This window comes from Paramisgurnus dabryanus, chromosome 7 (assembly GCF_030506205.2).
Source record: "Paramisgurnus dabryanus chromosome 7, PD_genome_1.1, whole genome shotgun sequence".
Taxonomy (NCBI): Eukaryota; Metazoa; Chordata; class Actinopteri; order Cypriniformes; family Cobitidae; genus Paramisgurnus; species Paramisgurnus dabryanus.
In genome coordinates, this window is record NC_133343.1 from 46,748,182 (window position 1) to 46,820,270 (window position 72,089).

General features: G+C 40.3%; 1 long non-coding RNA gene across 1 annotated transcript; it reads right to left on the reverse strand.

The window, feature by feature from the left end:
* Nucleotides 1-22,000: 22,000 nt before the first annotated feature.
* LOC135748444 (uncharacterized) lies at nucleotides 22,001-22,813 on the reverse strand. Its single transcript, XR_012337080.1, has 3 exons — nucleotides 22,772-22,813; nucleotides 22,541-22,672; nucleotides 22,001-22,457 (listed from the first exon to the last, which is right to left on the reverse strand). It is a non-coding gene; the product is annotated as an uncharacterized lncRNA (long non-coding RNA).
* Between the last annotated feature and the right edge of the window lie 49,276 nt (nucleotides 22,814-72,089).

Genomic DNA, 72,089 nt, shown 5'->3' on the forward strand with positions numbered 1-72,089 from the left:
GTCCAACCCCCATGTCTCTACGATGTTCTGATGTGGAGATATAAGGCATTGTTTATTCGGTTGCTAGGGTACTGTATTTGGTTGCTAGGGAGAAAATTGGCATCCACTAGTCATTACACTCTGAGTCACAAGTAAAACGGTCCAACCCCCATGTCTCTACGATGTTCTGATGCGGAGATATAACTCTTTGTTTATTCCGTTGCTAGGGTACTGTATTTGTTTGCTAGGGAAAAAAATCATCCACTAGTGATTACACCCCTAGGCCATAATCTCCGGGGCCGTCAATACTACTTTCTTTAGACTAAAGGATATTTATTTTAACCTAAATAAAAGTTTAATCGCTTCACGAACTCCGTGAATCTGTTCATGCATCGCAATCTATTGTTCACATGCATTAAAGATCGATCACAGGCGGTGACAGAGCACGAACCGGGTGCGTGTTCTGTTGGACTTCTAAGGCGTCCAAAGCATGTTCATAATTTGAGAAAGACACAAATATCTAAATTGAATATTTATTGATCAGAAATGAAAAAGTTTACAGCATGCTGGGTCGTCTCAAGTCCTACAGCAGGCCATGACGAACAGCCAGCTCAAGAAATAACATGAGTATATATCGTCGTTCTCTCTTCAGATTCCTCCTCCCCCTGAACAGGCTGGCCTCCTTGACTCCGTCACCACATACCTCTGTAGCCTGTGGGGGTTGTATACCACACACACACAGACAGAGAGACATACACAGACCATTCTATTCCCTAAGGCATTATGTCCTTATTTGGACATCTTTGTAACTTTAACACTTTTGGCAATCATCATGAAATGTAGGCAGTAAATATGTAAAACATAATTATTCAACAACACAACAATACTCCATTGTTCATAAATTGGTTAAATGCATTCATTAGTTAAACATACTAATTTTCACTTTCTCTAAATGTAACATAGTTATAAAGCAAGCAACTTGTTTATTGAAACCATCTGTTCTGTCATCTGCAAGTTTTCTACCCCCGACTGAAACAGCCTCTCAGCTTTTACACACACATCAGCTACTCCCTCTTTAGTAACTTTCCACTCACACAGACAGTTTCTCACATATCTCAGCACAGAATGCATAATGGCACATATGAATTATAACATGACATACTGATTAATAAAACAACATAAAAATCCCACAATTCCCTCTCTTGACCTCTGAAAGAGGTCAAACATCTTCTTCTTCTTCATCATTTAGGTTCTGTAGGCCTAATAGAGGCATACTATATGGAGGCAGACTGTTTTCTTTCTTCTCTATGGCAGACACTATGAGTCTATTACACAAAGATCTTAGGCAGGGAATTTGGTGTTTGGTGTAATCTATTTCTATGATTTCTGACTTTTTCCTCATGGGTAATACCTCAACTATATCATTATTAGTTCCCTTCTGGGTTGTTGGTTCTATCAGATTTATTTTTATCAACCCCATTGGGTCCTTTCCTGTCACATCTACCCCCACCCCGAGGTAGACTGTCTCATTTTGCAGGCCTCGTTTAATCTTTCCCCAATCGATCGATAATGTTAGGGGGTTTTCGGATAGGTGAAAATCTCGCTGAAATCCTATGCCCTTCCAGAAATTACTGTTTTGCCGAACCCCTCTACGTTAGGCTTCCAATTTCCTGTATACTTTCCCACATACGCCCACGACGGACACATATCACGGTCCATTACATATCCATTACTGAACATAAATCGAAGATATATGCCGTAGTCGAATTTCTCATGTAGTTTAGTTCAATTCCCCCATAAGTCTTCAGACACCAATCCTGTTTTGTTTTAGACCTTCTGGTTGTTTTTAAGTTATTTTCATTGGTTAGGTTGAATATTATTATGATTACGATCGCTGTCATGAACCCTAGGGCCCACAGAACCTTCCAATTCCCACACAGCTTCATCTCTGTGGAAAAATACACTTATGCCTATTGGCTAAATTCAAAAAACACTCTTAAATTGAAACTTAATGACAGGTAAGAGTATAGCAAAAGAAGTAAAATGATGGAAAAACATACACTTATATGACGTTTACAATCACTTCTGTCAGGATCTCCACCACCTTATGGAAATCCAATTTATCTAACCCACACCCCAGTCGGGGCGTAGATACACTTGTTATTCCTTTTTTTTTTTTACACCAATCTCTCATGCATCTGAGGCTGTTGGTAAAATTCTCATATGTTGGTAAATCAGTGCAGTTTTGTTTTGTTATTAAATGAAAAATCAGTCTGTCGTCGTCCTCATGAGTAACTGCACATTCACCTGTGTGTTTGTTTTGACTTACAACCTTTTGTATTCCGTACCTTGCCTTAAATTGTACGGCTATACCTGCTTCGTAGGCACAGTCTGCACTAACACAGTGTGCTAAAGGTTCTGTTGCTGGACTGGAATAAAGGTCACCTGTTTTGTACAAAATTTTACAAACTGTTTGTTGGCTTTGTTGTTGATGTTGTGTTGGTGTTACCAATGTTGTTGGTTCAGTTTCTCTCTACTCTCTCTGTTCTGTAGCACTTGTAGCACTTTTACCTTCAACACTCTCCTTCTCTTGGACCTGAGTCCTCAGGTCCACCCCTGTATCTGTCAGAGACCTAGAAGGAGAATCACATGGAACACAAGAAGAGAGATGGAACCAGGTTTCGCCTGTAGCTGGACACAATGTGACGTCCTTGCTGTCACTCTCAATGGTCTGGACCATCTGGGTTCATTCCATCTCCGTCTGAACACATTCACTCTCACCCAATCAGCATGGGTAGGGGCTGGGTCGTTGTCCCAGTCCCGTTATTTGGTAGCCTGGCAGGAAAAATGTTTGATCAAAGCAGTTAGTTTGTCAAAATAAGCAGCATCAGTTAATGGCAGGATTGGGTCCGGGACCAAGCCATTCCTTGGGCCTGGAAACTGGCGACCTGTAAGCAATTCAAAGGGTGTGAAACCAGAAATCCTGTTAACAGAATAACGGATAGACATTAATGCAATTTGTAATGATTATTTTTATCTGTGCCCGTCTTGGGATCATCAGAGCCTGTAACAGGTCTCTGACCTCGCTAGCATTTGTTATAGGCCGGCCTGTCGTTGTTACAAATCCCTATCTCTGTCATACTGGCAGTTCCACATGTGCTACTCCTATCACCTATGCAGAGTCATTATAAATAGTGACCCTCTCTTCAACAGCATAGTGCAAGGTGTTGATTACAGCTATCATTTCAGCTCTCTGTGCTGACTGCTTACCCTCCAATTTACCACTCACTCTAGTCACAAAATCACCCTCAACCTGTTCAACCACAGCAAACCCTGCCTTTAGCGTACCATCTGATGCTCTAAAACAACAGCCATCCGTAAATGGCGTAATGGCTGGTGGGGGAGTTGGCAGCGGTGTTGCAAACAAATTATCTCTGATTTTGTTGGCTTTTTCTGCTAACGGAATACAATCATGTGGCATCCCCTCAGTGATCAGGTCAGCCATGTTCACACCCTCATGAACATAAGTGATGTTTGTGCTAGCCAGGATTTTGGCCAACTTTCTCTGCCTCAGTGGTGAGAACGTGAAAGCAGTTGAATTTACAAATGACATCACAGAATGAGTGGTGAAAATGGTCAACGGGTGACCCATTACAATATGAGATGTTTTTGTTATCAATTTAGCTAACCCTGCTGCGTAACGAGCGCATGCTTGCTTTCAGTTCCGCCCACTATATGTCAACAAGCCCTTTGTATTTTCCCCCCACTAACATCCACTGATTTCCTACCTCTGTAGAGTGTAATGAGCAGTTTATACTTTTTCCATTCGGAAATACAACTATGACACCATCCTGTGAACATCTTGCACCCAATTTAATTAGTAGAGCCCTACCAAGTAAAGAAATTGGTGCGTTGGAGGAATACAGAAATGTGTGCGAAATAGATTGGTTTGCAACCTTAGTTGGTAAATGTTTGGTTAATGGCCACTTTTCAATTTCACCAGAGAAACCCATCACACCCACCGTTTTATTACTCAGATCTTTGTGCTGTATAGTGCCTTTAGTTACGGTGGAATATGTAGCTCCAATGTCCACTAGAGCTTTTAGTGGTGTGTCATTAACCACTATTTCCATGAGAGGCTCAGCCATTCCTCTTATGGTGGTTTCCTGTGTGCCTCGTCATTCCTCCGCACCACCCCCTTGGCCCCATGTTGGGTGCATAGGCGCCATTAAATTTGGTTGTGGTAGGTTGTGCTGTATCGGTGACCCCCTGCCATAGCCACCGGCTCCACGCCCGGCCCCACCTCCTCGGGGACCCCATCCCCCCGCAGGTGGTCCATTAAGTGGTCTAGCACCAGAATTTTGGGGCTGTGACCAAGTGTTAGGACAATTTCGTCCCCAGTGTCCTTCCTGTCCACACACATAACATGTATTCCTACCAAAAGCACCATAACCACCCCTATTGGGTCCACCCCTTCTAGGCCATCCCCTTCTCTGTTGGTTGTATCCCTCCAATGGGTTCCCTCTATAGGTTGGGCCTGTGTATGGATCTATGGGATGATTGGGGTATTGGGCGTTATCCGGGACATTAGTTGTCATAGGTATTGGTGTTGGTTGGGCCTGCTGGGGCAATTGTTTCTTTTTTTTTTTTTTTTTGCTGGCCTGTTTGGGCTGTTCTAGCTGTGGTTTCAAAAAATCATTCTTAATCTTATCTACCTCTGCAAGTTCTTTGTTTAATTTGTCCATTTTTCTTTTTAGGGCCTTTATTTCATCAAATTCAACATCTAGTTCACCGCTGTGTACTGTTAACACCGGCTGTTGCTTTGAGATCAAGACAAACTTTTCCTCATAAGGAGGAGGTGTGTGCCGTGAGGGGTATAGTGACTTCACTTGAGGAGGAGCCATGGGTGGGGCTGAGGGTAATGGCTCAGTGCTTCCTTGTTCTACTTCCTTTTGCTTGCTCACAGCACAACTGTCAACTTCCCCTTTTTCTTTCTCTAATTGTCTCCACTGTGGCTGCAACCAACGCAATTCTCATCCACATTCCCAACTCCTTTTCTAACTCTTTTACACTTGGTCCCTCTCCAAACCACTTTGTACCTTCCTCCTTAACCGTCTTGATTTTGTGCACAATTCTGTGTTCCATAGCAAAAACAATCGGCGCTAAAGGAACCCTTTTCTTTTCTTCTGGTTCCCAACAATTCTCATCTCTCAATATTTTTCAGCCCAATTCAACCTCTTTTTGTCTTTTCTTTACATCTTTTGGGTCTATCTGAGCCATCATTAGTTTAATTAACTTCTGCCATTGCACATATACTGGTGGACAACCATATTCATCACATTCTTTCTGAAATTCAGCCATTTTAACACTAGAACTACCATGGCAGTCATTTTGACCGTTTTAAAGATTTGCAATGTAATAACTTTGTTGAAATAAAACCCATGTAACTACAGTTCCATGACTTTTCTTAAATTAATGTAAATTTTATTTTAACATTGTTATTTTATTAAAATTACAAAACACAAACGAGTTCTGAGTATTTCTACCTCTAATGGCCATAGCGGTCAATTTGACCGCACATATTACAGGTGTTTTATCTCCTCAGCGCTCTTTCCCGCCGTTAAAGATGTGCGTAGCTGTTGCCTAGCAACCTTTCTCTGGCAGTTTTGTATGCTTTTGCTAAGCTAAAACTAAGCTTTACCGTCAAAATGGCAACAAGAAAGAAAATGACTGTCACTGAGGTTTTATCCTTGCTTGAGAACATTGATGATGCAGAGTCTGATGGAGGAGCAGAGAGCGATGTCTCTTGACAGTTCGGTCAAAATGTTTATTATCTGTCCTAATATAACAGAACTATTTATTCATTCTAGATTTCATTAGAGGCTGCATAAAATTGTTTCCGATTCGTGTGTCAATTATTTCCGATAATGCTAAAGCATTGTAAACTCCAAAAGTCAAAATATATTGAATAAAGACAGATGTAATCATTTCCAAAATTCACAATATGTTTTTATCTAACGAAATATTCTGCTTTATTTTATATTTGTTGACATTTAGACTTTCAAAAACAACATTTTAACTGCGGTGAAAAACTTTGATCTCCAGCTTGCCGGATGCAAATTGCGGAAAGCAAATTGCGGCATGCACTTTTGTGGGAGGTCTAGTCGCTCTTACACAATAATATCACGAATATATTATATTATGTATGCTTAAATTACCCCACATTTTTCATAAAAGATGACCATAGAAGCTTTGAAGTAAATATAACATGACAAAAATGACATGCACTGCTGTCTGGTATGAACAGTCAAAATGACCGCTATTGGCAGTTCTAGTAGTTATAGAATTCCGGTAGTGCTAGTGTTAATTTTTACACACTGTATATAACACCAAATTTACAGCAATACAACACAACACAGGAGAATTCCCAATACAATATTTCACAGAACCTCAAATCAGTAAGGTAAAGAAATTATTCAACAAAACACAGGCTTATTCACAGAAATTCAAACCAGTAAAGAAATATTAAAATCAGAATTTACGGAACTTTCATCCGAGGGACTTTAACCCAAAATAATAAATTTACGGGACTCTAACCCGAGGGACTTTAACCCAAAAATAAATTTACGGGACTCTAATCCGAGGGACTTTAACCCAAAAATAATAAATTTACGGGACTCTAACCCGAGGGCCTCTAACCCAAACTTATATCTCTTATTCTTTTAAGTTTTTCAATCTGATCTTTTTCATTCAATTATTAAACTTCAGTTTGGATCTCCCCATCAACACAATTAATTTGGTATTTCCAATAGCAGAATTTGATAAAACAGGTTTCTGCTTACCTTATTTAGATGAGCGCGCTCGTGTTGAAAGGAGTCCTCCCTTACTCGATCTTTAATAATTCAGAACTGTCTTAACCGTCTTTCCCTCCAAAAACGTCGTGGTCACCAATTGTTGGACTTCTAAGGCGTCCAAAGCATGTTCATAATTTGAGAAAGACACAAATATCTAAATTGAATATTTATTGATCAGAAATGAAAAAGTTTACAGCATGCTGGGTCGTCTCAAGTCCTACAGCAGGCCATGACGAACAGCCAGCTCAAGAAATAACATGAGTATATATCGTCGTTCTCTCTTCAGATTCCTCCTCCCCCTGAACAGGCTGGCCTCCTTATCTTGACGCCATCACCACATACCTCTGTAGCCTGTGGGGGTTGTATACCACACACACACAGACAGAGAGACATACACAGACCATTCTATTCCCTAAGGCATTATGTCCTTATTTGGACATCTTTGTAACTTTAACACTTTTGGCAATCATCATGAAATGTAGGCAGTAAATATGTAAAACATAATTATTCAACAACACAACAATACTCCATTGTTCATAAATTGGTTAAATGCATTCATTAGTTAAACATACTAATTTTCACTTTCTCTAAATGTAACATAGTTATAAAGCAAGCAACTTGTTTATTGAAACCATCTGTTCTGTCATCTGCAAGTTTTCTACCCCCGACTGAAACAGCCTCTCAGCTTTTACACACACATCAGCTACTCCCTCTTTAGTAACTTTCCACTCACACAGACAGTTTCTCACATATCTCAGCACAGAATGCATAATGGCACATATGAATTATAACATGACATACTGATTAATAAAACAACATAAAAATCCCACAGTTCACAGATGCCGTTTTAAAATAATCTTAATAAATGTAATTCTGTCCGCTCTGGCAAAATAAAGTTTATTTTAGATTTAGGTAAGTCTTTAACCAAGTCTCTGATTAAAACACGTTATTGCTTAGTGCAATAAGCACATGCACACACATATCTGTGGTTTTAAAAATAAACTTTTTAAAGTTTTTACCCCCATTTTCTGGTTTGTATTCATTGTGGCTCCTAACCTCCAAATGTGTATTATACAACAAATGTAATTCTGTCCGCAGTTTAGATTTAGAACGCTTCTGATTTAAACATGACATGTTTTTAAGATGAAGCGCCCATGTGTGATTTATGACAAATAGTATTCGATCTAAACTTTTGTTTTTAACATCAAAAGCTTCTTATAAACAATCAAGAATTAAACATTTAGACGTGTATGAGTAAACTTATATCTGATAGCGCATGAACCGCTCCGTATTCCGACTGACGGATCTAAACTCTTGCTTTGTAACATCAAAAGGTTCTTTATAGACAATCCAGAATCAAACATTTTAGATGTGTCTGAGTAAACTTATAGCTAATGTCATATGAACCGTACCGTGTTTTGTTTGTGTCTGTGTGTTCGTGTCTGTTTATGTATGTGTGTGTTTATGCGCTCGTGGCTTTGTGTGTGAGAGGCTGTGAGTGTGTGTGCGTTCGTGTGTGTGTGTGGCTGTGTGTGTGTGTGTGTGTGTGTGTGTGTGCGTGCGTGTGCGTGCGTGTGTGTATGGTTATCACGTGGTAGGGTATGGAGCGAATTTTGTGCAAAATTTTACAAACAAATCCAGCATTTTGGAAACAAACTCAATCTGCTTTACAAAGGGAAAACTTGACTCGCAAACAAACAGAAAACGCTTTGCAAATAATAAAGGCAATTTGAGAGAAAATGCAGAGGTGTTACAAATATGTACTGTGTTTTGTAAATGTGACCATGATTTTTTCACAAATGTGACCATGATTTTCTCACAAATGGGACCATGATTTGCTCACAAATGTGACCATGATTTTCTCACAAATGTGACCATGCAATCCAAAACAGCAGATGGCGCTGTTTCAACTTTTTTCAGGCATTTTCAACTAGTCTCCCTGAAAAGCCATGAATTTCAACTTACATATCACCCCTGACAGTGCCAGCAACTGAATGAAGACAAAATTAATTTTTCGGGGTTCATGTTGTTAATCTCTGGATTTATTGAAAGTGTTGATAATAATAAATGTCTGTTAAAGGGCGTTTTGCAGGTAAAATTTTTCCACGAATTTGGGCAATTTGCTTGTTGATAATAAACATTTTAATTGTTATCCATTGTATTTTATGTTGTTGGTTATCACAAAACGGAATACAAAACGAAATAGTACAGCGGTTTGCAAGGATTCTCCTTTCCCCCTCAACGCACTGCATGACGTCACGTTGGGGAGAGAATTTGCCTTAAGAGCATGGAGAGTGACTAGAGAGGATGAGTAAAGTACAATATTCAGATTATATCAATGCAAATTATAGATAAATACATAGATATAGATAGACTAGATAGATAGACTAGATAGACAGAACGACAGATAGATAGATAGATAGACAGACAGATAGATAGATAGATGGGCTAGTATAGAGAGATAGATAGATAGATGGGCTAGTATAGAGAGATAGGCAGAAAGCCAGATAGCGTTAGCATAACTTCTTGTAGAAAGTAAACAAACAATTAACATACTCGTGCGTGCTGGTTTGAGGGGGACCATAATCCTGCTGAAATGGTTGTATGCGATCTTCAGCACAAACGAATTCAGGCAGCATGACTCAAATCCTGGAAGCTGAGTGAGGCATCACGTCGTCACATCTGGTCGCGGGGTAAGAGCCTTGAACACCGATCAAAACGCACACATTTCCCTACAGGCAGTAGCGGAGTGTCAGTCGGGAGAGTCGGAACTTTCCCGGTTGGCCGGTCTGATAATAGTTATACATTGGGAGTTTTATTAGAAACACCGTCTGTCGGTCTGATGTGCGGCCGGTTCCCGCAGCCCGCTGGTCAAACTGTGCAGCCTCTCTGCTCAACAAATATAAAAGTGCTCAACCCGTTCAGCCGGTCCAATCATGTCCAGGATTTATAAAAATACGGGGATCAGTGATTGGTTTCTAGCCTGTCATCCTTTGATGTTAAAAGCCGCCGAACGCCTGTTTATTCCAGTATGCGGTCGGATTCAAGCCCGCTGCAGCTGCTGACCGAAATAAAACTTCCTTTTATTTCACATAAAAATATATTTAAGATATTATATGATAGACTAGTAAGTGTGGATTAAGGAGGTTTAAAACTCTCTAGCCTGGTGGTCAGGACATGAATGGATTGAATCAACAGATTTGCTAAGTTTTATTTATCTCCACATATATCATAAATAATAATTTGCAGGGTAACTTTGCAGTATACCACATTATATATTTCCTATTATGTATATATGATTTCCATATTATAAACATAAGTATTATTAAAACGGCAATAAATGTCTCATCTATCTCTATGGCTCTCGCTGAGGCTTTCATCTACTTCTACCCAACGTGACGTCATCGCCGAATTACTTTAAAAAAAAAACGTTAATACCAAAAACATTAAAAAAAGGGGTCTTTAAGACCTTTTTTGAGACATTTTAAAAATGATATACATATCTTGAGTGATTTATGTACCCATTAATCAACAGTGGTGGTTAACCTGCAACACGGCCTTTAATAGTAAACACATTCTGGGTGTAAAGACATTGAATTCCATCTGAATTCTATACATTTGCAATTGTCAATCCCTATACCCGTCTGATTCTCTAAATTCTCTGTCTCTGAAATTCTCTTCTTTTGGTGATAGGAACTCACCATCACTGGACTGTTTTAAGTGATCCTTAAAGACTTATCCTTTTAAAATAGCTTACTATTGCTAAATGATTATTACTAACTTGTTTACTGTTGTATGTGTTTGTTCCTGAGAATCTCTTATATTATGGTGCTTTGAGTTCTAAAAAGTGCATTATAAATAAAATGTATTATATTCCCTGCAGAAAAATAACAGTTAATACCAGCATATGCTGGTTGACTGGTTCAAGATGGTGTTCCAACCTGGTTTTAGCTTAGGTTTTAGCTTAAGTATTAGAAGGATTTTTGCTTTTATACTGTAGCTGGTCATGCTGATCACACCAGCCCAAACCAGCTTGACTAGGCTGGAAGCTTTGCCAGCTTGGCTAGGGTGAAAGAAGCTGGTTTAAACTGGTCCTCCTAGCCTGACAAGCTAAGACCAATTTTAAAAGGATTAACATTTTGTAGAAGTTTATCTTGTTCAGAGTGCTCAAATGACTATGATCCTGGTTGGTTGGTTACTGTTGCTTGAACTGGCCACTCTGTCCAGACAGCCGATGTTGGGTTTATTATGTCCCTACCACACTCTTTCTCCAAAGATTTTCATTTATTATCCTTCATCTTTTGATAAGCATTGTAAGTTGAATTCAATGTCTTGACACACAGAATTTGTTTACTATTAATAAACATTTATTATTATTAACACTTACAATAAATTCAGTGAGATTAACAGAATGAAGCCCGACAAATGAAATGTCTTTATTCAGTTGCTGCCACTGTCAGGGGTGATATGTACGTTAAAATTTAGGGCTTTCCCCTGGTTTTTTTCCAATGCCTGAAAAAGTTGAAACAGCGCCATTTGCGGTTTTGGATTGCATGGTCCCATTTGTGAGAAAATCATGGCCAAATTTGTGAAAAAATCATGGTCACATCACATTTACAAAACACAGTACATATTTGTAACACTTCTGCATTTTCTCTCAAATCACCTTTATTATTTGCAAAGCGTTTTCTGTTTGTTTGCGAGTCAAGTTTTCCCTTTGCAAAGCAGATTGGGTTTGTTTGCAAAATTCTGGATTTGTTTGTAAAATGTTGGCACAAAATTCGCTCCATAGAAGGGGTCCCAAATGATCAATGGCAGAATTTTTATGAAGCGGAGCAGGCCCTGGTCAGCCTGCGGGGTTAGGTTCAACTTAGGTTAACATGTATCATTGGGTAATAAGCCAACATGAAATTATATTTTACCTATAGAGGGTTTTCACGGCGCGTCATCAGCGCGGAAGACGCCATATTGGATGCACTCCGCATCACAACAGAGCACAGGCACTGCAGTATCTCCCAAACGTCGTCAAGGAAAATGGTTAATTATTGCCGTGTTTGAGGTTGTACCAATAGGACAGATTGAGAAAAACATTTGGAATATTATCGACTTCCAAAAGTTATTAAAAACCACGGAAAGGAATGCAAGAAATTATCAGAGGAGGCGCTTGTGGTTGGCAAAGCTCAGGAAAAATAGTAGTAGTGTATTAGAAATATGACTGAAGTCCATAAAGTATAAAACAATTATGCTTCTACTTGTTGTGCTTTATTAAGAGTATTTAAAGAGCCAGTAAGATGACAATTTTAAGCATCCTATCACTGTTTATAAGTCCCGGACAACAGGTTTAAATGCATGCAAGGTCAAAAAACACAGTAATTTTCTCAAAATATACATTTAAAATTACCCCATTTTTCAGAGATCCCCAAACGATTCGTGTGAAGCCGTTCAACGACTCAAGTCTGCCTAAACCCCACCTTTCAGTAGCCTAGTCTGCTCTGATTGGTCAACTGACAGAGTGTCTTTGCACAGATCACAGATCAGTCGCACAGACCAAAGATCAGTGGCACAGACCAACAATAGTGCAACATGTATTGACCTCGTGCTCAATACACATCATTCGTCATTAATCCAGGCAATAACAACGACGATTGAAACCAACATTTTACACTCATTTAAGCATTTATGTAAACTAACCGGGTCATAGCAAAACCGTAAGTGAGCATGTGTTAGCCGTTTGCTAACGTGACTCTCTGACAGTAAATTAAGAGTTTAAACAACGATATCATTCATCATTAATCCAAGCAATAAAAACGTCTATAGACATTTTACACTCATTTAAGCATTTATGTAATATAACCGGGTCATAGCAAAACCGAAAGTGCAGCATGCGTTAACCGCTTGCTAACGTGACTCTCCAACAACGACATCATTCATCATTAATCCAAGCAATAAAAATGATGATAGACATTTTAAACTCATTTAAGCAAGTATGGAGCTATAATCATACTTACAGGTTGAGGTTAGGAGACGCATGTGGTTCCAAATAAAGTGGGTACTGAACCATCTTTCATTGCCAAACGTCTAAATCCCTCCATTCAAAATTTATTTTAACCACTGATTCTTCACAGCCAGACACGTTTAGTATAGCCCTCCTTGAAAAAGTCTCCTTTGGTAGTGAAAACAACACAAACTGAAAACACAGCGTGAGCTGATGTTTACACACACTAACTAGCAGTGGGCGGGTCATAGTTTTCGTTGCAATACAGGTCAGTTTTGACTTTGGATCTGTGTGGCTCTTTAATATGTACTTTTAGTGTTTACACAAAATGTACTTACACAACTAAAATTTGCGCTGCAATGCCTTTATGCCAGTTTGCTTAATTGCTCATTACAAATTTTCTATTGTAAATAGTAAAATAGTAGTGATATAATAGTAGTAGTGATAGTATTATTTTTAATAGTAAAAACAGTTATTGCTTTTATTGTTTTACTGTGTGCTTATTTTACAGTAAAGCACTTTGGTAGGACACTGACTATTTTAGATTTGCTATATAAATAAAGCTGACATTGACATATGGGCTCGGCATGAAAACCAGGTAGTTGAATATATCGGGATATGCAACTGAAGGAAGAATCGCCGTGTCGTCACGGATCCTAGAAGAGGGAGCTAACTCGTAAGAATCTGCACCGCCTATAAATTGTAATTTCTCGAAATATCTTACATTTTCTTGTAGTCCAAGTGCTTCCGTATATGCCTTTGCATCCTAGACGCGTTTTCTGTTGTTTAGACATGTCTACATTCACTTAAATTATCCAAAGCGCACAATAAGCCAACTTAGGCATTCTTCATACTTTTGTCTTTTCATACATTGTCCATAGATTTCTTCGCTAGTGTCAACTTATGTCTGAGATTTTGTAAACTTATCAGATGTTCCTAGTTGTGTGTTTTTTCTTAGGCAATCTTTTCTTTTCAAACTTAGGCATTCTTCATACTTTTGTCTTTTCATACATTTGTTCATAGTTTTTCTTCGCTAGTGTCAACTTATGTCTGAGATTTTTACAAATTCACCAGATGTTCTCAGGTGTGTTTTTCTTAGGCAAACGTATTCTTTTCAAACTTAGGCAGTCTTCATACTTTTGTCTTTTCATACATTGTTAATAGATTTCTTCGCTACGGTCAACTTATGTTTGAGATTTTGTAAACTCATCAGATGTTCTTAGTTGTGTATTTTCTTAGGCAATCTTTTCTTTTCAAATTTAGGCATTCTTCATACTTTTGTCTTTTTCATACATTGTTCATAGATTTCTTCGTTAGTGTCAACTTATGTCTGAGGTTTTGTAAACTCATCAGATGTTCTTACTTGGGTATTTTCTTAGGCAAACTTTTCTTTTCAAACTTAGGCAGTCTTCATACCTTTGTCTTTTTCATACATTGTTCATAGTTTTCTTCGCTAGTGTCAAACTAGTGTCTGAGATTTTGTAAACTCATCAGATGTTCTTAGGTGTATCTGCTCAGACAATAATAGGTTTTCATCATTCGTCTTGTTTTCTTTGTAAGTGGCAACATATATCTGTGATTGTTTTTATGAATACAGTTTGTTTCATTTCTATAGTTTATGTAACATTTGTCAAACTCTTAAAATTAGTATTAGTTGTTTAAAACAACAAGGCAAAGTATGTTTTAGATTTACTTGCTAAATTTTTCACAGCGAATATAGCAATCAATATGCTTGAATCTGTAAACTTGTAAATCCACCAATAGCATGATGTACATAACAAAGTCTGCAAAATAATTATGATTAAAACACGTTATTGCTTAGCGCAATAAACCACATGCACAACCTTTTAACATAAAGGGGAGAGGCTGGTGTATGTAACAGCAATGATGCAATGAAACACCACAAAACAAGAGAGGCGAGGTTTGTTAAACCATATAAATTAAGATGCAAACATCTACAACTTGACAAATGTTTGAAATAGTTTGGACATGTAGCCTTTAAAATCGGTACCAATAGACAGGCCAGCTGACAGTCTTGCCTGGGCCCGGGACAAGATAATCTTAGAGGTTACTTTTTACTGGTAACAAGACATTTGGCATTATCAGATTCAGGACCCACAAATATTGCATATTATACATTGTATAAAACATTTATATAGTAGTTAAATGTAGTACTCCCTACTGAAAAATCCAGCAAAGACCAGCATAAGCTGGTAGCTGGTTTTAGCTGGTTTAAGGTGGCAGTAGCTGGTTTAAACTGGTCCTCCCAGCCTGGAAAGCTGGTCAAGCTGGTAGGGCAGCTGGTCTTCCAGCCTGACCAGCTAAGTTCAGCTAGGCCAGCTTAAAAAGTGCCTAAAACACAGCTAGACCAGCTTGCTAAACCAGCAATACCAGCTAAAACCAAGCTGGGAGACCAGCTAAAACCAGCTCACCAGCTTATGCTGGACTTAACTGGATTTTTCAGTAGGGTGACACTGTATACTGACACAAAATATCATATAATCACGTATGAATTATGAACAGACTATTGGAAATATCAGTAAAACAACTTCAGCTAATATTATGCTGTGTTTGGACAAAAAAAAATTAATAAATATTACTCCTCTCTTTAGAAATTTGAAGTAAACATATAAAATAAATAAATATTTCTCCAAACATGCACGCCTTTGAACCAAAAGCCCAGAGGGATCTTATTTTATAAAGAGCTTTCATGAAGAGCAGGCATTAGATATTTCTCAATGAATGCGACTGAGGGTAGAGCCCTGTATTTCAGCCCAAGCCCGACGAGGCCCGACCTTTTTACACCCCTCAGGTCGGGTTTCGGGCCAATTTTAATGTCACAGCTGATACGCGGGCGGACCTCGGGCTTATTTAGGCTTCTCCATATTTTATACTTTTCAATTTAATTAAAAATAACCTTTTGACAGATGATGATTGCAAAACAAACGTAGTAAGACTTTTAACCTATAGCACGAGTCCGCTATAAGCACAGCCAGCCACACATTTACAATGCAGCTGTTGCGTATTTAACAGCAGGACCTTCAAGTCACCGGGAAAAAATATTAATGGAGGACTAGATTAAAACCTTGGATACTGCGCATAATCTATGCAAACAGCATCCAAGACATAATCTATCATATATATATATATATATATATATATATATATATATATATATATATATATATATATATGATTAGCGAAGTTGTAAGATAAGGGAGGTTGCATGTTTATTCGGTTTCATGTTTATTTCGTTTCGTTTTGTAGCTATAGCCCTCATTTTTTATTTCTGCACCTGTTGCAGCTGCAAGCAGCAGAGCAACCTGCCTCCGCTTTTTAGAAATAGTGTGTGTTGATAATAAACGTTTAAACTAACACTGTGATATGCTGAAAATATATATTTTATATAGTTGTTATTATAGGCAAGTGAAGTGTTGATTTGAGAGTTCAATTCATCAAACATGTCGTCAACTTGCTGTCGGCTGCTAACCGCTTGTTGGTTATCACAAAAAAACGTTAACAAACAAAAATACTCTAAAATGTAAATAAAAACTATTTTGCCATTTAAAACAAATCTGAACTGGTTTACTTGCTGGAAGAGTAGTACAGCTGTGAAAGGAATCTGTGTAAGGAGTTATTTTTTGCTATTTCTGCGGATTTCTTTTGCAAAATCTATGCGGAATTTTGCAGAATAATTAAAAATGTTTTAAAACGATCTGAGAGAATGTGCGCTGTGAATATTACAAAACAATAAAATATTTTATAATAAAATTTTATTAAAGTATAACCCTGAATTAAACTGGACCAACATGAACCAACAGATAATGGATAATGTGCTGTCACGACCATAGAGTTTTATATAAAATACATATATTACTGTCTACAGTGTAACAGTAAAAAGAAAAGGCTTCTCATAATGAATGTAGCCTATATCAAGATAATTTCATCTATTTAACAACACAATGTATATTTATCTTGTAAACAGATTTGAAATAATAAATAATTGTTGCGTCACTTGCAATAGAGATGATAGAGATATCATTATCTTCTCCGCGGTAAGTTTTATTTCAAATTCAAGTTTTACATATTAAATATCAAATAGTTTGTGCTTTCTCTCATAAAAACCTCACAGCAAACAGCACAGACTTCTACTCACAAACACATTTCGATGCAGTGACTATATTTGCGGTCACAGATTCCTAATGGGGAGAATTAGGAATTTTATTTTCCTCTACAAGGCCTATATTTTCTTATTTTATTTTATTTTCTGAGCACCGAACTTGTGCTGAGTCTGACCGGACATTTTGAGCGTACTGAACTTAAAATTAAATGAATCAAATCTTTTCTTTATTTTTTAACAATTATTCCATAGGTTTCAGTTCTGGGCCCCCCCCACCCTGGGCCCGGGACAACAGACTCATTTGTCCCCCCCTGTCGGCGGGCATTCCAATATATTAAAAACATTTGTCAGGTTGTAGATGTTTGCATCTCAATTTATATGTGGTTTAACAAACGTCGCCTCTCTTGTTTTGTGGTGTTTCATCGCATCGTTGCTGTTACATACACCAGCCTCTCCACTTTATGTTATAAGGTTGTGCATGTGGTTTATTGCGCTAAGCAATAACATGTTTTAATCATTATTATTTTGCAGACTTTGTTATGTACATCGTGCTATTGGTGGATTTACAAGTTTACAGATTCAAACATATTGCTATATTCGCTGTGAAAAATGTAGCAAGTAAATCTAAAACATACTTTGCCTTGTTGTTTTAAACAACTAATACTAATTTTAAGAGTTTAACAAATGTTACATAAACGATAGAAATTAAACAAACTGTATTCATAAAAACAATCAGAGATATATGTTGCCACTTACAAAGAAAAGAAGATACAGGCAGATAAAGGCAGATACACCTAAGAACATCTGATGAGTTTACAAAATCTCAGACACTACTTTGACACTAGCGAAGAAAACTATGAACAATGTATGAAAAAGACAAAGGTATGAAGACTGCCTAAGTTCGAAAGAAAAGCGTGCCTAAGAAAATACCCAAGTAAGAACATCTGATGAGTTTACAAAATCTGAGACATAAGTTGACACTACCGAAGAAATCTATGAACAATGTATGAAAAAGACAAAGGTATGAAGACTGCCTAAGTTTGAAAAGAAAAGTTTCCCTAAGAAAATACACAACTAAGAACATCTGATGAGTTTACAAAATCTCAGACATAAGTCGACCCTAGCGAAGAAACCTATGAACAATGTATGAAAAGACAAAAGTATGAAGACTGCCTAAGTTTGAAAAGAATACGTTTGCCAAAGAAAAATACACAACTAAGAACATCTGGTGAATTTGTAAAAATCTCAGACATAAGTTGACACTAGCGAAGAAAAACTATGAACAAATGTATGAAAAGACAAAAGTATGAAGAATGCCTAAGTTTGAAAAGAAAAGATTGCCTAAGAAAAAACACACAACTAGGAACATCTGATAAGTTTACAAAATCTCAGACATAAGTTGACACTAGCGAAGAAATCTATGATCAATGTATGAAAAAGACAAAGGTATGAAGACTGCCTAAGTTTGAAAAGAAAAGTTTGCCTAAGAAAAACACACCTGTGAACATCTGGTGCATTTGTAAAAATCTCAGACATAAGATGAAACTAGTTAAGAAAAACTATGAACAAATGTATGAAAAGACAAAAGTATGAAGAATGCCTAAGTTTGAAAAGAAAAGTTTGCCTAAGAAAATAAATAAGTAAGAACATCTGATGAGTTTACAAAATCTCAGACATAAGTTGACACTAGAGACGAAAAACTGTGAACAATGTATGAAAAGACAAAAGTAGATGAATGCCTAAGTTTGAAAAGAAAACGTTAGCCTAAGAAAAAACACACAACTAGGAACATCAGTAACAAACCATAGGTAAAATATAATTTCATGTTTTCTTATTACGCAATGATACATGTTAACCTAAGTTGAACCTAACCCCGCAGGCTGACCAGGGCCTGCTCTGCTTCATAAAAATTCTGCCATTGATCATTTGGGACCCCTTCCACGTGATAACCATACATACACACACACACACATACATACACACGCACACACACACACACACACACACACACACACACACACACACAGCCACACACACGAACGCACACACACTCACAGCCTCTCACACATAAACACACACATACATAAACAGACACGAACACACAGACACGAACACGACAAGGTACGGTTCATATTACATTAGCTATAAGTTTACTCAGACACATCTAAAATGTTTGATTCTGTATTGTCTATAAATAACCTTTTGATGTTACAAAGCAAGAGTTTAGATCCGTCAGTCGGAATACGGAGCGGTTCATGCGCTATCAGATATAAGTTTACTCATACCCATCTAAATGTTTAATTCTTGATTGTTTATAAGAAACTTTTGATGTTAAAAACAAAAGTTTAGATCGAATACTATTTGTCATAAATCACACACGGGCGCTTCATCTTAAAAACATGACATGTTTAAAGGGGACATTCCACAAGACGTTTTTAAGATATTACATAAATCTTTGATGTCCCAAGAGTACATATGTGAAGTTTTAGCTCAAAATACCCTATAGGTAATTTATTGTGGCATGTTAAAATAGGCACTTTATGGGGCTGAGCAAAAATGCACTGTTTTTGTGTGTATCCCTTTAAATCCAAACGAGCCGCTCAGGTGGGCGGAGTCTCAAGCGCTCGCGCTGTAGAGAAGACAGAGCATCAAGGAAGATTCTCTCAAGAAAGAAGTTAGTGAGGAATGTTAAAGAGCACCTATTATGCTAATAAATTAGCACGTTAGCACGTTATTGTAATATCCCATAGTACATACATGTTATTAAAACTTTAACTAATGCATTGTGAGTCTTATAAATTGCTTACATACCTCACCGATTTCTCCCTTTCTGGAAAACGCTCAGATTTAGTTCCTGTCTCCGCCTCCCAAAATGTCTAGTGTACTCGGATTGGTCAGATGACTACTCAACTGTTATTGGTCAACTGGGTTCGGCGTGTGTTTGAAAGGTTACACCCCTGACTACGCGTGGGTTTTCCGGTTATGACTGAGATTCACACAGGCATGAATGTAAACAAGCAGTTATATTTCTCTATAAACGATGGTGTCTGTACTGCCTTACCACTTCAAGCTCGATCCAGAGAGTTCAGACGGCCGTTACGATATAAACGATCTCCGTCAATGAACGCAATTGGATTTAACTTTTTTAGGTGTCCTTAGCTCTGCCAGAATGCTAAACGAAGACGAAAATGTGTTGCAAAGACATCCAAAAGGTAATTATAACGTACTACATTACTTTGCAAACTATATGGAAACACCAAATGTAACACATAGAAAGTATTTGTTGAAATGATTATAAAACTATTTCATTTGTTAACATTATTTTACTATAGTAAACTTTATTATAAAAGACTGCTTACATACTATATCACTGTGCAAACTATATGGAAACACCAAATGTAGCAAATAGAAAGTATTTGTTGAAATGATTATAAAACGATTTCACTTGGTATTTTCTACATTATTTTACTATAGTAAACTTTATTATAAAAGACTGCTTACATACTATTTTACTGTGCAAACTATATGGAAACACCAAATGTAGCACAAAGAAAGTATTAATTGAAATGAATGTTAGTTCTACATTATTTTACTATGGTAAACTTTATTATGAAAGACTGCTTACTTATAAGTGCTATGCTTTACTTACTAGGTTTTAAGGAGAATGCAACAGGTTCCAGGGCCTCTTACCTGCGTGATTCATCATCCAGGTTTTGCACAAATTAGTGATGTTACGTTCGTGAACGAATCGTTCTTTTTGAACGAATCTTTTATGTGAACGAATCGTTCTCGTTCACGCCATCCATTGACTCATATTTCTCGTTCACTGAAATTTCCCTCCCTTCTTGAGGAGCACGGACAAATGATGCGCGGCTTTCTTTCCGCCTTCAAAGAGTGACAAAACTACGAGCCAATGGCAATCGAGTATAAGCTGTGGCCGAGCATATGATTGGCTCAACGTACTGAATGAATACGCCCTTCACTGACCGAGCCGCTGTTTTGAGTCTGAACGAACGTGAGAGAGATAGAGAGATCGCGTTCTTAAACAAACTGAATGACTGGTACAGGTTACAACCTAATGAATGAGAGAGATCGTATAGATAGCGAGTGCAACGTAAACAATCTTGTGAAAGAATCATGTGGTTTTATTTTAATAAAAGTTATAGTAACCATGTTTAGGCGGACTATTTACCTTAATACAAATGATAAGCAAGGTAATTACTGTTGAAAAAATTGGTATTTCTGTTTAATATAGTTTTATATGTCTATATAGTTTAATCCACCCTTTCACCGAACTTAAATCAGTCATCTGCGTCTGAACGAAGTCTTGAACAACATGACCGAAATTATATGATTCGTGAACGAGGATCTGATGACTGACGAACCAGAGGAGGCATGCACGGGAGTCTTTATTTACAACAAATCCAGATTAGATGTACTATGAATGTACGTGTGTCTTAATATATTCGGTAACTTGATAAAATTATGCTTAGTATTTCACAATTTGAGCTTTATTAAAAACTAATGAGTTTTTGCAAAAAGTCATTCATTGTCTTAAAACACATAATGACACACATCTTCGCCACCTATTGGCGTATATTTGTAAAATTAAGAAATGGTCACTGAACGAATCAGTGAACGAGTCTGAACGAATCATTTTGGTGAACGAACTGAAAATGAACGAGTCACCTAAATGAACGAAAATTTCCATCACTAGCACAAATTGTCTAAATCCCTACACACAGAACATTTATTGTACCGACTATAAACCTTTGAGGCGCAGGACTAGAGTAAGTTTTGTTGCATTTTTAAACCAATAACACTAAAGTATCATTATAGTAACAAAGTACCCAAAAGAACAAAAGATGTAACTTTAAAGAAAATATAGTAGTCAGTCAAAAGTTTTTTTATTTATTACAAATATATATTTAAATGCTAAACAATATACAAATAAACATACTTTAGTAACCATATTGTGCTCTTCTTTCAAAAATTGTTCAATTCCCTTCTTACAGCTATCTATTCAGATAAATGGCATATCAAAGCTTTGTCAGCTGGTGCTATTTAAGACGACACTATAAGGTTATCATCCTGTCGTGTGTTGTTCTCCAGATATGCTTGGAGCTTCCTGACCAGAATGCTGGCTTCCGACAACCCCTGCACTGAAGATGGCATGCAATCACGTCCTCCTTTGAAGGTCTTTCAAACTGTGATGCCAGGTCCATTGGAATCGGGGTTTCCTTCAGCTTATCTTCAAATACCTCATCATACACAAGCCTGATCACATCATCCACATAACTGTAGAAATATTGCAGTCAATAAATCTTTTGTTTTGATCATTTATTTCCCTGCTTCATACATTAAGTTTTTAATTATGAATGTATTTGAAATAAAACATTACTGCTTACAGTATGTCACTTGTGTGTTTTGGGAACATAGCCTTGTACTTTCCCTCTCCTGCTTTTGTTACGGCTTGGTGACATTGTAATGGATGGCTGCAAGGTACAACCTTTAAAAATATAAACAAGCAATCAATTTATTGTAAAAGTAAATACTACTTTATTTAACACAGTTACTAAAATACTTAAATACCTGCACAGCATTCCAATAAATGGGAAAATCAAGTTTTTTGCTGCAAATCTGAAATCTCAGGCTACGGACGGCAAAGGCATCCACTGATGATGGTGATGGAAACATTGTGAAACGATGCTACTGTCTGGGTTCCTATGATTATGCAGAGAAAAAAAAACTTTGTCATCATCAGTTACACATTTAAGACTGATAGTGGTTTCACTAGCTAAATACATCATATGTGTTACACACCTTTGCTCCTCATATGCCAGTCTGACTCCTTGTACTGTGTGTAATGATGTTGCATATAGGCCTGTCGCGATAAACGATAAATCGATTAATCGCACGGTAAATAAAATGAGCTCGATCATTTTTTTTAGGCCGCGATAATTCACATTTGCATGCTTGTTTGTTTTCCTTGTCTCTCTCTCTCTCTACCAAAGAGACTGGATGACCGCTCCGTGCAACGAGTGACAAGGAGTGAACCCTCGTCAGTCATTTGTCAGTCGCATGATCTGTGTGGGGAGGGGGGACTCCTGACGTAGCCTATCACAGTAGGAGTACTGAGGAGGATGAGCGCCGCGTGAGAAGTGTAGCAGGAGAAAACACTAGTTAAGACGAGAGTTGGAGAAAAAGATGGATTTACTAGAGGCTGTTTACACTTGTCATTAACATGCGTTTTTATCGATCGGATCACAATGTTTTACGTCTTTTCTGACTTTTCTGACACAAGGTGAACAGTGCTATTTTTAGCCTTTCATTGATAAACTAAAGCGGGTGATCTCCGCAGTTTCATTTTGCAAGCGTGTGAAAGTTGCGCGATCTTATTTCATCAATTGCGCTGAAAATTCAGAGAAAGCTCTAACATATACATGTAGAAAATACTGTGCAGCATGTTTACTTGCTAAACAAGCAGTGGATATAATATTAGTTTGCGTCCATATAAACTCATAATTACTCCCGCTGGCGTTCAAATGACAGTGGAGAGACTCGCCCACCGTCTCGACAGACCACCCCTCACAGTATTCAGCACAGAAGCGGTCGAAAGTGGACAAAAGAGACGGATTTAAATACCAGGTGTAAATGTGATATGTCTCTCTCGTCCACTTGTGATCTGATCAAAAACACATCTTAATACCAAGTGTAAACAGCCAAGTTTCAAAACCAAACGCTACAGCTGCAGTGTGGGAGTACTTTGGATTTAAACCTAATGACCGAGGTGAACCACTAAACCTGAACGAGCCGTTATGTCGCATTTGTGGTAAAAACGTAGCACTTATGTGGCAACACGACAAACATGCATATGCACCTAAAACGCAATCATCCTGTTATTTTGTTCATTTCTTGTGGTTATTTAAAATGTCTTCCAGTTCCAGTATTACTTATTGTTTAGAAATAAAAGTTTCTAGATCTTTGAAAAGGTGTATCTGCATTATTATAATGGTCCCGGAGCAGCAATGTTATCGTCTATCGCGATAAATTCTGAGGCAATTTATCGCCTAGCAAAATTTGTTATCGTGACAGGCCTAGTTGCATATTTGCATACAGTGTAGAAGGATGTGTCCAGCTGCGAATCTAGGATATAGACAAATAAAACAAACATGTATTCAGTCAAAAAGACATATTATAACAATAGAATAAAACGACTATAAATCGTTAGACTATTCATTAAAACGTTAATGTATTACATATTACATGGCCCAACAATAGCAACACACATTACGTGTTTACTTCGTTTCAAAATCTAAAAAAGCTTTAAGTAAATACAACAGTAAAATACATACGTATTAATAAAAACGTTAAACAAATCATCTGTACTTACAGTTTCTTGAGTTTGATCATGAGAACAAACTTTACCGGTAACAGTTTAGCTGGAACAGCTTAGCAAGTTTGTAAACACGTCTAAATAAACATCGATAAAAACGATAGTCTGCATAATTCAACATACACGTGTGTAAATATGGTACGTTGTTTATGAAATACATTATTACAACGCAAAACAATTAGCTTGCAAGCTTAGCTCTACACGCACATAATGTTAAGCTCTGGTTACCGGTAACGTAACTTACACTAAAAGGCAAATAATAAACATGAATACTTACAGCCTGTGATCCAGAAGTGCACGGTAATCCAACTTTCAGGAGGAGACGTCGTGCAAATTCAGCTTCGGTTCATGAGAAGCAGTTATTGTGAAAACTCAGTGAACAACTTCTGACTGGATTTTTCCGGAACCGTATTAAATATGATGTCCTCTGTGGAAGTCCTTAAAGTGCTATTTTGCCCTCGCATCTAAAGAGACAGCGTCTACTTGAGAGATTTAATTGCTTAAACGATGAAAAAAGAGTTTGCAAACAGAGTCAAAGCAGGGACTCCCAACCTCCGCCATTTTAGCTCTCTTCTGACTCAGCGCTCTCCACCCCCGTCTTTGAGGGCGTACCCAAGCAAAGCAGAGAGGGCTGAACTATGATAATGTTGGTCTTATCTACGTCACCAATCCCAGGAAGTAAACTGCTGCCTACAATCCGAGTGTTTTTTGTAGTCCTCGAACGTTAGAGACGATAACTCGCGTCATCGTTTCTTTGAGGTATGTACTTTTTTAATATCGTTAGCATGTACTAATACACACTTACACACAAAAGGATGTTTAAAAACGTGTATCTCATAATAGGTGCTCTTTAAGCATTATATAATTTAACAAGTTTAAAAAGTCAATCATCTGTTTTGTATACTAAATACATGTTTATCAGCATATGGGGAACATTGTGGAATAAAAAATAAAGACTTTTAGGTATCATAGTGTTTTAAACAGGCACATTGATTTTCAGCATGTTACAATAAATTACACTTCCACAAACACTCAGAAGTTTTCTTTTTGACCAAACCACACGAGCACATTTAAATGATCTGTAATAAAACAACACGTTTAATGCTTAAACTTTAGAGAAACAGATCAAATGACATGTTTAAGTTTATTGTGTACACATATTGAACACATTCGCGTTTCTGTCAGTCTATCACTCTCTTATCTTGTAACTCTTCGTATTCATTTGAAACTTGAGAGAAACATTAAACAACATATTTATGCTTATTGTGTATGATAGTAATGTCACGGTGATCCGTGTCATGTTTTGTTTGTCTCTCCGATTACGTCACCTGGACATTCACGGACTGATTCATCACACCTGTTCCCTGTTAAGTGTTGTGTATTTATACTGCTGTCTGTTTCTCACCTGTCGCCGGATCATTGTCATTGTCATTTCTACCCTGTCTGTTCCCCGTGTCACATTTTGGATGTTCCTGTGTTGCTGTTTTACTCCTCGTGTTTTGTTTCTGTTCATTTTATATTAAATGTTATTTATTTCATGGTGAACCCTGCACTTGCGTCCTGATTCCTGTTCCCAGTCGTGACAAGTAAGTGAATACGCGTTGTTCTCTCACTCTGTCTCGTGCAGTGCATTAATCCTCGTGTTCATTCATATAAACTTCACAGAAACATATTAAACAACATACCAGTGAACGGTCGCGTTGCTCTCTCTCTCTCTCTCTCTCTCTCGTTCGTTCGCTCACTCGCTCTCTCTTACTCACTCGCTCTCTCTCTTGCACTACGGTAAGGTTTATCCTTTAGAGCGTTAATTCAATCTTTAGAAAGATTATTAAAACTACAAGTTATAAGATTCTAGGGTCCTGTTTGTGGGAATACAAATTCGTTGTGCTGTCAGTCATTCTTTCTCTCGCGAGGCCTTTCATGGTTGGATAGCGCAGATGAAGGGGCGGTATCATTATAATCAGATCCCTTACCTACGTCATGCGGGGAGCGAAATCCGAATTACCTATATATTCACATGCTTGCAGAGAGAGCCTTACCAAAACAAAGTTACAGGGTTGCCATTTTTCATGTTTTCTGGGTTGGTAGAAGCACCGGGGACCCGATTACTTAAACACGGAAAAAGTCTGATTTTCATGGAATGTCCCCTTTAAATCAGAGGCGTTCTAAATCTAAAATGCGGACAGAATTACATTTGTTGTATAATACACATTTGGAGGTTAGGAGCCACGATGAATACAAACCAGAAAATGGGCGTAAAAATGTCTTAAACTTTAAAAAGTTTATTTTTAAAACCACAGATATGTGTGTGCATGTGTTTATTGCACTAAGCAATAACGTGTTTTAATCAGAGACTTGGTTAAATAATTACCTAAATCTAAAATAAACCTTTGTTTATCATCTGTGAACACGCACCCGGTTCGTTCTCTGTCACCACCTGTGATCGATCTTTAATGCACATGAACAATAGATTGCGGTGCATGAACAGATTCACAGAGTTTGTGAAGCGATTAAACTTTTATTTAGGTTAAAATAAATACCCTTTAGTCTAAAGAAAGTAGTATTGACGACCCCGGAGACTATGGCCTATACACATACTGAATATTTCATTAAATAAATTCTTGGTGTTACAGATGTCACGGAGTGACTTTTAGGGCGGAACCAAAAGTAAGAGAAGAGGTTCCGCCCGGACTGAATTCCACAAACACCGTCACTTCCGGGTATCCCCGGGGAACCCCAAATCAAGCAAAATTAACCGCTGGTGTGCAAACAACGTGGCGATCACTGACTGGGAAGTTCGTATGATTGGAAGGAGCATAAAAGGAGCATTGGAGATACAGGAAGTGTGTTGTTGTGTTTGGGAAGAAACGCTGCGAGTGAAGCGGAGGGCTGGAACACGAGTGTGGACGAGTACAGGCTGAGGCTCTGGTAGATTCGCTAAGCGAAAGGAAGGATAGGAGAACGATGATCCTAAATCAGGGTGAGAAAAGCAACATTGGAGGAAATTATACTTACCAAGTGTGTGTGCTGCATTGAAGGTCTGGCGGAGGAACGTGTCTGGGCAAAGTGACAACAATACTGCTGGGCATCCGGTGAGTCACCTGAGAAGAGAGAAACGGAGAGGAAGGAAGGTTAACAACACAGATACAGTGAGTCCACCCTATTGTCTAGATCTTCACCTGTCCACGGGAGGAAGGGAAGAGGACGTGCTAGTCCAGGAGGACAAACGTGTGATAGCTGCTCTACCTGAATTCGGCCACTGAGGTGCCATCGGTCTTAACTGGCCCCACAAGCCGATGCCGGTAAAAACTCCCTCTCCCTTGAACGAAGCCAAGAGGTGACGTATGGTTTTTCATCGTTGATACTTGCACGTCGAGCTAAAGCTATACTCACCTTGTGAAACTCGTAAGCCCAGAGTAAAAGAGCCTGTGATTGCTATTGATACTTACCTGCACGTCGAGCTAAGGTTATACTCACCTTGTGAAACTCATAAGCCCAGAGTAAAAGAGCATGTGATGGCTATTGATACTTACCTGCACGTCGAGCTAAAGCTATACTCACCTTGTGAAACTCGTAAGCCCACAGTAAAGAGCCTGTGATTGCTATTGATACTTACCTGTACATCGAGCTAAAGCTATACTCACCTTGTGAAACTTGTAAGCCCAGAGTCAAGAGCCTGTGATTGCTATTGATACTTACCTGCACGTCGAGCTAAAGCTATACTCACCTTGTGAAACTCGTAAGCCCAGAGTAACGTTTACATTACGTTCTTCTGACAATTTTCTCCTATTCCCAGCGGCTTAAAAAGCATTTCCTTTGCGTCCTCCTTTGAGTTTGTTCTCTACCGTGGTGCAAATTCGAGGAGGAAAGCAGGATTGACAATGAAAACAAACCGAAACTTAAGCCGGAGTTTAATGCGCTATGCGCATGCGTCGCCTGTGTTTAGGTACTGGAGCGTGCACGTCTCTCACAAGGATCGTAATGGCAGTGATTGACAAGCCAGAGGGCCAATCGCTTATGCGATGACCGCATGCGCAATTGGTTGATGTTTTTAAGGCCCTATCTTGTGCACAGATGACGTATATTATTATTATTACTTTCAGTGCAGCTAATAAATAGACTTTTATCATTTAGTAAAGACAGTTTCAAGTAATATTGCAAACATGTATAAAACAAACATCCTCTTTTGCACCTTTAACGCCAGATATAAGAGCGCATTCACATGTTTTAATCAGAGACTTGGTTAAAGAATTCCCTAAATCTAAAATAAACCCTTATTTTGCCAGAGCGGACAGAATTACATTTATTAAGTTTATTTTAAAACGACAGATATGAACGTGCACCCGTGATCTTTAATGGCGTGAACAGAATAATGTGCATGAAAAGATTCACGGATCTCGTGAAGGGATTCAACTTTTATTTCGTTTAAAATAAATAGACTTTAGTGTAAAGAATGTAGTATTGACGACCCCGGAGATTATGTTCAGACACGCTGTGGCTGCTGGGTGAGAACGGATGGTGAGAGAGAGAGACTCTCATAAAAACTGTCAGTCCAGAAACTGAACGTTCAAAACAACAAACTTTTTTTCACATCAATAAATATGACAAGCATTCGCGTGACAAAAAACACGCACAGGAAAACCATGTTCAAAAAACCTTTTATTTTGACAATGCGGACCATGTTACATTTATCGTAAATAAACATATACACCCTTGGAGGTTGGTGACATTAATGAATTCAAACCAGAAGATGGGCTGAAATGTCTTAAAACGTTTAAAAGGTTCTTAACGCCAGATATAAGAGCGCATCCGCATGTGTTCTCTATTGTAACCGCCGGTGCGCGATCTTTAATGGCTTGAACAGAATACTATGCATGAAAAGATTCACGGATCTCGTGAAGCGATTAAACTTTTATTTAGTTTAAAATAAAAAGACTTTAGTCTAAAGAATGTAGTATTGGCGGCCCCGGTGGTTTTGGCACAGTTCATTGCTTAAATATACACGTACTGTATATCTCATTAAATAAATTTGTGATGTAACAAGCAAAAGTTTTATTTTTGTCACAGTGACCATATTACATTTTACCACCACGGTTTTAAAAGACTCTAACTAGTTTACAATCCGCCCCTGCTGTGAATTCTCTCACGCACACAGACATAAACAGAACAGCTTCTGAAACAATGGCCCTCATTTATCAATAGGGTGTACGCCAAATTTCCAGCGTACACCTGGCGTACACCCAAAACCACGGTGACTTTGAGATTTATCAATATGGACGTTGGCGTACGGCATGCTCAAATCCTACGCCAGCTCAGGAGGTGGTGTACGCACATTTTGAGTTAGTGCAGAAATGCGCAAACAATTCCTAACACCAAAAAACGCACTGACAAACTAAAATATATGATATATTATGACCCACTGTAAAAAAACAAAAACATAGTAATTAAAAAACTTCAGTGTTTATTTTTATTCAACATGTACTTCAATGTTTAATTTGTGAGACTTTACCAAAGCATTTGATTTGTAGGCATATGTATTCCTTTAGTTGAGAGCCTGGCCGCTTTACCTGATGTTTCAGGGCAAAGCATGTGAGCGGAGCGGAGTGTAGCCTTGAGCGGTGCGGTAATATTACCATCAAAGTGCCTCTCTAAAAATTCCGCTCGCTCAGCACTGCTCGTTGAACCCAGAACGCCCTTTGATAATTTGCTAGTTCGAGAATCTGTAAAAAAGTCTAGCAATAAGTTATGGAATTCAAGCCTTATACATAAATGTAAAGTAAAAATCAAAGTTGAGATTGGACAGGAAGAAAACATTGAAAGGAAGTGCGGAGAGACTGTAAAAGTTAGCAAATATTCATCCTTGAATCTGAAGCAGCACATAGCAAGAAAGCACAAGGAAGTGCTACTAAAACATGGTAATAATGCATCAAAAGGTAAGCTTGTTACATACCATTCGATGATAAATAATTAGCTACACATATATAGGTAAGGTAAAATGCTTGTGTTGAATGGAGCCATAAATCCGATCATGATGACATGGAGACAAAATCATGGCCACGAATTATCTTTTATGCTACATTATGAACACTTCTTTTTCTTATTTAGTCTAAAGTATGGCCATAATATAAAATTTGTTCCCAATATTCAACAGTTTGTTCCTTGGAATTAATTATTATAATATTTCGTAATTACTATTACAATTATTATTACTTCAAATTATGAATTAGCCTAGTAAAACATGTGGATGTCGTGGAAACAAATTGTTAATTTGAATTATATACGGAGCTCCGTATCAAACTGGATCTTAGCTAACAAACAACTGTATGTAAATACAGAAAAACACACTACAAAAGTTACTACATCATTATAAAATATTATTTTAAAAAAACTTAACCGAACCATTAAGCATACATATAATTTAGATCTAGGCAACAGTAAATAATAATAATAATAATAATAAATTATTATTCTTCTAAATATCAATTAAGCGTCATTAATAATAAAAATAATAATACAAATATTACAAAACGTCATGCAATTATTAATGTGTCTTTAATCCCGCTCTTTAAACTCCCAAATAAACAATTCTGTTTCTTTCCACTTCCCTGGTTTCTCTTCTTTGCCGTCTTCCATGTGTCAATGTCGTAAAATGAGGGCGTGGGGGAGGTGGAGACTTGAATTTATATGGGCGTGTTATTCTAATGACGATCGTTTTCAGCCGCGGCATTTATGAAGGGCAGATACTGCTTACACCTGAATTTCAGAGGTACGCACAGGTTCATAAATCAGGCGGTGAGAGGAGTGTACGCATTATCTTACGCCAACATATACGCCCGTTTCTACGCAAGAATGATAAATGAGGGCCATTGTGTCTGATCAGATACTAAAGAAATAGACCAATAGAAAATATCAGATTAAGTTTAACCAGATACATCTAAAATATTTGATTCTTGATTGTTGACTATAAAGAAAACTTTTGACAAAACAACCGTTTATATTAAACAGTATTTGCCATAAATACGTGTGTCCGTTCCACCTAAAATCTAAAATAATACTTTATTTTTGTCAGAGCAGACATAAAAAGATTTGTTGTATAATATACACATATTCACAGATGGTTTTAAGTAGACATTAATAAAAACAATCCCAGAAGATGAGATGAAAACGTCTTTAATCGTTTAAAAGTTACTTAACGGGATATATGAACGTGCACCCGGCGCATTCTCTGTCACTGCCGGTGAGCGAGCTTTAATGCGCGTGAACATAGAGAGCGGGGTCGTGAAAAGACTCACGGATCTCGTGAACCGGTTAAAATTTTATTTAGTTTAGACTTTAGTCTAAAGATTGTAGTATTGACGGCGCCGAAGGTTATGGCATAGGGCATTGCTTAAACTATACACGTATACGGAATATTTAATTAAATAACTTGTGATGTTACAATCAAAAGTTTTAATCAGAGACTTGGTTCAAGAATTCCCTAAATCTAAAATAAACCTTTACTTTTTGTCAACGTGAGGTGAATTACATTTTATTTTACCAACATAGAGTTTTAGAAATCTTTACTCGTTTACAAGGGCATCCCCCTTGTAAGTCGTGCTGGGGGCTGAGGGCTGCTGAGAACGGAGGGGTAGAGAGAGGGAGAGAGACTGGACAGCCTAAAACTACAAACTTTTTTACACATCCATAAATATGACAAACATACGCTTGACAAAAAACACACACCCAGGAAAAACAACGCGCTGATTGACACGTCGTAAAACATGCGCAGCTCCAGACAGCCGCTGTCTAAAAGCCATAAAATACCCCACTCAAAACTGGACAGCATGTACACCTTTTGATTGATAACCCCTCCCACCTGTCAAGGGGGTCATAAATCAATCAAATTTTGACAGCAAGCGCCTTCTACAACTACTATTACCTATTGAGTTCATACTCATTTAGAGACACTAGCATTCTGAATTACATATCTGTCTTATGGAACTGTTAAAATAATCCTAGTTATTAATATATGAATGGGTGCATGCATGATATGGTAACATTTTGCTGTCATGTTTATACTTTTTACATTCAGGACAATGCCAATGGTATTTTGAAAGTGGTTTGGTAAGTGGAAATGCATAGATGCAATTCTAAAGAAAAGTTCAACTCTGTACTATGCTATGCAAATTAGTTCCTCATAGTGAAGAAGGGTGGGACATATTTTGTGGGGCTGACATCAACAGCCAATCATGGTTCTGCATCAGGAAAGCGCCAATATGCAGACTTCATATCTAAGAAAGTGATAAAAGTATGTGTTTTTCAGACATTATTCGTTCTGAGTCTCCCCCTAAAAAGGGAGACTGAAACAGAGCACCCAAGTTCTGAGTCTCCCCCTGAGAGAGACACTAACAGATCACAAAACCAACCAAGTTTCTGAACCTCTCCTTGAGATTTTACAGCTCCTCGTTCTGAGTTTCACAACAGAGACTGAAACAGATCAAGTTCTGAATCTGCAGACCATGTGGTAGGATTTATTTAGGAGTAACTGGCTTGTGAGTCCTAACACTAAGCAGATCACACCATGTTCCGAGCTTCGTCCAGAAAGGCAGTCATCAATTATATTTTGTTAATAAATTCCACTTCCTTGTGGTAATAATACAGTTAAAGGTTCTACAAGTTATCCAGAATCTCAAAAAATCCTTCAGATAAATTAGATGACTAACTCCCTCCAATTTACATATTGTCTTATTTGTTTTATTATCTATTTAGATAATTCTTATATTGTTGAGGTGAAATTCCTTTTCTGGTGCCCAGAGGTAAAGGAGGGAGAGGTCATCTGACACACACGCACGCACGCACGCACGCACGCACACACACACACACACACACACACACACACACACACACACACACACATACATACACTAGATGAGAAATTCACCTCTAGTGTTCTGTGTATGGCATACTACCCAATTGGTGCCCTGTTTGAAAAACACTACATTTATTGGTGCCTGTGTCAAAATACTACAGCCAAAAGAAAGAAATGAGGAACTGTCACAATGTGTTTTGGTTTGGTGTTGTACAGAGAGACCTCATCTGGTATGTTATGCTGAAGTATTTGTCACTAATTATAAAAATGTAAATACAAAACATACTTTGGATCCATTCTACAGGCAACATTATTTGTTTCTTCTTTTGACTTGGGAGCTTTCATGTCAACTTCAGTATTACCTGTAATTACCAGCAGTAGTGATTGTAAAACAAATCCCAACAAGAAGACAAAAACCAGCACAAGTTTCAAGTGCGGGTGCTCATTTCATGTCTACAGTGCTGCGGCTCATTTGTTTCCCGGAGGGGAGGTGACCCCATGTCTGCTGCTTGTATCAGTACAGCAGCATTGTGCTATGGGGAGATTTAGCTTCTCAGAGCATCTCCTAGCTCCAGCTTTCCTCACAAACACCCCGACTGCCATCTTGCCTTTTCTCTAGCACAGACAATCTTTCCCTCTTCTTCACCACCTTATGAGCTTGCATTGTCAGATCACAGTTAATTTTTGCCTCTTATTTAGACACATATATGTATTTTTGTATCTGGGCAAATCCATTGTTCCCTAATCATTGTAATGTCTATTTAAAGTGGCAACAGTAGTGGCTGCTGATGCTCAGCATTCACGGAGCATAAACCAGCCTTAAGAATTAGAAAAGCTGAAAGAGCTTATCCCTATATTCTTAAACTCTTGGCTTTTATGCAGGCGTTAGGCATTAAGGGTAGGATTGTGAATACAGCAAATTTTTACTGCTGCAAAAAGAGTGCGAGTGTGTATGTGGGTGGGGGAATTTTATTGCAGGGGAAAAATCCTCTTCCCAGTTTCCTTTATTTTTTCGCTCCCTCTGTTTTCGCGATTGCAAATATTAACCACATTCCTTACTCGTTACAGTGTGTGAGACAAAGTCATGTGCTTTTAAGGATACATTATGTAAAAGATTTTCTACTGTAAGAAAAGGCTATTTATGAAGCCTGAAAACAAATTTGCGAGAGAAAAATAAATTGATTTGGGGGCTAAAAATACAGATATAAGTTTTAGGTATCACACTGTTACCAAGCCATGGAGAAAAACTTTCAAAAGGGTGGGATGTCTTTTCTTTTTTGATTTCTTTGCGTTTTATTCTGTCTTAAATCCATGCTTGGTCTTGCCAGCACCCATATCACCCTGTAGCCCAAGACAGCTTGCCCACTGAAGCTAAGCAGGGCTGAGCCTGGTCAGTACTTGGATGGGAGACCACTTGGGAAAAACCAGGTTGCTGCTAGTAGAGGTGTTAGTGAGACCAGCAGGGGGTGCTCACCCTGTGGTCTGTGTGGGTCCTAACACCCCAGTATAGTGATGGGGACACTATACTGTCAAAAAGCACCGTCCCTCGGATGAGACATTAAACCGAGGTCCTGACTCTCTGTGGTCAATAAAAATCCCAGGATGTCCTTCAAAAAAGAGTAGGGGTGTGCCCCGGCATCCTGGCCAAACTTGCCCATTGGCCTACTAATCATCCCTTCATACTAATTGGCTATATCACTCTGTCTCCTCTCCACTAATAAGCTGGTGTGTGGTGAGCGTTCTGGCGCAATATGGCTGCCGTCGCATCATCCAGGTGGATGCTGCACATTGGTGGTGGTTGAGGAGATTCCCCCATTCATATGTAAAGCGCTTTGAGTACTGAGAAAAGCGCTATATAAATGTAAGGAATTATTATTATTATTATTTCTTCAGACAGTGTCTAATTCTAATGCATTTCAAAGGGCCTTTTTTCAAAGCTAGTTTAGCAGTTTCCCTGTAGAAGTGTGGGTTCAAATTCACAGGAGTCTTGTAGAAGAGGACATCAGCTCTCCGAAGATCCCGCTAGCTTTTGTTTATTACCATCCTGTAGCAGAAAGAAGGTTTATTGTTTACTTATACACTGTTAAAAAATGATACTAAATAGCACAAAAAGTGGTTCACTGGCTAATCATAGGATAAACTTTGGGTGCTATAAACTATAGCTCCTATATAGTACCTATGTAGAACCAAAAGTGATGCTATAGTAAAGGATGGATGGAACCATTTGGCTTAAAAAATATATAAATATCATTTTCTGGGAGCCTTATGACGTGAGAGAAAATTGTTTGGTAAAAAATTTTATCGTATCATGGCCTAACAGAGTTTATTCTTTCATAGACAGCACTTCTGCTATATACAATTATCAAGCACAGTTTTTTTAGGAGGAAAGAGGAAGACCAAGGTCTTTCCTTGATATCAAACTAATGGAGAAGGGTCTGGCTGCAGCACTTGCACTCTCAGACTTGCACTCTCAGACTCCTGCGCTTCCTGTGCAATTGACGTCACCTGCACTCTTCGCTGCATGCAACGTCAATTGCAATCGACTTAAATAAACCGAAAACGTTAGTACAGAGGGATACTATTGAATATAAATGATTAAAACACAAACCTGCAAAATAATGCTGCATTCCAGATAACCCGTAATAAGGATATTACCCACCTCAACCCGGAAATTACGCCGGTCATTTAATGGTATTTAATACTGTAAACGTGTTGATGTTACCAAATCATTTATCAATTTATTGTTACTAAATACTCTCTTTTTTAGCTTAATTTAGACGTTATTTACGGGTTTGAGGTGGGAAATATCCTAAACTCTACTGCTGGAACAGGGTATTATTTTGCAGGTTGTCTGAATTACTGGATTTAAATTATCCTTATTCCATAAAAAAAAAAAATGTGTTTCCAATTGTTTCTGTGTTGTAGGTAGTGTTCATTGCACGACAATCTCTCTATAATGTCGATATGTTTAGCCTTTCAATATGCTATGCCAGTTGTTACAGTTAACTTACTGCATAACAGCTAGAATAATGATTATCAAGGGTATTAAAGAGTCTGAACAGCAACAAAAATGTACCTTCAAATTAAAACAGCAACAACAACATGATCCAAAAGTATTTTATTTTTACAGTGTTGTTTACATCATTTGAAATGGTCTATACACTATTTAGTGGTTTCAACCTATATGCCACATAATTAGTTAGTTCATTGTATCGATTCATAAAGAGTGAAAGCGTGACGGTTGGCTAAGTTAGTTCGGCTAGCCTAAATCCTTAAACGAAAGGCATGCACAACTTACGCAAACAAACATATGCACAACTTACGCCAACAAACATAATTTTGCATACTTGAGATTTAACTCTAAATATAAGATAGCATCATAAACTGTTAAAACATAAAAAAAGTATTAAATTTACGGTAAGATTGAGGTTGTCCTTTCTCCGACACGTGCAGGGACGTGCACAGACATTTTGAGGGGCAGGGGCTCAAGTGAAATAAAGGGCACCTTTAATAATTATGTATATTTTTTCTTTTTTCTTAAACAAAGGGTATATATATATTAACACAATTCTGACTTCCTTTTTTAAAAAATTATTTTAAAAGTTAATTAATTTTATCTTCCTCAAACTCACGCAATTGTTTCATTTTCAAAAGATGTCTACAAAATAATCAGTTCACACAGACACCATGGTCTCCTTAGTATTCTAGGTTTATAGAGCAGCAAAGGAAGCCATTACACAATGTGCATGTTTTGAAAACATTAAATTACACATTAATTACAAATTTGTTAAAATGCTAAAAACAAAGTTGTGACTGCTGAGTTAGCGCTACATGCCAATAAATGCTATATCATATGCTAGCGTTTAGCTGATTGGTTGTTAGTTGTTACTCAAAATGTATTTTTGTCTGATAAGGGCTCAAAATATAAGGTCTGTTTACTAATGTGAGCTTCTGGCATGAGCCTCTCAGAGCAGAGCCAATCAGAGCAGAGCTCAACATTATTATTCATGACCCTTTCAAATAGGGCAAAAATAGACCATTTAATTAAAATGACAAATTCTAGGGTTGTAAATAGACATGTAAAACGTTTATGGATAATTTTTGCACTTAATAAAGCCACATACCTTCTATGTAATTGTCAAAGAACAATTTAACATATTATGACAACACATCCTATGGCACCTTTAATCTTAGGTTTCATATTTATTAGGGTTACACATGTCAGAAACCATAAATATAGATTAGGCCTATTTTATTTGTATTTTATAATTTACTTTTTTGTGATGTCAGTGAAAATTCAGACTGGGCAAGTAAAATACTGAACCATCAGATTTCTTCCCAATCTACTCCAGCACTCCAGTATAACACATTATACTTATTTAACAGACATTACAAAAAACGCAAACAAAAAAGCTTACTACTGTAGTTAGTAATTATTTTATTGTTTGTGCTTTATTATTTTATGAGCAGTCTGTTTAAACTACATACACTATACTGTTACAAGTTTGCAACTCTTCAGGTTAATATGGGATTGTCGTGGAAAACAATGTCCCTGAATCGTTATGTGTAACAACGTGTCCCATATTTTGTGCATGAAACTGTTAATATAAGAATGCTTTCTTCCTCACACACTTACCGGTAGCTGCCTGCATAATCATGCACATGATCGCGTCTCGTTCGGGCTGAGCTTTGGCGCTTGAAGCGCGAATGATGCAGCACGAGTGTAGACAAGCCAATCATAAAGCAAAATAAGTTAGAGAGGCGGGACTAAGGAAAGGTAAAGCCAATCATATTAGCGATGTGAATTTTGGAGGCGGGATTCATCTGTTAACCGTTTGTGTGCCACAAATAGCGCTGTTTTTCTTTATATAAGAGTTTAAATCTCATTTAAATGATTCCTGAATAAATTCATGTTAAATTAAATAAGCAACAAGTAAAAAACACAAGAAACAGACAGACATCAGTTGTTATATGAATAAACATCATATTATTATTATTTTTTAAAAAGCACCCAAGAAAAAAAGGGCACTTTCTCTCCAGGAATAAAAAGGGCAGGTGCTCAAGCCCCCTTTGATGTCTATGTGTGCACGTGCCTGGACACGTGCGTATTCCACTCGTCCGCATAAAATGGCAAAAGCCTGTCGAGTGCAAGTGACGTCACTTCCACAGGAAGCGCGGGAGTCTGAGAGTGCAAGTATTGACGTCACTTGCACAGACTAGTGCTGCAGCCAGATGCTCTTGGACTAATGACACAGACTGGTGTATATACGCAGACATTGATGGTTTTACTCACTGAGAGAGTACAAAATCTGTAATAAAAGGTAAACTCTTCCAGTATCAGCATTGTTTGAGAGCAGCTGGGCTCGCATTTCTGCATATACCTATATGAAACAGATTGCTCCATGACTGTCAGAATGAAAAAAAACCTTGGCATTTGTAATTCTTTGAGCTGTCATTCAGTTGGGTTCATTAATATGGATGGGACTATTTAATTAAGAGAGAGATGCTGAGGTTGGGTAGAAAATGAGTGAATGGTTAATATGAACGAGCAGTGTGGATGTTTTAATCAGCTGTGCCTCTTCAGTAGGAATGAAATTGGAGTAAACAGCCCCTCATCGGCATAGCAGCACAGCCATTCATCTCATTAGCTGCTGGCTGTCCGTGACAATCACTCTCTTCCTCTGTCATCAACTCAACACTTCCACACATTCCCTGTTGTTAAATAGGACACATTTCACAAGCTGTTGCTGCTATGCCAGTAATGATGATACATGTACATACACTGGTCATGATTGTAAGCATCTACAATAGATGCTTACAATCTAGGACTGGAAAAGGTAATGCAAGTTGAAGAATTTTGAAAATTTAAAAACAATATAGTATGGTATGGTATAGTATAATACTGTACACTCTGTAACTCAAGGATTCGGGAAACACCAACTGACAAATATCTTTACCGTCTCTTTGGTCAATGATAGTTGGAACAACACTCCTTTTTAGGGCCCGAGCACACCGGGGTGTGAGGACCCTATTGTTCTTCAAGGAGTTATTATTATTAGGGCCCGAGCACCGAGGAGCAGGCCAGAATGGCCTGCACCGTAGGTGCGAAGCCCTATTGTTTTTGCTCTGATTATTATTTTTATTATTAGGGCCCGAGCACCGAGGAGCAGGCCAGAATGGCCTGCACCGAAAGGTGCGAAGCCCTATTGTTTTTGCTCGGATTATTAGGGCCCGAGCACCGAGGAGCAGGCCAGAATGGCCTGCACCGAAAGGTGCGAAGCCCTATTGTTTTTGCTCGAATTTATTATTATTTTTTTTTTTTTTTTTTAACACTTTTGGACTTTTTGGGGGCCTTAACATACTCGAAAACTCTTGAAATTTGGCACAGACGTCAGAGTCGTCCGTCATCGCAGAAATCCAAAGGCTGGAACACGGGCGTGGCACAGGGGCTCTGTAGCGCCCCCTGTAATGCAAAAAAAACCATTGATGCACAGATCGGGCAAAAATGTACGCACATGTACGGGACTTTGTACGCTTATAGATCTCATCGACCCGAACAACTTTCGCCCTCTAACATTTAAGCTCCGCCCAACAGGAAGTCGGCTATTTTGGATTGTTTAAAAAATGCATGCGTTGAACTTTTAAATACTCCTCCTAGAGGATGCATGCGATTGACACCAAACGTGGTGAACATGATGTCGAGACATTGGACTTGCTAAATTGCGAAGGAATTTTTGATATCTCGAACGGTTCTGCCATGGCGAGGCGACAAATTTATGGCGACATCAGAGAAACAGGAAGTGTCTAATATCAAAGGCAAAAAATGTCTTATTGTGATGACACGCGGTGTGTTTGTTCGTCTGAAGATTCCGATCGCATCGATGTGCCTATTGTGACTACCGGGTATAGCGCCATTACCAGGCGCCAGGAAGTGTGTCAGTCACAAAGGTGGATTTTTTTGACAGTTCCATGCAATGTTCTTTTAAATACTCCTCCAAGAATGTTTATGCGATTGACACCAAAAGAGGTCAACATGATGCCAAGACATTGTAGATGATAAATTGCGAAGGGATTTTTGATATCTCGAAAGCTGTTCCCATGGCAACCTGTCAAACTTTACTTTCATTTTTAAGGCATATTTAAACCTTACAGCTGCATGCGGTAAACTTTTAAATACTTCTCCTGAGGAAATAATGTGATTGACTCCAGAAGTGGTCAACATAATGCTGAGACATTGTAGATGATAAATTGCGAAGGGATTTTTTATATCTCAAACGCTGTTCCCATGGCAACGTGTCAGATTTTACTTTCATTTTAAAGGCATATTCAAGCCTTTCAGTTGACGCCAATGTTCTTTTAAATACTCCTTCTAGAATATTCATGAGATTGACACCAGAAGTGGTCAACATGATGCCGAGACATTGTAGATGATAAATTGCGAAGGGATTTTTGATATCTCAAACGCTGTTCCCATGGCAACGCGTCAAACTTTACTTTCATTTTAAAGGCTTATTTAAGCCTTTGGGTTGACGCCGATGTTCTTTTAAATACTCCTTCTAGAATATTCATGAGATTGACACCAGAAGTGGTCAACATGATGCCGAGACATTGTAGATGATAAATTGTGAAGGGATTTTTGATATCTCAAACGCTGTTCCCATGGCAACTTGTCAAACTTTACTTTCATTTTAAAGGCTTATTTAAGCCTTTAAGTTGACGCCGATGTTCTTTTAAATACTCCTTCTAGAATATTCATGAGATTGACACCAGAAGTGGTCAACATGATGCCGAGACATTGTAGATGAGAAATTGTGAAGGGATTTTTTATATCTTGAACGCTGTTCCCATGGCAATGCCCCAAACTTTACTTTTATTTCAGGCATATTTAGGACTCTTGGCGTGCTTAGATTAACCTAAACATTGGCACACACATCAGAGTTGTCGGCTGTTCAGAGTGGACAAATAGGTCAGACAAAGGCGTGTCTCTTTAATGGCTCACTAGCGCCGCCGTTTGTCTAAAATGTGGGGTTTTACTTTTACCTACAGTCCCCAAATGGCTCAGTAACAACATTAAATAGCCCACTGATGTTTACCCACTTGATGCCCTTGCCCACCGTGCATCGTTTTCTCGGACGCATCGTGTAGCGGTAAAAAAACGTGCGAGGGCCCGCCATTGCTGCTTGCAGCTATATTTATTATTATTTATTTTTTTTTTAACACTTTTGGACTTTTTGGGTGCCTTGACATACTCGAAAACTCTTGAAAATTGGCACAGACGTCAGAGTCGTCCGTCATCGCCGAAATCCAAAGGCTGGAACACAGGCGTGTCACGGGGGCTCTGTAGCGCCCCCTGTAATGCAAAAACAAACATTGGGGCACAGATTCGACAAAAATGTACGCACATGTACGAGAGTTGGTACGCTTATAGATCTCATCGACCCGAACAACTTTCGCCCTCTAACATTTAAGCTCCGCCCAACAGGAAGTTGGCTATTTTGGATTGTTTAAAAAATGCATGCGTTGAACTTTTAAATACTCCTTCTAGGGGATTCATGCGACTGACACCAAACGTGGTGATCATGATGCTGAGACATTGTACTTGCTAAATTGCGAAGGAATTTTTGATATCTCGAACGGTTCTGCCATGGCGAGGCGACAAATTTATGGCGACATCAGAGAAACAGGAAGTGTCTAATATCAAAGGCAAAAAATATCTTATTGTGATGACACGCGGTGTGTTTGTTCGTCTGAAGATTCCGATCGCATCGATGTGCCTATTGTGACTCCCGGGTTTAGGAAGTGTCTAATATCTAAAGCAAAAAATGTCTTATTGGGATGAAACGCAGTGTGTATGTTTGGCCAAGGATTCCGATCGCATCGATGTGCCTATTTTGAGTCTCGGGTATAGCGCCACCAACAGGCACCAGGAAGTGTGGCAGTCACAAAAGGTGGATTTCTTGACAGTTGCATGTGGTGAACTTTTAAATACTCCTCCCAGGATTTTCATGCGATTGATACCAAAAGTGGTCAACATGATGCTGAGACATTGTAGATGATAAATTGCGAAGGGATTTTTGATATCTTGAACGCTGTTCCCACGTCAAACTTTACTTTCATTTTCAGGCATATTTAAGCTCTTGGCGTGCACTTTGGGTGCCTTAACATGCTCGAAAACAATGGAAATTTGGCACAGATGTCAAAGTCACGTGCCACTAGGCTCATGCAAAGGCTGGAATATGGGCGTGGCAAGGGAGCTCTGTAGCGCCCCCTGTAAGGCAAAAACAAACTTTGGGGCACAGATTGTGCAATCATGTACGCACATGTACGAAAGTTGGTAAGCATATAGATCTCATCGACCCAAACAACTTTCGCACTCTAACCTATTAGCTCCGACCAACAGAAAGTTGGCCATTTTGGATTGTTTAAAAAATGCATGCGTTGAACTTTTAAATACTCCTGCTAGAGGATTTATGGGATTGACACTAATCGTGGTGAACATGATGCTGAGACATTGGACTTGCTAAATTGCGAAGGGATTTGTGATATCTCGAACGGTTCTGCCATGGCGAGGCGACAAATTCATGGCGAATTCAGAGAAACAGGAAGTGTTTAATATCTAAGGCAAAAAAAGTCTTATTTGGATGCCATGCGGGGTGTTTGTTCGTCTGAAGATTCCGATCGCATCGATGTGCCAATTGTGACTCCTGGGTATAGCGCCACCACCAGGCGCCAGGAAGTGTGTCAGTCACAAAGCTGTATTTTTTTGACAGTTCCATGCTATGCTCTTTTAAATACTCCTTCTAGAAAAATCATGCAATTCACACCAAAAGTGGTCAACATGATGCTGAGACATTGCAGATGATAAATTGCGAAGGGATTTTTGATATCTCGAACGCTGTTGCCATGGCTTATTTAATCCTGACAGTTGCATGCAATGTTCTTTTAAATACTCCTTCTAGGGAAATAATGTGATTCACACCAGAAGTGGTCAACATGATGCCGAGACATTGTAGATGATAAATAGTGAAGGGATTTTTGATATCTCAAACACTGTTCCCATGGCAACACGTCAAACTTTTTACTTTCATTTTAAAGGCTTATTTTAGCCTGACAGTTGCATGCAATGTTCTTTTAAATACTCCTTCTAGGGAAATTATGTGATTCACACCAGAAGTGGTCCACATGATGCTGAGACATTGTAGACGCTAAATTGCGAAGGAATTTTGGACATCTCAAACGCTGTTCCCATGGCAACGCGTCAAACTTTACTTTTATTTTAAAGGCATATTTAAGCCTTTCAGTTGACGCCGATGTTCTTTTAAATACTCCTTCTAGGATATTCATGCGATTGACTCCAGAAGTGGTCAACATGATGCCAAAACATTGTAGATGAAAAATTGCGAAGGGATTTTTGATATCTCAAATGCTGTTCCCATGGCAACGCCCCAAACCTTACTTTTATTTCAGGCATATTCAGGGCTCTTGGCGTGCTTAGATTAACCTAAAAGTCGGCACACACATCAGAGTTGTCGGCTTTTAAGTGTGTACTAAAAGGTCAGATATAGGCGTGTCTCTTAAGTCGCTCACTAGTGCTCCCGTTTTTCTAAAATGTGGGGTTTCTTTTACCTACAGTCCCCAAATGGGTCAATATCAACATTAAATAGCCCACTGATATTTACCCACTTGATGCCCTTGCCCACCGTGCATCGTTTTCTCGGACGCACCCTGTAGCAGTAAAAAAACGTGCGAGGGCCTGCCATTGCTGCTTGCAGCTATATTTATTATTATAAATTATTATTATTATTATTTCAACTTGACCCAATTTGGGAGCCTTAACATACTCGAAAACTCTTGAAACTTGGCACACATGTCAGTGTCCCGTACCACTAGGCTCATGGAAAGGCTGAAACACGGGCGTGGCACTGGGGCTCTGTAGCGCCCTCTGTAATGCAAAAACAAACATTGGTGCACAGATCGGGCAAGCATGTACACACATGTACGAAAGTTGGTACGCATATAGATCTCATCAACCCGAACAACTTTCGCCCTCTAACATTTAAGCTCCGCCCAACAGGAAGTCGGCTATTTTGTATTGTTTCAAAAATGCATGTGGTGAACTTTTAAATACTCCTCCTAGAGGATTCATGGGATTGACACCAATAGTGGTGAACATGATGCTGAGACATTGGACTTTAAATTGCGAAGGGATTTTTGATATCTCAAACGGTGTTGCCATGACGAGGCGACAAATGTATGGCGAATTCAATGAAACAGGAAGTGTCTAATATCTAAAGCAAAAAATGTCTTATTGGGATGAAACGCAGTGTGTATGTTGGGCCAAGGATTCCGATCGCATCGATGTGCCTATTGTGACTCCCGGGTATAGCGTCACCACCAGGCGCCAGGAAGTGTGTCAGTCACAAAGCTGGATTTTTTTTGACAGGTCCATGCTATGTTCTTTTAAATACTCCTTCTAGAATAATCATGCAATTGACACCAAAAGTGGTCAACATGTAGCCGAGAGATTGTAGATGATAAATTGCGAAGGGATTTTTGATATCTCATACGCTGTTCCCATGGCAACGCGACAAAATTTACTTTCATTTTAAAGGCATATTTAAGCATTTCAGTTGACGCCGATGTTCCTTTAAATACTCCTTCTAGGATATTCATGCGATTAACACCAGAAGTGGTCAACATGATGCTGAGACATTGTAGATGATAAATTGCGAAGGGATTTTTGATATCTCAAACGCTGTTCTCATGGCAACGCGTCAAACTTTACTTTCATTTTAAAGGCATATTTAAGCCTTTCAGTTGCGCCAATATTTTTTTAAATACTCCTTCTAGAATATTCATGCGATTGACTCCAGAAGTGGTCTAAATGATGTCGAGACATAGTAGATTATAAATTTTTGATATCTCGAATGCTGTTCCCATGGCAACGCCAAAACTTTACTTTTATTTCAGGCATATTTAAGGCTCTTGACAGGCTTAGATTAACCTTAAAGTTGGCACACACATCAGAGTTGTCGGCTGTAAAGTGTGCACAAAAATGTCAGACATAGGTGTGTCTCTTAAGTGGCTCACTAGTGCCCCCGTTTATCTAAAATGTGGGGTTTCTTTTAGCTACAGTCCCCAAATGGCTCAGTAACAACATTAAGTAGCCCACTGATATTTACCCACTTGATGCCCTTGCCCGCCGTGCATCGTTTTCTCGGACGCACCGTGTAGCGGTAAAAAAACGTGCGAGGGCCCGCCATTGCTGCTTGCAGCTATATTTTTTTATTATTATTATTATTAGGGCCCGAGCACCGAGGAGCAGGCCAGAATGGCCTGCACCGAAAGGTGCGAAGCCCTATTGTTTTTGCTCGAATTTATTAGGGCCCGAGCACCGAGGAGCAGGCCAGAATGGCCTGCACCGTAGGTGCGAAGCCCTATTGTTCCCTTTCAGTCGGTCACTACGACGTCACGTCGTGACCGATGAATTGGGAATTCGCTTAGAGAGACCAATCTGCTTCGAATACTACTAAAACGCCAATGAACTTGGCATTGAGATATTTGCATAATGCTGGCGCCGCCCCGCCAGGTGCGTATATAAGCAGCAGGTGCAAATAAGGAAATTAGCTTTTTATTGCTTCGAAAGCCGGCAGTATCTGCTACTGAGAAGCTACTTTACTCTGTTGGGTTTGATTGCTGAAGTTGGTTGGACTGGCAGTACCACAGCGGACGCTTCGCTTATTCCACGGCTCTACATCTGTTTGTTTGTTTTGAGTTTAGTGTGTGCGTTGCCCTTCCCTGTGCGCATCATCAACTGAGCATCTGAGTGAATTTCCCTAAAAGAGTGATACGAGAGAGCTTTGTGCCTTGTTAAAGGCAGCCACTCTCTCGTATATCCGGACATCAGCGTCCTTTTCAGGATGGCTTTTCGTCCGTGCGATCTTGGGTGCGGCAAATACATGGGTCCGAAGGACGGTCACGAGCGTTGTCTTTCGTGTTTGGGCATCGAGCACACAGAGGCAGCGTTCGCTGGGGGTAAGTGTTCTCACTGCGAGAACATGTCCCTTGTGGATTTGCGGAGACGGTTGTCTTTCCTCCGGGAAAAGCGCAACCCTCGTCATGCGAGTGCTGAACGCCGCCACGGTGCGGCCGTGAAGCTCTCAAAGGACGACCTCCGCATCACTGTGCTGAGCCGGTCGGGGAATTTGTCCTCATGCTCTCAGCCTCCTCATCCACAGCCGGTTGATGTGCCGATGGAGACTTCAGCGTCGTGTTCTACGATGTCTCTAGAATCCATCGTGCCTCCCTCCGGGTCCACCGACGCCGCAGCATCCGAGGGTGGGCCTCCTCCCCCTGACGTGGACCCCGACGCCCTTCCTCCCTCTGGTCGGGTTGGGACGCCGGAGTTCGATCCAGAGATGGTGGCCGTGCTCGCTCGAGCGGTGGAGACCGTAGGGTTAGAGTGGGTTCCCCCCCCCGCGTTTCTCAGGTCCGGTGTGTCCATGAGACAGATCTCCCGGCATGCTGTTGTGCACACAGACGCGTCCGACACGGGCTGGGGTGCCACGTACGACGAGCTTACAGCTTCAGGGGTGTGGACAGCACCCCAGTTGCACTGGCATATCAATTGCCGAGAGTTGTGGGCAGTATATCTGGGACTTGTACGCTTCGCTACGGAGCTGCGAGGGAAGGATGTACTAGTACGCACCGACAACACTGCGACCGTTGCGTATATCAACCGTCAAGGCGGTTTGCGCTCCCGTCACCTGTCGCATCTCGCTCGTCATCTCCTCCTTTGGAGTCAGAAGCATCTGAGGTCCCTTCGTGCCATTCACATTCCGGGCTCGCTCAATACAGCGGCGGACGCGCTTTCTCGAGCTGCGCGCCCCGGCGAATGGCGACTCCACCGCCAGACAGTCCAGCTAATTTGGAAGAAGTTCGGTCGTGCGCAGATAGACCTGTTTGCGTCGCCGGACGATACCCACTGTCGCCTATTTTATTCACTAACCGAGGGCAGCCTCGGCGTGGACACATTGGCATACAGCAGGCCTCGGGGGATGCGCAAATACGCATTCCCCCCAGTGAGCTTAATCGCACAGACACTGTGCAAAGTCAGGCAGGACGAGGAGAGCCTTTTACTGATCGCCCCATACTGGACGAGCAGGAATTGGTTTCCAGAACTAATGCTCCTCGCGACAGCCCCTCCCTGGCGGATTCCCCTGAGGAAGAACCTTCTTTCTCAAGGAGGGGGCACATTATGGCACCCGCGCCCCGACCTGTGGGATCTCCATGTGTGGTCGTTGAGCGCGCGCAAGGTTTAGGTGATTTACCACAAGCGGTATCTAACACAATCGACGCGGCTCGAGCTCCGTCCACAAGACGGGCTTACGCGTTTAAATGGAACCTTTTCGTCACCTGGTGCTCTTCGCAACGCGAAGACCCCAGAGAATGCCCTGTTAACATCGTGCTTTTATATCTTCAACATAGGTTAGACGGTAGGCTGTCACCCTCCACCATTAAAGTTGATATCGCTGCTATTTCTGCTCATCACTCACTTATCAATGGCAGATCAGTTGGCCATCATGATTTGGTTATTAGATTTTTAAGAGGCGCTCGTAGGCTAAACCCCTCGCGCCCTCCTTCTATTCCTCCCTGGGACCTGTCCATGGTGCTGAAAGCCCTTCAGGCCCCCCCCGTTCGAGCCTTTGCAGTCTGCGAGTCTGAAGCTTTTATCAATGAAAGTTCTGACCCTGCTAGCATTGGCCTCAGTGAAGAGAGTAGGGGATTTACATGCATTCTCTGTTGACGATTCGTGCCTTCAGTTTGGTCCTGCTGCCTCGAGTGTAACATTGAGGCCCAGACCAGGCTACGTGCCCAAAGTTCCCACCACTCCTTTCAGAGACCAGGTGGTGAGCTTGCAAGTGCTGCCCCCGGAGGACGCAGACCCAACCATGGCTTTGTTGTGCCCCGTACGCGCACTGCGATTCTACGTGGACCGCACGCAAAGCCTCAGGACCTCAGACCAGCTCTTTGTTTGTTTCGGTGGCCAGCAGAAAGGGAAGGCTGTCACCAAGCAGAGGATGTCTCATTGGATAGTTGATACTATCGCCCTGGCTTATAATCTTCAGGGCATTCCTTGCCCCTTTAATTTGAGAGCGCACTCCACACGGAGCGTTGCCTCATCTTGGGCTCTAGCTCGTGGTTCCTCGCTAACAGACATCTGTAGAGCTGCTGGTTGGGCGACACCTAATACATTCATTAGATTTTACAGTGTTCGTATCGAGCCTGTATCCTCTCGTGTTCTTTCCTCACCAGGGAAGGCACGGAGAACAGTCTCGCAGGTCGGCTTGCAGCCTCCAACTGATGCTTCATAACTGTGTCAGTATGGAAGGCCTTGAGAGAAAAGATGCGTAATGGTTTGAATTGTTCTTCCTCCGCTGCCTTGGCAGCCTTTGTTGCGGAGCATTGGCTGTCAGCCTTCACTAGCTGTGTCCTCGCGAACCTACGTGTTGGCTCGGGCTCCACATTGTGTCCCACCGGGTTCCTTTGTGAGTATTTTTCCGTTGGGTTAATCCTACCAGCCCACGTTTCCCTTAGCAGAGCACTGCTTTGCTTACACAGCCACGGCTGTCTTTATTTTTATCGTCCACCATTAGCCCTTAAGAGGGGCGGTGGCTTCCGCAGCGTTCCTATCCCGCTCAGGTAGGGCGCTTCCCAGTCGCTGGCACTTCTGTGGGTTAAAGGAACATCTAGTGCCCGGCCTTTCTGCCCTATCGTATTTCTCCATTTCCCTAAGGGGATTTCGGAGGATTTTTCTGCAGACACTGGAAGAGGTCAGCCCCTAGTGGCGTTTTGGTAGGGATTCCCAATTCGTCGATCACAACGTGACGTCGTAGTGACCGACTGAAAGGGAACGTCTCGGTTACGAATGTAACCCTCGTTCCCTGAAGGAGGGAACGGAGACGTCACGTCCCGTCGCCACAGGTGCTGCCACCTGCTGTTACGGCCGGTCACACTTTCCGGCTTTCTCAGCGAAAAAGAAGCTAATTTCCCTATTTGCACCTGCTGCTTATATACGCACCTGGCGGGGCGGCGCCAGCATTATGCAAATATCTCAATGCCAAGTTCATTGGCGTTTTAGTAGTATTCGAAGCAGATTGGTCTCTCTAAGCGAGTTCCCAATTCGTCGGTCACGACGTGACGTCTCCGTTCCCTCCTTCAGGGAACGAGGGTTACATCCGTAACCGAGACGTTTTTGCTCGGATTATTATTTTTATTATTATTATTATTATTTTATTTTTTAACACTTTTAGACTTTTTGGGTGCCTTAACGTACTCGAAAACTCTTGAAATTTGGCACAGACGTCAGAGTCGTCCGTCATCGCAGAAATCCAAAGGCTGGAACACGGGCGTGGCAAAGGGGCTCTGTAGCGCCCCCTGTAATGCAAAAAAAATATTGGTGCACAGATCGGACAAACATGTACCCACATGTACGGGAGTTGGTACGCATATAGATCTCATCGACCCGAACAACTTTTGCACTTTAACATTTAAGCTCCGCCCAACAGGAAGTCAGCTATTTTGGATTGTTTAAAAAATGCATGCGGTGAACTTTTAATTACTCCTCCTAGGGGATTCATGCAAATGACACCAAATGTGGTGATCATGATGTTGAGACATTGTACTTGCTAAATTGCGAAGGGATTTTCGATATCTCGAACGGTTCTGCCATGGCGAGGCGACAAAGTTGTGGCGAAATCAGAAAAAACAGGAAGTGTTTAATATCTAAGGTAAAAAATGTCTTATTGTGATGCCATGCAGGGTGTTTGTTCGTCTGAAGATTCTGATCGCATCGATGTGCCTATTGTGACTCCCGGGTTTAGGAAGTGTCTAATATCTAAAGCAAAAAATGTCTTATTGGGATGAAACGCAGTGTGTATGTTTGGCCAAGGATTCCGATCGCATCGATGTGCCTATTTTGAGTCTCGGGTATAGCGCCACCAACAGGCACCAGGAAGTGTGGCAGTCACAAAAGGTGGATTTCTTGACAGTTGCATGTGGTGAACTTTTAAATACTCCTCCCAGGATTTTCATGCGATTGATACCAAAAGTGGTCAACATGATGCTGAGACATTGTAGATGATAAATTGCGAAGGGATTTTTGATATCTTGAACGCTGTTCCCACGTCAAACTTTACTTTCATTTTCAGGCATATTTAAGCTCTTGGCGTGCACTTTGGGTGCCTTAACATGCTCGAAAACAATGGAAATTTGGCACAGATGTCAAAGTCACGTGCCACTAGGCTCATGCAAAGGCTGGAATATGGGCGTGGCAAGGGAGCTCTGTAGCGCCCCCTGTAAGGCAAAAACAAACTTTGGGGCACAGATTGTGCAATCATGTACGCACATGTACGAAAGTTGGTAAGCATATAGATCTCATCGACCCAAACAACTTTCGCACTCTAACCTATTAGCTCCGACCAACAGAAAGTTGGCCATTTTGGATTGTTTAAAAAATGCATGCGTTGAACTTTTAAATACTCCTGCTAGAGGATTTATGGGATTGACACTAATCGTGGTGAACATGATGCTGAGACATTGGACTTGCTAAATTGCGAAGGGATTTGTGATATCTCGAACGGTTCTGCCATGGCGAGGCGACAAATTCATGGCGAATTCAGAGAAACAGGAAGTGTTTAATATCTAAGGCAAAAAAAGTCTTATTTGGATGCCATGCGGGGTGTTTGTTCGTCTGAAGATTCCGATCGCATCGATGTGCCAATTGTGACTCCTGGGTATAGCGCCACCACCAGGCGCCAGGAAGTGTGTCAGTCACAAAGCTGTATTTTTTTGACAGTTCCATGCTATGCTCTTTTAAATACTCCTTCTAGAAAAATCATGCAATTCACACCAAAAGTGGTCAACATGATGCTGAGACATTGTAGATGATAAATTGCGAAGGCATTTTTGATATCTTGAACGCCGTTCCCATGGCAACGGGTCAAACTTTACTTTCATTTTAAAGGCATATTTAAGCCTTTCAGTTGACGCCAATGTTCCTTTAAATACTCCTTCTAGAATATTCATGCAATTGACACCAAAAGTGGTCAACATGATGCCGAGACATTGTAGATGATAAATTGTGAAGGGATTTTTGATATCTCGAACGCTGTTCCCATGGCAACGCCCCATCTTTACCTTTTTTTCAGGCATATTTAGGGCTCTTGGCGTGCTTAGATTAACCTAAAAGTTGGCACACACATCAGAGTTGTCGGCTGTTAAGTGTGCACTAAAAGGTCAGACATAGGCGTGTCTCTTAAGTGACTCACTAGCGCCCCCGTTTGTCTAAAATGTGGGGTTTCTTTTACCTACAGTCCCCAAATGGCTCAGTAACAACATTAACTAGCCCACTGATATTTACCCACTTGATGCCCTTGCCCACCGTGCATCGTTTTCTCGGACGCATCGTGTAGCGGTAAAAAAACATGCGAGGGCCCGCCATTGCTGCTTGCAGCTATATTTATTATTAGGGCCCGAGCACCGATTCTGGCCTGCACCGAAAGGTGCAAAGCCCTATTGTTTTTGCTCGGATTTATTAGGGCCCGAGCACCGAGGAGCAGGAAAGAATGGCCTGCACCGAAAGGTGCGAAGCCCTATTGTTTTTGCTCGGAATATTATTTTTATTATTTTTTATTTTATTTTTATTTTTATTTTTTTAAAACTTTTGGACTTTTTGGGTGCATTAACATACTCGAAAACTCTTGAAATTTGGCACAGACGTCAGAGTCGTCCGTCATCGCAGAAATCCAAAGGCTGGAACACGGGCGTGGCACGGGGGCTCTGTAGCGCCCCCTGTAATGCAACAAAAAACATTGATGCACAGATCGGGCAAAAATGTACGCACATGTACGAGAGTTGGTACGCATATAGATCTCATCGACCCGAACAACTTTCGCCCTCTAACATTTAAGCTACGCCCAACAGGAAGTCTGCTATTTTGGATTGTTTAAAAAATGCATTCGTTGAACTTTTAAATACTCCTCCAAGTGGATTCATGGGATTGACACCAAACGTGGTGATCATGATGTCGAGACATTTTACTTGCTAAATTGCGAAGGGATTTTTGATATCTCAAACGGTTCTGCCATGGCAAGGCGACGAATTTATGGCGAATTTAGAGAAAAAGGAAGTGTCTAATTTCTAAGGCAAAAAATATCTTATTGTGATGCCATGCGGGGTGTTTGTTCGTCTGAAGATTCCGATCGCATCGATGTGCCTATTGTGACTCCGGGTTATAGCGCCACCACCAGGCGCCAGGAAGTGTGTCAGTCACAAAGCTGGATTTTTTTTGACAGATCCATGCTATGTTCTTTTAAATACTCCTTCTAGAAAAATCATGCAATTGACACCAAAAGTGGTGAACATGAAGCCGAGAGATTGTAGATGATAAATTGCGAAGGGATTTTTGATATCTTAAACGCTGTTCCCATGGCAACGCGTCAAAATTTACTTTCATTTGTCGGAGCCGATGGTGTAGTGGAAAGTGCTCCGACAAATGGTGCAAACGCACTTCCGGCGACCCGAGTTCGAATCCCGGCTCGAGGTCCTTTGCTGATCCCATACCCCTCTCTTCACCCTGTACTTTCCTGTCGCCTCTCCATTACTTACTATCAATAAAAGGCAAAAATGGCCCCAAAAAAAAAAAAAAAAAAAAAAAATTACTTTCATTTTAAAGGCATATTTAAGCCTTTCAGTTGACGCCGATGTTCCTTTAAATACTCCTTCTAGGATATTCATGCGATTGACACCAAAGTGATCAACATGATGCGGAGACATTGTAGATGATAAAATGCGAAGGGATTTTTGATATCTCAAACGCTGTTCCCATGGCAACGCTTCAAACTTTACTTTCATTTTAAAGGCATTTTTAAGCCTTTCAGTTGACGCCGATGTTCCTTTAAATACTCCTTCTAGGATATTCATGCGATTAACACCAGAAGTGGTCAACATGATGGCGAGACATTGTAGATGATAAATTGCGAAGGGATTTTTGATATCTCAAACGCTGTTCCCATGGCAACGTGTCAAACTTTACTTTCATTTTCAAGGCATATTTAATCCTTACAGTTGCATGCAGTAAACTTTTATATACTCCTCCTAGAATAATCATGCAATTGACACCAAAAGTGGTCAACATGATGCAGAGACATTGTAGATGATAAATTGCGAAGGGATTTTTGATATCTCGAATGTTGTTCCCATAGCAATGCCACAAACTTTACTTTTATTTCTGGCATATTTAAGGCTCTTGACATGCTTAGATTAACCTTAAAGTTGGCACACACATCAGAGTTGTCGGCTGTTAGGGGGGACAAAAAGGTGAGACATAGGCGTGTCTCTTAAGTGGCTCACTAGTGCCCCCGTTTGTCTAAAATGTGGGGTTTCTTTTACCTACAGTCCCCAAATGGGTCAGTAACAACATTAAATAGCCCATTGATATTTACCCACTTGATGCCCTTGCCCACCGTGCATGGTTTTCTCGGACGCACCGTGTAGCGGTAAAAAAACGTGCGAGGGCCCGCCATTGCTGCTTGTTAGGGCCCGAGCACCGAGAGGCAGGCCAGAATGGCCTGCACCGTAGGTGCGAAGCCCTATTGTTTTTGCTCGGATTATTATTAGGGCTCGAGCACCGAGGAGCAGGCCAGAATGGCCTGCACCGAAAGGTGCGAAGCCCTATTGTTTTTGCTCGGATTATTATTTTTATTATTATTATTATTATTTTTTTTTTTTTTTTTTTAACACTTTTGGACTTTTTGGGTGCCTTAACATACTCGAAAACTCTTGTAATTTGGCACAGACGTCAGAGTCGTCCGTCATCGCAGAAATCCAAAGGCTGGAACACGGGCGTGGCACGGGGGCTCTATAGCGCCCCCTGTAATGCAAAAAAAACATTGATGCACAGATCGGGCAAAAATGTGCGCACATGTACGAGAGTTGGTACGCATATAGATCTCATCGACCCGAACAACTTTCGCCCTCTAACATTTAAGCTCCGCCCAACAGGAAGTCGGCTATTTTGGATTGTTTAAAAAATGCATGCGTTGAACTTTTAAATACTCCTCCTAGTGGATTCATGGGATTGACACCAAACGTGGTGGTCATGATGCCGAGATATTGTACTTGCTAAATTGCGAAGGGATTTTTGATATCTCGAAAGGTTCTGCCATGGCGAGGCGACGAATTTATGGCGAATTCAGAGAAACAGGAAGTGTCTAATATCTAAGGCAAAAAATATCTTATTGTGATGCCATGCGGAGTGTTTGTTCGTCTGAAGATTCCGATCGCATCGATGTGCCTATTGTGACTCCCGGGTATAGCGCCACCACCAGGCGCCAGGAAGTGCGTCAGTCACAAAGCTGGATTTTTTTTTACAGTTCTATGCTATGTTCTTTTAAATACTCCTTCTAGAAAAATCATGCAATTGACACCAAAAGTGGTCAACATGAAGCCGAGAGATTGTAGATGATAAATTGCGAAGGAATTTTTGATATCTCAAACGCTGTTCCCATGGCAACGCGTCAAATTTTACTTTCACTTTAAAGGCATATTTAAGCCTTTCAGTTGACGCCGATGTTCCTTTAAATACTCCTTCTAGGATATTCATGCGATTGACACCAAAAGTGGTCAACATGATGCTGAGGCATAGTAGATGATAAATTGCGAAGGGATTTTTGATATCTCGAACGCTGTTCCCATGGCAACGTGTCAAACTTTACTTTCATTTTTAAGGCATATTTAAGCCTTACAGTTGCATGCAGTGAACTTTTATATACTCCTTCTAGAATAATCATGCAATTGACACCAAAAGTGGTCAACATGATGCCGAGACATTGTAGATGATAAATTGTGAAGGGATTTTTGATATCTCAAACGCTGTTCCCATGGCAACGCGTCAAACTTTACTTTCATTTTAAAGACTTATTTAAGCCTTTCAGTTGACGTCGATGTTCTTTTAAATACTCCTTCTAGGATATTCATGCGGTTAACACCAGAAGTGGTCAACATGATGCCGAGACATAGTAGATGATAAATTGCGAAGGGATTTTTGATATCTCAAATGCTGTTCCCATGGCAACGCCCCAAACTTTACTTTTATTTCAGGCATATTTAGGGCTCTTGGCTTGCTTATATTAACCTAAAAGTCGGCACACACATCAGAGTTGTCAGCTGTTAAGTGTGCACAAACAGGTCAGACATAGGCGTGTCTCTTAAGTGGCTCACTAGTGCCCCCATTTGTCTAAAATGTGGGGTTTCTTTTACCTACAGTCCCCAAATGGATCAGTAACAACATAAAATAGCCCACTGATATTTACCCGCTTGATGCCCTTGCCCACCGTGCATCGTTTTCTCGGACGCACCGTGTAGCGGTAAAAAAACGTGCGAGGGCCCGCCATTGCTGCTTGCAGCTATATTTTTTATTATTATTAGGGCTCGAGCACCGAGGAGCAGGCCAGAATGGCCTGCACCGAAAGGTGCGAAGCCCTATTGTTTTTGCTCGGATTATTATTTTTATTATTTTTTTTTTTTTTTTTTTTATTTTTTTTAACACTTTTGGACTTTTTGGGTGCCTTAACATACTCGAAAACTCTTGAAAATTGGCACAGACGTCAGAGTCGTCCGTCATCGCAGAAATCCAAAGGCTGGAACACGGGCGTGGCACGGGGGCTCTATAGCGCCCCCTGTAATGCAAAAAAAAACATTGATGCACAGATCGGGCAAAAATGTGCGCACATGTACGAGAGTTGGTACGCATATAGATCTCATCGACCCGAACAACTTTCGCCCTCTAACATTTAAGCTCCGCCCAACAGGAAGTCGGCTATTTTGGATTGTTTAAAAAATGCATGTGTTGAACTTTTAAATACTCCTCCTAGTGGATTCATGGGATAGACACCAAACGTGGTGATCATGATGCCGAGACATTGTACTTGCTAAATTGCGAAGGGATTTTTGATATCTCGAACGGTTCTGCCATGGCGAGGCGACGAATTTATGGCGAATTCAGAGAAACAGGAAGTGTCTAATATCTAAGGCAAAAAATATCTTATTGTGATGCCATGCGGGGTGTTTGTTCGTCTGAAGATTCCGATCGCATCGATGTGCCTATTGTGACTCCCGGGTATAGCGCCACCACCAGGCGCCAGGAAGTGCGTCACTCACAAAGCTGGATTTTTTTAGACAGTTCCATGCTATGTTCTTTTAAATACTCCTTCTAGAAAAATCATGCAATTGACACCAAAAGTGGTCAACATGAAGCCGAGAGATTGTAGATGATAAATTGCGAAGGGATTTTTGATATCTCGAACGTTGTTTCTATGGCAACGTGTCAAACTTTACTTTCATTTTTAAGGCATATTTAAGCCTTTCAGTTGACGCCGATGTTCCTTTAAATACTCCTTCTAGGATATTCATGCGATTGACACCAAAAGTGGTCAACATGATGCCGAGGCACAGTAGATGATAAATTGCGAAGGGATTTTTTATATCTCGAACGCTGTTCCCATGGCAACGTGTCAAACTTTACTTTCATTTTTAAGGCATATTTAAGCCTTTCAGTTGACGCCGATGTTCCTTTAAATACTCCTTCTAGGATATTCATGCGATTGACACCAAAAGTGGTCAACATGATGCCGAGACATTGTAGATGATAAATTGTGAAGGGATTTTTGATATCTCGAACGCTGTTCCCATGGCAACGTGTCAAACTTTACTTTCATTTTAAAGGCATATTTAAGCCTTACAGTTGCATGCAGTGAACTTTTATATACTCCTTCTAGAATAATCATGCAATTGACACCAAAAGTGGTCAACATAAAGCCGAGATATTGTAGATGATAAATTGTGAAGGGATTTTTGATATCTTAAACGCTGTTCCCATGGCAACGCGTCAAAGTTTACTTTCATTTTAAAGGCATATTTAAGCCTTTCAGTTGACGCCGATGTTCCTTTAAATACTCCTTCTAGGATATTCATGCGATTAACACCAGAAGTGGTCAACATGATGCTGAGACATTGTAGATGATAAATTGCGAAGGGATTTTTGATATCTCGAACGTTGTTCCCATGGCAACGCCACAAACTTTCCTTTTATTTCAGGCATATTTAAGGCTCTTGGCGTGATTAGATTAACCTAAAAGTCGGCACAAACATCAGAGTTGTCGGCTGTTCAGAGTGGACAAATAGGTCAGACAAAGGCGTGTCTCTTTAGTGGCTCACTAGCGCCCCCGTTTGTCTAAAATGTGGGGTTTTTCTTTTACCTACAGTCCCCAAATGGCTCAGTAACAACATTAAATAGCCCACTGATGTTTACCCACTTGATGCACATGCCCACCGTGCATCGTTTTCTCGGACACATCGTGTAGCGGTAAAAAAACGTGCGAGGGCCCGCCATTGCTGCTTGCAGCTATATTTAGGGCCCGAGCACCGAGGAGCAGGCCAGAATGGCCTGCACCGAAAGGTGCGAAGCCCTATTGTTTTTGCTCGGATTTATTATTTTTTTTTTTTTTTTTTTTTATTTTTTTTTTACGTTTCAGGGCAATTTGGGGGCCTTAACATACTCAAAAACTCTTGAAAATTGGCAGAGATGTCAGAGTCGTCGGCCATTAGGACCCGGCAAAGGCTGGAATTCGGGCGTGGTAAGGGAGCTCTGTAGCGCCCCCTGTAATGCAAAAACAAACATTGGGGCACAGATCGGGCAAAAATTTACGCACATGTACGAGAGTTGGTACGCATATAGATCTCATCGATCCGAACAACTTTCACCCTCTAACATTTAAGCTCCGCCCAACAGGAAGTCGGCTATTTTGGATTGTTTAAAAAATGCATGCATTGAACTTTTAAATACTCCTCCTAGAGGATGCATGCGATTGACACCAAACGTGGTAAACATGATGCTGAGACATTGTACTTGCTAAATTGCGAAGGGATTTTTGATATCTCGAACGGTTCTGCCATGGCGAGGCGACGAATTTATGGCGAATTCAGAGAAACAGGAAGTGTCTAATATCTAAGGCAAAAAATATCTTATTGTGATGCCATGCAGGGTGTTTGTTCGTCTGAAGATTCCGATCGCATCGATGTGCCTATTGTGACTCCCGGGTATAGCGCCACCACCAGGCGCCAGGAAGTGTGTCAGTCACAAAGCTGGATTTTTTTGACAGTTCCATGCGATGTTCTTTTAAATACTCCTTCTAGGATTTTCATGCGATTGACACAAGAAGTGGTCAACATGATGCCGAGACATTGTAGATGATAAATTGCGAAGGGATTTTTGATATCTCGAACGTGTGTTCCCATGGCAACCTGTCAAGCTTTACTTTCATTTTAAAGGCATATTTATGCCTTTCCGTTTCATGCAGTCAACTTTTAAATACTCCTTCTAGGAATTTCATGCGATTGACACAAGAAGTGGTTAACATGATGCCAAGACATTGTAGATGATAAATTGCGAAGGGATTTTTGATATCTTAAACGCTGTTCCCATGACAACGTGTCAAACTTTTTACTTTCATTTTGAAGCCATATTTAAGCCTTTCAGTTGATGCCGATGTTCTTTAAAATACTCCTTCTAGGATATTCATGCGATTGACACCAAACGTGGTGATTATGATGCCAAGACATTGTAGATGATAAATTGCGAAGGGATTTTTGATATCTCAAACGCTGTTCCCCTGGCAACGCGTCAAACTTTACTTTCATTTTAAAGGCATTTTTAAGCCTTTCAGTTGATGCCGATGTTCCTTTAAATACTCCTTCTAGGATATTCATGCGATTAACACCAAAAGTGGTCAACATGATGCTGAGGCATAGTAGATGATAAATTGTGAAGGGATTTTTGATATCTCAAACACTGTTCCCATGGCAACGTGTCAAACTTTACTTTCATTTTAAAGGCATATTTAAGCCTTACAGTTGCATGCAGTGAACTTTTATATACTCCTTCTAGAATAATCATGCAATTGACACCAAAAGTGGTCAACATGAAGCCGAGATATTGTAGATGATAAATTGCGAAGGGATTTTTGATATCTCAAACGCTGTTCCCATGACAACGTGTCAAACTTTTTACTTTCATTTTGAAGCCATATTTAAGCCTTTCAGTTGACGCCGATGTTCCTTTAAATACTCCTCCCAGGGGATTCATGCGATTGAGACCAAACGTGGTGAACATGATGTCGAGACATTGGACTTGCTAAATTGCGAAGGGATTTTTGATATCTCGAACGGTTCTGCCATGGCGAGGCGACAAAGTTGTGGCGAAATCAGAGAAACAGGAAGTGTCTAATATCTAGGGCAAAAAATGTCTTATTGTGATGACACGCGGGGTGTTTGTTCGTCTGAAGATTCTGATCGCATCGATGTGCCTATTGTGATTCCCGGGTATAGCGCCACCACCAGGCGCCAGGAAGTGTGTCAGTCACAAAGCTGGATTTTTTTGACAGTTCCATGCGATGTTCTTTTAAATACTCCTTCTAGGATTTTCATGAGATTGACACCAGAAGTGGTCAACATCATGCCGAGACATTGTAGATGATAAATTGCGAAGGGATTTTTGATATCTCAAACGCTGTTCCCATGGCAACGCGTCAAACTTTACTTTCATTTTAAAGGCATATTTAAGCCTTTCTGTTGCATGCAGGAAACTTTTAAATACTCCTTCTAGGATTTTCATGAGATTGACACCAGAAGTGGTCAACATGATGCCAAGACATTGTAGATGATAAATTGCGAAGGGATTTTTGATATCTCGAACGCTGTTCCCATGGCAACGCGTCAAACTTTACTTTCATTTTTAAGGCATAATTAAGCCTTTCAGTTGACGCCAATGTTCTTTTAAATACTCCTTCTAGAATATTCATGAGATTGACACCAGAAGTGGTCAACATGATGCTGAGACATTGTAGATGATAAATTGTGAAGGGATTTTTGATATCTCAAACGCTGTTCCCATGGCAACGCGTCAAACTTTACTTTCATTTTAAAGGCATAATTAAGCCTTTCAGTTGACGCCAATGTTCTTTTAAATACTCCTTCTAGAATATTCATGAGATTGACACCAGAAGTGGTCAACATGATGCTGAGACATTGTAGATGATAAATTGTGAAGGGATTTTTGATATCTCAAACGCTGTTCCCATGGCAACGCGTCAAACTTTACTTTCATTTTAAAGGCATATTTAAGCCTTTCAGTTGACGCCGATGTTCTTTTAAATACTCCTTCTAGGATTTTCATGAGATTGACACCAGAAGTGGTCAACATGATGCTGAGACATTGAAGACGTTAAATTGCAAAGGAATTTTTGACACATCGAACGCTGTTCCCATGGCAACGCGTCAAACTTACTTTTATTTCAGGCATATTTCAGGCTCTTGGCAGCGTAGATTAAGTTTAAATTTGAAACACACATCTGATTTGTCGGCTGTTAAGTGTTGACAAAAACGTCAGATAAAGGCGTGTCTATTTAGTGACTGACTAGCGCCCCCGTTTGTCTAAAATATGGGGTTTCTTTTACCTACTGTACCTAAATGGGTCAGTAGCAACATGAAATAGTACACTGATATATACCCACTTGATGCACATGCCCACCGTGCATCGTTTTCTCGGAGGCACCGTGTAGCGGTAAACAAACGTGCGAGGGCCCGCCATCGCTGCTTGTTTTATTTTTATTTTTTTTAACACTTTTGGACTTTTTGGGTGCCTTAACATACTCGAAAACTCTTGAAAATTGGCACAGACACCAGAGTCGTCCGTCATCGCAGAAATCCAAAGGCTGGAACACGGGCATGCCACAAGGGCTCTATAGCGCCCCCTGTAATGCAAAAACAAACATTGGGGCACAGATTGGGCAAAAATGTACGCATATGTACGAGAGTTGGTAAGCATATAGATCTCATCGACCCGAACAACTTTTGCACTCGAACATTTAAGCTCCGCCCAACAGGAAGTCGGCTATTTTGGATTGTTTAAAAAATGCATGCGTTGAACTTTTAAATACTCCTCCTAGTGGATTCATGGGATTGACACCAAACGTGGTAAACATGATGTCGAGACATTGTACTTGTTAAATTGCGAAGAGATTTTTGATATCTCGAACGGTTCTGCCATGCCGAGGCGACAAATTTATGGCGAAATCAGAGAAACAGGAAGTGTCTAATATCTAAGGCAAAAAATGTTTTATTGTGATGCCACGCGGGGTGTTTGTTCGTCTGAAGATTCTGATCGCATCGATGTGCCTATTGTGACTCCCTGGCATAGCGCCACCACCAGGCGCCAGGAAGTGTGTCAGTCACAAAGCCGGATTTTTTTGACAGTTCCATGCTATGTTTTTTTAAATACTCCTTCTAGAAAAATCATGCAATTGACACCAAAAGTGGTCAACATGTAGCCGAGAGATAGTAGATGATAAATTGCGAAGGGATTATTGATATCTCAAACACTGTTCCCATGGCAACGCGTCAAAGTTTACTTTCATTTTAAAGGCATATTTAAGCCTTTCAGTTGATGCCGATGTTCCTTTAAATACTCCTTCTAGGATATTCATGCGATTAACACCAGAAGTGGTCTACATGATGCCGAGACAATGTAGATGATATAATGCGAAGGGATTTTTGATATCTCGAACACTGTTCCCATAGCAATGCCGCAAACTTTACTTTTATTTCTGGCATCTTTAAGGCTCTTGACATGCTTAGATTAACCTAAACATTGGCACACACATCAGAGTTGTCGGCTCTTAAGTGTGCACAAAAAGTCGAGACATAGGCGTGTCTCTTAAGTGGCTCACTGGTGCCCCCGTTTGTCTAAAATGTGGGGTTTCTTTTACCTACAGTCCCCAAATTGAACAGTAACAACATTAAATAGCCCACTGATATTTACCCACTTGATGCCCTTGGCCACCGTGCATCGTTTTCTCGGACGCACCGTGTAGCGGTAAAAAAACGTGCGAGGGCCCGCCATTGCTGCTTGCAGCTATATTTATTATTAGGGCCCGAGCACCGAGGAGCAGGCCAGAATGGCCTGCACCGAATGGTGCGAAGCCCTATTGTTTTTGCTCGGATTATTATTATTTTTAGGGCCCGAGCACCGAGGAGCAGGCCAGAATGGCCTGCACCGTAAGTGCGAAGCCCTATTGTTTTTGCTCGGATTATTATTTTTTTTATTTTTTTATTTTTTTAACAGTTTTGGGCACTTTGGGTGCCTTAACATACTCGAAAACTCTTGAAATTTGGCACAGACGTCAGAGTCGTCTGTCATTGCGAACAGGCAAAGGCTGGAACACAGGCGTGACAAAGGGGCTCTGTAGCGCCCCCTGTAATGCAAAAAAAAACATTGGTGCACAGATCGGACAAACATGGTCCCACATGTACGGGAGTTGGTACGCATATAATTCTCATCGTCCCGAACAACTTTCACCCTCTAACATTTAAGCTCCGCCCAACAGGAAGTCGGCTATTTTGGATTGTTTAACACTAGAACTACCAAGGCAGTCATTTTGACCGTTTTAAAGATTTGCAATGTAATAACTTTGTTGAAATAAAACCCATATAACTACAGTTCCATGACTTTTCTTAAATTAATGTAAATTTTATTTTAACATTGTTATTTTATTAAAATTACAAAACACAAACGAGTTCTGAGTATTTCTACCTCTAATGGCCATAGCGGTCAATTTGACCGCACATATTACAGGCGTTTTATCTCCTCAGCGCTCTTTCCCGTCGTTAAAGATGTGCGTAGCTGTTGCCAAGCAACCTTTCTCTGGCAGTTTTGTATGCTTTTGCTAAGCTAAAACTTAGTTTTACCGTCAAAATGGCAACAAGAAAGAAAATGACTGTCACTGAGGTTTTATCCTTGCTTGAGAACATTGATGATGCAGAGTCTGATGGAGGAGCAGAGAGCGATGTCTCTTGGTCTCTTGACAGTTCGGTCAAAATGTTTATTATCTGTCCTAATATAACAGAACTATTTATTCATTCTAGATTTCATTAGAGGCTGCATAAAATTGTTTCCGATTCGTGTGTCGATTATTTCCGATAATGCTAAAGCATTGTAAACTCCAAAAGTCAAAATGTATTGAATAAAGACAGATGTAATCATTTCCAAAATTCACAATATGTTTTTATCTATCGAAATATTCTGCTTTATTTTATATTTGTTGACATTTAGACTTTCAAAAACAACATTTTAACTGCGGTGAAAAACTTTGATCTCCAGCTTGCCGGATGCAAATTGCGGAAAGCAAATTGCGGCATGCACTTTTGTGGGAGGTCTAGTCGCTCTTACACAATAATATCACGAATATATTATATTATGTATGCTTAAATTATCCCACATTTTTCATAAAACATGACCATAGAAGCTTTGAAGTAAATATAACATGACAAAAATGACATGCACTGCTGTCTGGTATGAACAGTCAAAATGACCGCTATTGGCAGTTCTAGTAGTTATAGAATTCCGGTAGTGCTAGTGTTAAAAAATGCATGCGGTGAACTTTTAAATACTCCTCCTAGGGGATTCATGCAAATGACACCAAATGTGGTGATCATGATGTCGAGACATTGTACTTGCTTAATTGCGAAGGGATTTTTGATATCTCGAACGGTTCTGCCATGGCGAGGCGACAAAGTTTTGGCGAAATCAGAGAAACAGGAAGTGTTTAATATCTAAGGTAAAAAATGTCTTATTGTGATGCCATGCGGGGTGTTTGTTCGTCTGAAGATTCCGATCGCATCGATGTGCATATTGTGACTCCCGGGTATAGCGCCACCATCAGGCGCCAGGTAGTGTGTCAGTCATGAACTTTTAAATACTTCTCCTAGGGAATTCATACGATTGACACCAAACGTGGTGAACATGATGCTGAGACATTGGACTTGCTAAATTGCGAAGGGATTTTTGATATCTCAAACGGTGTTGCCATGACGAGGCGACAAATTTATGGCGAATTCAATGAAACAGGAAGTGTCTAATATCTAAAGCAAAAAATGTCTTATTGGGATGAAACGCAGTGTGTATGTTCGGCCAAGGATTCCGATCGCATCCATGTGCCTATTTTGAGTCTCGGGTATAGCGCCACCAACAGGCACCAGGAAGTGTGGCAGTCACAAAAGGTGGATTTCTTGACCTTTGCATATGGTGAACTTCTAAATACTCCTCCTAGGATTTTCATGCGATTGACACCAAAAGCGGTCAACACGATGCTGAGACATTGTAGATGAGAAATTGCGAAGGGATTTTTGATATCTCGAACGCTGTTCCCATGGCAACACGTCAAACTTTACTTTCATTTTCAGGCATATTTAAGCTCTTGGCGTGCACTTTGGGTGCCTTAACATGCTCGAAAACAATGGAAATTTGGCACAGATGTCAAAGTCACGTGCCACTAGGCTCATGCAAAGGCTGGAATATGGGCGTGGCAAGGGAGCTCTGTAGCGCCCCCTGTAATGCAAAAACAAACATTGGGGCACAGATCGAGCAAACATGTACGCACATGTACGAGAGTTGGTACGCATATAGATCTCATCGACCCAAACAACTTTCGCACTCAAACATTTTAGCTCCGCCCAACAGGAAGTCGGCTATTTTGTATTGTTTCAAAAATGCATGTGGTGAACTTTTAAATACTCCTCCTAGAGGATTCATGGGATTGACACCAAACGTAGTGAACGTGATGTCGAGACATTGTACTTGCTAAATTGCGAAGGGATTTTTGATATCTCGAACGGTGCTGCCGTGGCGAGTCGACAAAGTTGTGGCGAATTCAGAGAAACAGGAAGTGTCTAATATCTAAGGCAAAAAAATTCTTATTGTGATGCCAAGCGGGGTGTTTGTTCGTCTGAAGATTACGATCGCAACGATGTGCCTATTGTGAGTCTCGGGTATAGCGCCACCACCAGGCGCCAGGAAGTCTGTCAGTCACAAAGGTGGATTTTTTGACAGTTCCATCCGATGTTCTTTTAAATACTCCTTCTAGGATATTCATGCGATTGACACCAAAAGTGGTCAACATGATGCTGAGACATTGCAGATGATAAATTGCGAAGGGATTTTTGATATCTCGAACGCTGTTGCCATGGCAACGCTTCAAACTTTACTTTCATTTTAAAGGCTTATTTAATCCTGACATTTGCATGCGATGTTCTTTTAAATACTCCTTCTAGGGAAATAATGTGATTCACACCAGAAGTGGTCAACATGATGCCGAGAGATTGTAGATGATAAATTGCGAAGGGATTTTTGAGATCTCAAACGCTGTTCCCATGGCAACGCGTCAAATTTTACTTTCATTTTAAAGGCATATTTCAGCCTTTCAGTTGACGCCAATGTTCCTTTAAATACTCCTTCTAGAATAATCATGCAATTGACACCAAAAGTGGTCACCATGATGCCGAGACATTGTAGATGATAAATTGCAAAGGGATTTTTGATATCTCAAACGCTGTTCCCAGTGCAACGCCGCAAACTTTACTTTTATTTCAGGCATATTTAAGGCTCTTGACGTGCTTAGATTAACCTTAAAGTTGGCACACACATCAGAGTTGTCGGCTGTTAAGTGTGCACAAAAAGGTCAGACATAGGCGTGTCTCTTAAGTGGCTCACTAGTGCCCCCGTTAGTCAAAAATGTGGGGTTTCTTTTACCTACAGTCCCCAAATGGGTCAGTAACAACATTAAATAGCCCACTGATATTTACCCACTTGATGCCCTTGCCCACCGTGCATAGTTTTCTCGGACGCACCGTGTAGCGGTAAAAAAACGTGCGAGGGCCCGCCATTGCTGCTTGCAGCTATATTTTTTTTTTTTTTTTTTTTTTTTTTTAACACTTTTGGCCATTTTGGGTGCCTAAACATACTCGAAAACTCTTGCAATTTGGCACACACATCAAAGTCGTCCGTCATTGCGACCGGGCAAAAACTAGGAACACGGGCGTGGCACGGGGGCTCTGTAGCACCCCCTGTAATGCAAAAACAAACATTGTTGCGCAGATCGGGCAAACATGTACGCACATGTACGAGAGTTGGTACGCATATAGATCTCATCGACCCGAACAACTTTCGCCCTCTAACATTTAAGCTCCGCCCAACAGGAAGTCGGCTATTTTGGATTGTTTAAAAAATGCATGCGTTGAACTTTTAAATACTCCTCCTAGAGGATGCATGCGATTGACACCAAACGTGGTGAACATGATGTCGAGACATTGGACTTGCTAAATTGCGAAGGGATTTTTGATATCTCGAACGGTGTTGCCATGGCGAGGCGACAAATTTATGGCGACATCAGAGAAACAGGAAGTGTCTAATATCAAAGGCAAAAAATGTCTTATTGTGATGACACGCGGTGTGTTTGTTCGTCTGAAGATTCCGATCGCATCGATGTGCCTATTGTGACTCCCGGGTATAGCGCCACCACCAGGCGCCAGGAAGTGTGTCCGTCACAAAGGTGGATTTTTTTTGACAGTTCCATGCGATGTTCTTTTAAATACTCCTCCTACAATGTTTATGCGATTGACACCAAAAGTGGTCAACATGATGCCAAGACATTGTAGATGATAAATTGCGAAGGGATTTTTGATATCTCGAACGCTTTTCCCATGGCAACCTGTCAAACTTTACTTTCATTTTTAAGGCATCTTTAAACCTTACAGCTGCATGCGGTAAACTTTTAAATACTCCTCCTGGGGAAATAATGTGATTGACTCCAGAAGTGGTCAACATAATGCTGAGACATTGTAGATGATAAATTGCGAAGGGATTTTTGATATCTCAAACGCTGTTCCCATGGCAACGCGTCAGATTTTACTTTCATTTTAAAGGCTTATTTAAGCCTTTAAGTTGACGCCAATGTTCTTTTAAATACTCCTTCTAGAATATTCATGCGATTGACACCAGAAGTGGTCAACATGATGCCGAGACATTGTAGATGATAAATTGCGAAGGGATTTTTGATATCTCAAACACTGTTCCCATGACAACGCGTCAAACTTTACTTTCATTTTAAAGGCTTATTTAAGCCTTTAAGTTGACGCCAATGTTCTTTTAAATACTCCTTCTAGAATATTCATGAGATTGACACCAGAAGTGGTCAACATGATGCCGAGACATTGTAGATGATAAATTGCGAAGGGATTTTTGATATCTCAAACGCTGTTCCCATGGCAACGCGTCAAACTTTACTTTCATTTAAAAGGCTTATTTAAGCCTTTAAGTTGACGCCGATGTTCTTTTAAATACTCCTTCTAGAATATTCATGAGATTGACACCAGAAGTGGTCAACATGATCTCGAGACATTGTAGATGATAAATTGCGAAGGGATTTTTGATATCTCAAACGCTGCTCCCATGGCAACGCGTCAAACTTTACTTTCATTTTAAAGGCTTATTTAAGCCTTTAAGTTGACACCAATGTTCTTTTAAATACTCCTTCTAGAATATTCATGAGATTGACTCCAGAAGTGGTCAACATAATGCTGAGACATTGTAGATGATAAATTGCGAAGGGATTTTTGATATCTCGAACGCTGTTCCCATGGCAATGCGTCAAACTTTACTTTCATTTTAAAGGCTTATTTAAGCCTTTAAGTTGACACCAATGTTCTTTTAAATACTCCTTCTAGAATATTCATGAGATTGACTCCAGAAGTGGTCAACATAATGCTGAGACATTGTAGATGATAAATTGCGAAGGGATTTTTGATATCTCGAACGCTGTTCCCATGGCATCGCGCCAAACTTTACTTTCATTTTAAAGGCTTATTTAAGCCTTTCAGTTGACGCCGATGTTCTTTTAAATACTCCTTCTAGAATATTAATGAGATAGACACCAAAAGCGGTCAACATGATGCCGATACATAGTAGATGATAAATTGCGAAGGAATTTTTGATATCTCGAACGTTGTTTCTATGGCAACGCGTCAAACTTTACTTTTATTTTAAAGGCATATTTAAGCCTTTCAGTTGACGCCGATGTTCCTTTAAATACTCCTTCTAGGATGTTCATGCGATTGACACCAAAAGTGGTCAACATGAAGCCGAGAGATTTTAGATGATAAATTGCGAAGGGATTTTTGGTATCTCAAATGCTGTTTCCATGGCAACGCCCCAAACTTTACTTTTATTTCAGGCATATTTATGGCTCTTGGCGTGCTTATATTAACCTAAAAGTCGGCACACACATCAGAGTTGTCGGCTGTTAAGTGTGCACAAACAGGTCAGACATAGGTGTGTCTCTTAAGTGGCTCACTAGTGCCCCCATTTGTCTAAAATGTGGGGTTTCTTTTACCTACATCCCCAAATGGCTCAGTATAAACATTACATAGCCCACTGATATTTACCCACTTGATGCCCTTGCCCACCGTGCATCGTTTTCTCGGTAGCACCGTGTAGCGGTAAAAAAAACGTGCGAGGCCGCCATTGCTGCTTGCAGCTATATTTTTAGGGCCCGAGCACCGAGGAGCAGGCCAGAATGGCCTGCACCGAATGGTGCGAAGCCCTACTGTTTTTGCTCGGATTATTATTATTATTATTATTATTATTTTTTTTTTAACAGTTTTGGGCACTTTGGGTGCCTTAACATACTCGAAAACTCTTGAAATTTGGCACAGACGTCAGAGTCGTCTGTCATTGCGAACGGGCAAAGGCTGGAACACGGTGTGGCAAAGGGGCTCTGTAGCGCCCCCTGTAATGCAAAAAAAAAGATTGGTGCACAGATCGGACAAACATGTACGGGAGTTGGTACGCATATAGATCTCATCGACCCGAACAACTTTCACCCTCTAACATTTAAGCTCCGCCCAACAGGAAGTCGGCTATTTTGGATTGTTTAAAAAATGCATGCGTTGAACTTTTAAATACTCCTCCTAGAGGATGCATGCGATTGACACCAAACGTGGTGATCATGATGTCGAGACATTGTACTTGCTAAATTGCGAAGGGATTTTTGATATCTCGAACGGTTCTGCCATGGCGAGCCGACAAAGTTTTGGCGAAATCAGAGAAACAGGAAGTGTCTAATATCTAAGGAAAAAAATGTCTTATTGTGATGCCATGCAGGGTGTTTGTTCGTCTGAAGATTCCGATCGCATCTATGTGCCTGTTGTGACTCCCGGGTATAGCGCCACCACCAGGCGCCAGGAAGTCTGTCAGTCACATAGGTGGATTTTTTTGACAGTTCCAACCGATGTTCTTTTAAATACTCCTTCTAGAATATTCATGCGATTGACACCAAAAGTAGTCAACATGATGCTGAGACATTGTAGATGATAAATTGCGAAGGGATTTTTGATATCTCGAACGCTGTTCCCATGGCAATGCGTCAAACTTTACTTTCATTTTAAAGGCATATTTAAGCCTTTCAGTTGACGCCGATGTTCTTTTAAATACTCCTTCTAGGATATTCATGCGATTAACACCAGAAGTGGTCAACATGATGCCGAGACATTGTAGATGACAAATTGCGAAGGGATTTTTGATATCTCAAACGCTGTTCCCATGGCAACGTGTCAAACTTTACTTTCATTTTAAAGGCATATTTAAGCCTTACAGTTGCATGCAGTGAACTTTTAAATACTCCTTCTAGAATAATCATGCAATTGACACCAAAAGTTGTCAACATGATGCAGAGACATAGTAGATGATAAATTGCGAAGGGATTTTTGATATCTCGAACGCTGTTCCCATGGCAACGCCGCAAACTTTACTTTTATTTCAGGCATATTTAGGGCTCTTGGCGTGCTTAGATTAACCTTAAAGTTGGCACACACATCAGAGTTGTCGGCTGTTAAGTGTGCACAAAAAGGTCAGACATAGGTGTGTCTCTTAAGTGGCTCACTAGCACCCCCTTTTGTCTAAATGTGGGGTTTCTTTTACCTACTGTACCTAAATGGCTCAGTAACAACATTAAATAGCCCACTGATATTTACCCACTTGATGCCCTTGCCCACCGTGCATAGTTTTCTCCGACGCACCGTGTAGCGGTAAAAAAACGTGCGAGGGCCCGTCATTGCTGCTTGCAGCTATTTTTATTTCTATTTTTTATTTTTTTACGTTTAGGGGCAATTCGGGGGTCTTAACATACTCAAAAACTCTTGAAAATTGGCAGAGATGTCAGAGTCATTGGCCATTAGGACCCGGCAAAGGCTGGAACTCGGGCGTGGCAAGGGGGCTCTGTAGCGCCCCCTGTAATGCAAAAACAAACTTTGGGGCACAGATCGGGCAAAAATTTACGCACATGTACGAGAGTTGGTACGCATATAGATCTCATCGACCCAAACAACTTTTGCCCTCTAACATTTAAGCTCCGCCCAACAGGAAGTCGGCTATTTTGGATTGTTTAAAAAATGCATGCGTTGAACTTTTAAATACTCCTCCTAGAGGATTCATGGGATTGACACCAAACGTGGTGAACATGATGTCGAGACATTGGACTTGCTAAATTGCGAAGGGATTTTTGATATCTCGAACGGTTCTGCCATGGCGAGGCGACAAATGAATGGCGAATTCAGAGAAACAGGAAGTGTCTAATATCTAAGGCAAAAAATGTCTTATTGTGATGACACGCGGGGTGTTTGTTCGTCTGAAGATTCCGATCGCATCGACGTGCCTATTGTGAGTCTCGGGTATAGCGCCACCACCAGGCGCCAGGAAGTGTGTCAGTCACAAAGGTGGATTTTTTTGACAGTTCCATGCAATGTTCTTTTAAATACTCCTCCTAGAATTTTCATGCGATTGACACGAGAAGTGGTCAACATGATGCCAAGACATTGTAGATGATAAATTGCGAAGGGATTTTTGATATCTCAAACGCTGTTCCCATGGCAATGCGTCAGACTTTACTTTCATTTTAAAGGCATATTTAAACCTTTCAGTTGACGCCGATGTTCTTTTAAATACTCCTTCTAGAATATTCATGCGATTGACTCCAGAAGTGGTCAACATAATGCTGAGACATTGTAGATTATAAATTGCGAAGGGATTTTTGAAATCTTAAACGCTGTTCCCATGGCAACCTGTCAAACTTTACTTTCATTTTAAAGGCATATTTAAGCCTTTCAGTTGACGCCGATGTTCTTTTAAATACTCCTTCTAGAATATTTATGCGATTGACACCAGAAGTGGTCAACATGATGCAGAGACATAGTAGATGATAAAATGCGAAGGGATTTTTGATATCTTGAACGTTGTTCCCATGGCAACGCGTCAAACTTTGCTTTCATTTTCCAGCATATTTAAGGCTGACAGTTACATGCTGTGAACCTTTAAATACTCCTCGTATGGGATTCATGCGATTGACACCAAAAGTGGTCAACATGATGCCGAGACATTGTAGATGATAAATTGCGAAGGAATTTTTGACATCTCGAACACTGTTCCCATGGCAACGCGTCAAACTTTACTTTAATTTCAGGCATGTTTAAGGCTCTTGGCGTGCTTAGTTGAACTTTAAAGTTGGCACACACATCAGAGTTTTCGGCTGTTAAGTGTTGACAAAAAGGTCAGATAAAGGCGTGTCTATTTAGTCAGTGACTAGCGCCCCCGTCTGTCTATAATATGGGGTTTCTTTTACCTACTGTACCTAAATGGGTCAGTAGCAACATGAAATAGTCCACTGATATTTACCCACTTGATGCACATGCCCACTGTGCATCGTTTTCTCGGAGGCACCGTGTAGCGGTAAAAAAACGTGCGAGGGCCTGCCATTGCTGCTTGCAGCTATATATTTTTTTTTTCAACACTTGACCCAATTTGGGAGCCTTAACATACTCAAAAACTCTTGGAATTTGGCACACACATCAGAGTCGCGTGCCACTAGGCTCATGCAAAGGCTGGAACACGGGCGTGG